At 28.6% G+C, this 72,089-nt stretch overlaps 7 protein-coding genes across 7 annotated transcripts; 3 read left to right on the forward strand and 4 right to left on the reverse strand.

Annotated features, from left to right (window-relative positions):
- The first annotated feature begins 6,539 nt into the window (after positions 1 to 6,539).
- LOC119688267 (odorant receptor 33b-like) lies at positions 6,540 to 7,731 on the forward strand. The gene is made up of 2 exons (XM_038102948.1): positions 6,540 to 7,264; positions 7,320 to 7,731. The coding sequence occupies exons 1-2, from the start codon at positions 6,540 to 6,542 to the stop codon at positions 7,729 to 7,731; spliced, it is 1,137 nt and encodes a 378-aa protein (XP_037958876.1).
- A 1,386-nt stretch (positions 7,732 to 9,117) lies between these two features.
- Positions 9,118 to 10,459, reverse strand: LOC119688268 (odorant receptor 33b-like). Its single transcript, XM_038102949.1, has 2 exons — positions 9,741 to 10,459; positions 9,118 to 9,658 (listed from the first exon to the last, which is right to left on the reverse strand). The coding sequence occupies exons 1-2, from the start codon at positions 10,457 to 10,459 to the stop codon at positions 9,247 to 9,249; spliced, it is 1,131 nt and encodes a 376-aa protein (XP_037958877.1). The 3' UTR covers positions 9,118 to 9,246.
- A 10,801-nt stretch (positions 10,460 to 21,260) lies between these two features.
- LOC119688269 (odorant receptor 33b-like) lies at positions 21,261 to 22,477 on the forward strand. Its single transcript, XM_038102950.1, has 2 exons — positions 21,261 to 22,003; positions 22,066 to 22,477. Exons 1-2 carry the CDS (start codon positions 21,261 to 21,263, stop codon positions 22,475 to 22,477), a joined length of 1,155 nt encoding a protein of 384 aa, XP_037958878.1.
- Positions 22,478 to 24,878: 2,401 nt separating this feature from the next.
- On the reverse strand, positions 24,879 to 25,704 carry LOC119661898 (polyadenylate-binding protein 2-like). Its single transcript, XM_038071407.1, has one exon. It carries the CDS (start codon positions 25,520 to 25,522, stop codon positions 24,917 to 24,919), a length of 606 nt encoding a protein of 201 aa, XP_037927335.1. The 5' UTR covers positions 25,523 to 25,704; the 3' UTR covers positions 24,879 to 24,916.
- Positions 25,705 to 28,506: 2,802 nt separating this feature from the next.
- Positions 28,507 to 29,361, reverse strand: LOC119661841 (polyadenylate-binding protein 2-like). The gene has a single exon (XM_038071343.1). The coding sequence runs from the start codon at positions 29,252 to 29,254 to the stop codon at positions 28,649 to 28,651; it is 606 nt and encodes a 201-aa protein (XP_037927271.1). The 5' UTR covers positions 29,255 to 29,361; the 3' UTR covers positions 28,507 to 28,648.
- Positions 29,362 to 31,972: 2,611 nt separating this feature from the next.
- Positions 31,973 to 36,404, reverse strand: LOC119688270 (protein kinase 4). Its single transcript, XM_038102951.1, has 3 exons — positions 36,396 to 36,404; positions 34,111 to 34,413; positions 31,973 to 33,888 (listed from the first exon to the last, which is right to left on the reverse strand). Exons 1-3 carry the CDS (start codon positions 36,402 to 36,404, stop codon positions 32,683 to 32,685), a joined length of 1,518 nt encoding a protein of 505 aa, XP_037958879.1. The 3' UTR covers positions 31,973 to 32,682.
- Positions 36,405 to 44,500: 8,096 nt separating this feature from the next.
- Positions 44,501 to 45,222, forward strand: LOC119690129. Its single transcript, XM_038105121.1, has one exon. It carries the CDS (start codon positions 44,577 to 44,579, stop codon positions 44,997 to 44,999), a length of 423 nt encoding a protein of 140 aa, XP_037961049.1. The 5' UTR covers positions 44,501 to 44,576; the 3' UTR covers positions 45,000 to 45,222.
- Positions 45,223 to 72,089: the final 26,867 nt, after the last annotated feature.

A 72,089-nucleotide genomic window follows, 5' to 3' on the forward strand; every position in this document is an offset into this window, starting at 1 on the left:
AATCCCCTTAAAATATGGTAGTTCCATCTTAATATTATGTACTTATGCCGCCGTAGTTTCCAGTTTGATAAATCGTATCTATTAGAACCCATTTTTAGATATAGTTTTAAATACGCTCTACGATTACACTTTTATCTTATGTATTTTTAAAAACCGCTGTCCATAAAGTGTCATCTTGGATTTATGAAATAGAAACAAAAATGATGTAAGTATTATATTAATCAGTTTGCAATCAGTTTGCAAGTTTTGCCCATCCACACAGATCGTGTACTTCGATTGCCAGAGAATGTATTTCTTAACCACCGGACAACTGGTATTGAACTGAATAAAATCCGAGATCTTGAACAATAAAAAAATTTGATATGTCAATAGGCTCAAGTTAAGCGAATTAACTCCATAGATTTTTTTTTCAAATAGTTATGTACATTTTTTCTTCAATAATTATAACCTAACATAAGTAAATGATCAAAAAATCATTTTCCAAAGAATTATGCTTCCCTTTCTTGGGAATCATAAAAAGACTAGCAACGCGACCATTGCTACAACAACAATTTTATAACTGAAACGAAATAATTAATTATCAAACGAATTCAAATATATTTTAATGAAAACGAATTTAGTAGAATGAAAAACGGGCAAACAGGTGGACACAAAGTAAGAAATCTTATAAGAAGCAATTTGCGAATGCGCAGAAAAGACCAGTCACAGTTGCTTGTAGGACACTGGAATTATACAAATTTCATTCATTTTCACACTTAACAAAACTATTTTACAGAAACTCTTATTTAAGCCGAAATCTTCGCTTTTATTAATTTATGTAAGACAATAGTAAATAATATATTGTTCACATATAAGGTTGGCAGTTTAGCGTCGAATTGCACATGTTTTTAATCGCGTCCGTGAAGGCCAGAAATGGAGTGGTGTTACCATTGGTGCGAACACGTAGTATAATCTCCAGACGAGTAAAACATCCAGTAACTTCAATTTCCGCCAGCACAACACTAGGCATCATTAACAAGTGCTCCTGGATATTGAAAACCAACTCAAACGTTTCAGATTGAATTATGAACATCATAAAGCACTTGTCATGGTTATTATCATCATCAACGAACCAAATGTTGGCTGGAATGTCAGGAATGTAATTAGAATTCATTTCTCTTTATAGCGAACACAATTTCAATCTATAATGTACAAAATACTTCTTTATTCTTTCAAAATATATTACTTGAACTTAGCCTACTATGCATGGATTTAAACAAAGAAGCACCACCACCTCACTCCTACCGTTGATCAAGCGAAACAAGCACTAAATTTGCAAATAAACAAATAACGAATGTTTTGACACTTTTGTTTTGATTTATCTTCACTTCAGTGCTGGAAAACGAAACTGTTGGACAAATAACAACATATGGAGTATTGATACATAAACTGCACATGCCATACATTTTTAAGTTTTAAACACGTTTATATAAGGTTCTAATCAATTATATATGTTAATTTAATTTATAATTATGAATATAAATTCTAAATTGAAGTATTTAACAAGTATGTGTGTATATAAAAAGCACGGTAGGTGAAAAGTGGAAACTTTTATTGTTCTTGTAAAAAGTAAAATGTAAACAAACAACAGCTGAGTTGTAAAGAGAGGCACGGAGGATATAAGTTTTTAATCAAAATTTTGTTCTTGTTGATAGAACATGTGATTGAGTTTATAAAATTTTCTATTAAATACAAAAATTAACTCTTTACAATATGACCACTCACTCATTTATATATATGAGCGAGTACCTAAATGAGACAGTGAGACAGTGAATGTGCTATAAGCCCTCAATAACTTTTCTATATATATACTTGTTAAATACTTCAATTTAGAATTTATATTCATAATTATAAATTAAATTAACATATATAATTGATTAGAACCTTATATAAACGTGTTTAAAACTTAAAAATGTATGGCATGTGCAGTTTATGTATCAATACTCCATATGTTGTTATTTGTCCAACAGTTTCGTTTTCCAGCACTGAAGTGAAGATAAATCAAAACAAAAGTGTCAAAACATTCGTTATTTGTTTATTTGCAAATTCAGTGCTTGTTTCGCTTGATCATCGGTACGAGTGAGGTGGTGGTGCTTCTTTGTTTAAATCCATGCTTAGTAGGCTAAGTTCAAGTAATATATTTTGAAAAAATAAAGAAGTATTTTGTACATTATAGATTGAAATTGTGTTCGCTATAAAGAGAAATGAATTCTAATTACATTCCTGACATTCCAGCCAACATTTGGTTCGTTGATGATGATAATAACCATGACAAGTGCTTTATGATGTTCATAATTCAATCTGAAACGTTTGAGTTGGTTTTCAATATCCAGGAGCACTTGTTAATGATGCCTAGTGTTGTGCTGGCGGAAATTGAAGTTACTGGATGTTTTACTCGTCTGGAGATTATACTACGTGTTCGCACCAATGGTAACACCACTCCATTTCTGGCCTTCACGGACGCGATTAAAAACATGTGCAATTCGGCGCTAAACTGCCAACCTTATATGTGAACAATATATTATTTACTATTGTCTTACATAAATTAATAAAAGCGAAGATTTCGGCTTAAATAAGAGTTTCTGTAAAATAGTTTTGTTAAGTGTGAAAATGAATGAAATTTGTATAATTCCAGTGTCCTACAAGCAACTGTGACTGGTCTTTTCTGCGCATTCGCAAATTGCTTCTTATAAGATTTCTTACTTTGAGTCCACTTGTTTGCCCGTTTTTCATTCTACTAAATTCGTTTTCATTAAAATATTTTTGAATTCGTTTGATAATTAATTATTTCGTTTCAGTTATAAAATTGTTGTTGTAGCAATGATCGCGTTGCTAGTCTTTTTGTAATGCCCAAGAAAAGGAAGCATAATTCTTTGGAAAATTATGTTTTGATCATTTACTTATGTTAGGTTATATCTATTGAAGAAAAAATGTACATAACAATTTAAAAAAAAAATCTATTGAGTTAATTCGCTTAACTTGAGCCTATTGACATATCAAATTTTTTTATTGTTCAAGATCTCGGATTTTATTCAGTTCAATACCAGTTGTCCGGTGGTTAAGAAATACATTCTCTGGCAATCGAAGTACACGATCTGTGTGGATGGGCAAAGCTTGCAATCTGCATTTTATGAAATCTGGAAGTATGAGTGTCCTGTACTGTCATCTCTATACATTGGCTTAAAAAGAGCTTATATAAACATTTAGTTTTAATATCAAAATGTTGCTTAAGAAAAAGTTTTTTTTTAAAAATATATATATATATATATATATATATGTATATAGAATTGCTAATAATAATTGTACAAAAAACTTTTATTTTTGAGAATCTTTACTCTTTTTTTACCGTTGATTTAGAAGGTTTTTAGCCATATTATATGCAGGGATTATTAAATTGGATATAGGTACATATATATATTTAAATTGTTGCTACTTTTAAAATAATTTATTTGCTCTAAAGGTTCAGTCTGAGTTCATTCGTACAGTATACGGCGAACCACTATATGAGGTGTACATGCTCTCATAATAAATTAGTTGCACCTATTCTGCGCGGGGCATAATGCAGATCGAAGACCGAACTGTAAATATGATAAATATAGATTTGTTAGTATTTTATATCATGTAATCATACGATGTTGCTTCAAACCTTTATCTCACATGTTTGAAGTGAAGACCAAACCGCGTTCCATTGACAACGATCTGCTTATGCCGGATAGTTGTTGTTTGTCCCGGTTTAACTAAAGTGCGAGATCGGGAGTTGGTTTTTAATATTGAAGTCAAAAATGTAATATTTATTTCTGTTTAGAGTTCTCAGTGAAAATATTTAGCTAATAAAACAATGAATTTCAAGTGTAAATCTTAAATTGTCTTGTATTTATAAATAGTCTTATAATTATAAATAGTTTATGGACTTAGTTAAGTGAAGAATTCTCAGAAATTATTAACTCCTTATATTGAAAAATCCAGTGTTTTTAATGAAACCTTGACGCCAGTTTGAGGTTTGGGTGTAAATATATTTTTATATTTGTTAATATTGACGCAGAGGTTCGGGCTTTCGGTAAGTCAGATCTATGTTACACTTTCTACTCTGAAAAGATATGACAATGGTTCTTTTTTTGAGAATTTAAATGAGTACAAATTATTTTGTTAGAATTGCTCATAAATTTTAAAGTATTTCTAATGTTTAATGTTATTTAAATAATAATAATATTAAATTGTAATTGTTGCGAATATTTATAAATTAAACAAAATCAACAGAATAGGTTCAACTTCTTCCATTTTTCGTTTGAACTTTGATATTACTTGAATATATTTCAGAATGTGTTATTTCTTTCTGTGTTTCCACATCATTTGTGACAAGTGCGTTCAGTTATTACTTTACGGGTTTTCAATCTAGTGTCTAGTGATATAATCTATTACTTTTTCGAAGAGTTTGATATAATATGTTTACACTTTGAGATCTTAATTTTAATAATATTGGCTCTAAATCCACACATGGGAAGTTCTTAATATGGCTGGTAGGCATCAACACACGAAAACTTATATTTTAGTATTTAAGAGATGAATTGATATCGGTGTTTTAATTGGAGGAACATATATATACATTCAGATTTTCATTGGTTTGAGTATATTTAAGAGTGCTTCTCGAAGTTCAGTTAAACCAATCGTTATATTACTTGTATGCATGCCTTTAGTTGCAGTATCTTCTGTGGGAATACTACATAATTGTAAAATCTTAGCTTTATGTCTTTATATCTTTAGTTTAAAGATTACTCGACGTACTTTGAAGTTGATTTTTTTGAAAATTGTATTGGTGTTGTTAATTTATTTTTATACCACATGATTTTATCCTACTATGAGTAATGTTTAAATGATCGTAGATATTGAGTTTTACATAGTATCCGCTCTCATTTTCTTGGTACCTTGATAGGAACTGTTTGAAGTCAATCCGTCAATAATTTTTTTAATTTTTTATATATTTCAATAAAAATCGATTCAAGATTTTGCCGGTATAATATCTATTTTAGAAGATTTACTTGTTTTCAAGTTTTTAATAGCTTTGACTATTTTCGATAAACATGGTGGAGTGGAGTTAAGTGAGCGAGTTGGTGGGATCGATTTCAATATCATTTGCCTTATGTATGGCAAATAAATGAGCAAAACTCTTTACTTATATGACTAAAAGAATTGAAATGTACGCAATACCATATGACCTTAAGTGTCTTGTATTCGTTCTTTGCTACTTATCTCCAAGTATATAATTTTATCCAATAAATCATTTTTATTTTAAGACTTGTTAGTTGTTTTTTCCATATTGACTATTAAGTTATTCATGAGTAAGATCCGTAAATGAAAATAAATTGTTTTCTTTATAACAAATTTGTTATAATTACTTATATATATTTTTTTTTCAATATTAAAATCATCTCTTTTTCTAAATTAATTGCTGTTAATTTAGAAAATTATTTAACATAATTGATTTTAAAGCCTCAAGGCGGTAACTATGACCTGCACGATTTGATATTCTACCCAAATTGTAGAGACTGCAGAGGAGTATAGGATTGATATTTTAAAATTGTAAATTTTGAACTATTCATTTGATGTCTTCGATGACGATTGTGTTTGACATATGTTACTAAAGTAATGCTGTCAAATAAGGATCACAATTATACCTTTGAGTGTTTCACGATCGTATTATCACTAAGCACCGTACTCACCTAACATTCCGATCCAATGGTGTCCATAAAACAAAATTCGCTCAAGGAGTTGAAGACCGTACCTCAATTAGTCTACAAAATATTTTCGGATTAAGCTTTAACCTTTGAGTATTGCTAGCCGCTTATTTGCACTGGATGGGGCCTACTTCAAAGGCGATAAAATAAGTCTCGTTTGATTGATGATTTTTTTATAGTGATTTGTTTTACAATACCGGATATCTTCTTTAGAGAATACATGTTATATAGAAGTTATTGTTTTAATAAAGAAAACTCATTTTATAACAAAAGTTTGAAATTTTATTTAAAGTTTAGTACTATAAACTACCCAATCACTTGCGTTAACTGAAATGAAAACATAATTAAAATACATTTTCCGGGTTGAGTTGGAACAAAATTTTGCTTGCCTCATTTGCATTGCTTAATAGGATTTCCCTTCCCAACTTCAACAAATATTTTAACAGCAGATAATTAAGTCATTATAAACTGTTTTGGTTTGGTAATATGAAAACTAATTATATGCTTTCCAGAGAATATATAATTATTAATTAACGTAAATACCAGTAATTGACTTATAATTTATACGTTTTGAATGCTGAAATAGAGGCAATGAGAGTTAGCTGCTAAAGAACATGTCGCCTTCTAGGAGATATGCAGTTGATATAACATTTAATATTGTAAAGTATCTTGCCATTAACCGATACGACACGAGTGGGCAGCAGTCAATACTAATCACTTTTCGAAACAATTAGAAAAAGAAAGTAAAAATCTTTAAACTACCATAAAATGACTGAAATAATAGACAGCAATGCTGTGTTTGAACGTTATTATATATTCTGGAAGATACTCGGTTTCTCAACTAAATATAACAAGTATCTAATGTTTATCTATCAAATAATTGTAACAGGTTCTATAACATTTGGCTTTCCCTTACATCTTAATATTGGACTGGTGCTGACTAAATCACAGGAAGAACTTTTTAATAACTTAGTTATAAATGTAGCCTCGACGGCTTGCAGTATTAAGTTCTTTTTCCTTCTTAGAGATTTGAAAAATATGCACAAGGTGAATCATTTGCTATCCAAACTGGATGTTCGTGTTGTGGCGGAGGATGAACGTGCCTATTTTCATCAGAAAGTCAATGGACATGCAAATAAAATGGTGACCATGTTTAGTACAGCTTATTTTTCTGTTGGTTTTCTATCGATTGCATCGCTTTTTCTGGATAAAAATCGGCGTTTAGTGTACCCAGCCTGGTTTCCATTCGATTGGAAATCCACAACACAGACATATGTTGGTGCAGTATTGTTCCAATTTTTTGGCTTATATGTTCAAATCGTGCAAAATTTTGTTAATGACGTTTATGGACCTATAGCGTTTTGTATGTTTGCGGGTCATGTACATTTACTAGGTATGCGAGTTTCCAAAATTGGACACAATGAAAATACGAACGCGTTAGTTCATCTCAGCGATTTGCATGATTGTGTTGAGGATTATAATTATCTTATGAGGTATTAAGTTGTTCTTTCAAAAACTGTTTTAATAATATAAACATTGTTTTTTTAGTATATATACTACGTTGCAGAAAGTGGTGTCCAAACCCTTGTTCGTACAATTCTTTGCTGGCGCAGTCAATATTTGCGTAGCTGTGGTTTATTTAATTTTTTACGCTAACAGCATTATAACCTACGTTTACTATACTATGCATTTGTTTTCAATATGTGTGGAACTCTTCCCGGTTTGTTACTATGGCAGTCTTATGGAACAGGAATTTCGGGATCTGCCCTATGCCATATTTTCATGCAAATGGTTTACTCAGCCACAAAAGTTTCGACGAAGTGTCATCATTTTTACCCAACTATCTCTCAGGAACGTTACCGCTCTGGCTGGTGGCATGGTTAGAATTCATCTAGATTCGTTTTTTGTTACATGTAAAATGGCATACTCTTTCTTCACGGCTATTATGAGCATGAAGTAAAAATAATTCGACGTAAATATAAAGCTTTGTTTTGGCTTTTGGCTTAATTAGATTATAAAATTTTATTATATATTTAAATCGAATATGGAATATTTGATACCGTTTGTTTGATGTTCAATTACTTTCACTGTATTTTATTAAATTAGAAGTTGGAGTAATTAAAACCTTAATCAGTAAACAGTTAGTACTCTAATACCTCGAATATTATTCTCTTCTTCTGTGCAACTCGTTAGATTTCAACTACTTAAGTAAAATAAATCAAGTTAATTCATATGTCCATAGTAGGATAATAATGTTATTGTTGTAAAAATGAATCAAAAATAAATATAAATTATAACGAAAACAGTTGACATGAGTTTATATATCACATGAAATGAACAGAGGTAACTTCTCTCACATCTTATTGTACAGCTTGGATTTTTTCGAGTATATGGCACAGTAACTTTCTTTATCTAATTTCACTTTTTCTAATTCTATTCGAGAGAAAAAATAAATTATGTATTTTGGCATGATAAAAAAACCTGGAATACAGTATCTCAGATACTGTTATTTTGCATCGAATCATTAAAGCATATCCACAGTCACCTTGTTGACATGCAATATTCTCCCGTAGTCTGAGAGATGATTGTGTAGCTACTTGTTTTCCCATAAAATCAAAAGGTGTCTGTATTATTTATACCTGTATTTAGAATACCGTGTAACAGTTTAGCAGTTTAGAATCATATATGTACTTGCTTATAGCACAGAATAATGATATTTGCCAAAAAAGAAATTCACTATAGTCTTTCTATGTGCTGACCTGAGGCACTTGAAGGTATAGGGTCCTTATTCAAGAGGATTTAGAGTTTTAAATTAAAATAAAACTCATACTTATATATAGAAAGTATATTTTTTGTGGTAAAAAATTTTGCGTATGTTTTGATGAATAATAATTTTTGGTATACGACAGAAAGGCACTCATAAGGCCTTTCTGGGAACTGTGCACTTGATGTAAGCTTTTAAGGCCAAAACCGAAGCTGACGTGTCCCCATAAATCAAAGAATGTATGTTCCTAATGGTAGAATATTTAACAGTATCAGATATCAATATTTATAACGCAAATGTTTTAGGATTAAATTAAATTATTAAAGATAAATTATCAAAAGAAACCATCGTTTTTATTTTCTTATGTTTTCTTTGTGTGTTTTACTTAATAACTACTATTTCTTTCTATCTTCCTATTATTACCAAATTTTATTTACTGTTTCTATACACTTTCCTTTTAATAATAACACGTAAATTTTTTTAAAATTTTTAATATTTTTATTGTACATTAGTTAAGTTTCTACTTTAAAGTGCAATTCACCATAATAAGTATGACAACTACTTAGCAAATAATTTTTGTCCATGCTCAAATTTTCAATTTTGTAAAAATGAACCTTGCTTCCTTCTAAGGACCATTTAGAGGACCTATTCTTCCAAGAAAAATCATTTATTATTAGGTATATACTGCATATATTTGTCTTCTAAGACTGTCTACTTCATGGTTTGAATAAGTGCAAAAAATGAATATGCTAACTTGCATGTAGCAAAGAACGAATCAATATGTATCCTTACCATTCCTCCAGCATATGCTGTTACTTCTTTCAAGGACATTTCTACAAAAATCACAACATTATAACGAAATTTACGCGATTGCATTACCCAGTTCGATGAGAAAATGGAATACGGCAAATCTCTGAACTCCAACTGCAGCATACTACCGTAGTAGCAAGCTGGGAATACTTCCACTGAAATAGCTATGAGGAGCACAATGGCATTCACAATTGCAAATAAATTATCGGCAAAAAATAATATCGAAACCACAGCAACGCAAATATTGAACCCGCTGCACACGAATTGCACAAACATTGCAGAGGACAAAGTGTCCTGCAATATAATGAACATTCTAAATTGATAAAAAAAAAAGAAGCAAATGCATAACATTAAAAATTTCAGTGTGAACCAACAGTGAACCAAGCTCCACAAACCTCATCAGCTTTTTGTAGTCCTCAATGCAAGCGATTAATTCAGTATAATTTTGTTCTGGTGTTATATCTGCATTGTGCCCTATTTTGGATACACGCATACTCAAGAGATGTACGTGACCTGCATACATGCATAAACTTAACGGACCGCAAACATCATTGGCAAAATTCTGCAGCACTTGCATTGACAAACCGACAAACTGATAGCCAACAGCACATAAATAACTCAGATTGGTCGCACGCCAATCGAATGGAAAGAATCCTGGCAACAAGAGGCGTCTCTCTTCGTCCATCAGCAGTGCCAAAATGGCAGCAGCACTGACAGATACGTAAATGGTAATAAACGTGTTGAGCAGGAAACGTGCATCACGCAACATAATCTTCTGAAAGTACAGTTGCTCATCCTTGTCTATAACGCGACCATCCAGTTGTCCAAATATTTCATTCAGTTCGTTCAATTTTGTTAGCTTTCTACGCAAAATGAATTGTTTGACGCTGCATGCACTGGCCGCCACATTTACCACCAAATTACTTATTATTTCACCTTGCGTTTTGCTCTGCAGCAGTCCAATGTTGAGATGGAGCGGAAAGTTGATCGTCATGAAAAGCGTCACAAAAATGTCATACAAGCCGCATAGATATTTGTTGCGTCCTGTATTGATGCCCAACATTTTCCAGGACATCGCATAGCGATTGAATATAGCGACGCTGCTAACTGACATTTCAACCAAATAAGGATTCGCAATCTTTTGTCTGCTTTTGTGAAGCTTCTATTCTTTCCTACTTAACAATGAAATAAATTTTTCAAGTATTTGACGGACTTTATTTTGCCTTTTGTTGTGTTGAATCAAATGATCAACTTGGAATACAATACGGACATAAACTTCCCACTGACTGTGAAACCTATTTTCAGATGAAGTAATATTCATACGTAAGCACATCTATAGGGCAGCGTAAGTGCAACTTTTGATGCTTTCTTGGCAGCCGTCCAAATTCCTTCCTTAAGTGAAAATGATTGCAGCAGAAATTTCGTCCTTAACTTTTTACTTTATTTCCGGACTAATTCTCTTCATTGAATCACATCGAGCTAACGTCTTCATTTAGTTGAGAATATATAAACTTATGTTCCATGAATTATGAAAAGCATTTTGCTTTAAAATCCCTTTATTCTAATGTAATGAGCTATAATGCGTTGATTAATTATATGTTTTTATATACAAGAGAGGCCAAGCCCATCGGCGAGTATTGGCGTAAACATGTTATTATAAACGACACCACTCACTTTAATGGGTGTATGGATTTCCAATTAGATTTCCCATAACTTAAAAGTGATTATTTATATAAAAGTTAGTAATATTCGAATGGTAATTATAAAGCAACAATATTATTTCAGGGTCAAGTAATTAGCTCAGCTATTTAATTAAAATTTTTAATATGCTTAGGATCATCGAAATAATTTTAGTTTGAAATAATTAATTTTAATAAAGATTATGTTATTATCTAACAAAAAAATAAAAAGAAAATCAATAAATAATTTTATAACATAATATTAATGAATTACCTTCTTTAATCGATTGAGAAGATTTTTTCTTTTTATTATTATTAATTATCATTTGCATAAAAGTAAATTAATAAATGGTAATAAAAATAAATATTATAATAATATTATATTACAAATAATATATTATATTATTATTGTAAAAATAATATAATATATTAAAAATAAAATAATATATTATTATAATATCATATTATTATTATTATTATTATTATAATATAAACAAAAAATATAATAAAAAATAATTAAATAAAAAATAACCAAATATAATAAGTAAATGGTATAAATTAACAGCCACATATCAAAAATATTTATCACATTTACTGAATATTCTACAATGAAATATTTAGGCTGTAGCTTTTAATATAACGTAATAGCACGTTCACAGTGCTTCATTTAGATAGTTTTGCTCATTAAGGCCGCTAACGAGGTTAATTTACAATACATAGCTATACAACGCTTTGTAAATTACAAATTTTTCGCCTTAAATCAGTTCGAAAAAGCTGAAAAAGCCTTTAAAATGCAGAGAAATGAAATAGGATGTAAAAGTAAAATACAGAATAACAGGGAACTAAAGGAAAATGATCGAAATTTAATATATTTGACATATGTTTTATATATAAAATATAAACTAATGTAACTAACACCTATTCATTTTAAAAGAATTATTTTATATAACACCAAAACTTTTTTCTTACAACTAATATGTAAACAAACGAAAGTTATTTAATAACTTTTTTGACATATAAGACCACTGCATAAATTAAATCATTATGATGTGAACATTCAGCTTTAACACTCATTAATATAAATAAATAAATGCCTAAATCAAACACTGTGAACTTGCTTTAACTTTACTTTTTATTTGATGAAAATTTGTGAGGTTATTATATTAATTCCAAGAAGGTAGATCGAATATATGGTACCATTACAGTCTTCTAGCACAGTCTTCTTTTATGTCATCTAATAAGCAGTTAACCAAAAGATCATCGTGATAACTTAGCCCATGTTAATATTTTTCATTTATTCTCGTTACTTCTGGCATTATTATTATTATTATGGCTAGACCATACATGCACTGCGAATTGAAAGATCTTTTGTGCAGCATTTCGCCCCATTAGTCTAATCCAGACTAGATAGTTAAATCTGCATCTTGCCATAATTGCATAAGCGCATTGAAAGTGTTCTTGACGGAGTCGGCAAGAATCATTGTCTGCTGTACCAATTTTCTTCAGACGGTATCGCAAACTATAGTGATCTCTTAGCAGTTCCGTGTAGAGTGTGATATCTGTTCTGTTTAAGTTCATATGTTCAGAGATAATAAGTGTTTATGAAAACCGCATGCCTACAACTATATTCATTGTGATCTTTTTATAGTTGATAAGTTTATTACAAAATCAAACACTTTCAGAGTTTAATAAAAAATGTTCTCTATAAAAAAAAAATCATAGACAACTTTAAAGTCATAAAATAAATGGTGGTATTAGGTTCCCTTATCTATTCTAAAATTTGTTTCATAATAAATATTTACTTAATCGTTAATTTGATAAAATTAACAACAGATCCACTTAGGACAGCAAAATTGTGAAAATTTTTTAGATGACGCTGAGAAAGTTAATTCTTATAGGTTATGTTAAGTGTTTATTGCGATTGGAAAGGAATGGTCTATTATCGACTGCCCCACCCTGGTAAACAGGTGATTTGGTATTGCTCATAGCTCAACTGCTTGAACGAAATAATAAAGGAAAATTGACCAAAATTGTCCTATAGAAAAGGAATTCTGCTTCACCATGACAAACATACTTAATAACTAAAGAATCCTACATTATCTGACTACCATTGATTTCGGTCTTTGTAATACTCCTTTAATGGTAAAAAGTTTGACGACCGAAGAGCAATTGGAAATCGCTATGGGTAATATCAATTATATTTAAAAAAAATTTTTTTTTAAAGAAATTTTCTTGTAGCAAAAACAGTAGATACTTCTTATTACACTCAATATTATATACTACTTCAAATATATTGTCCATTTCTTACTATGATCACAATATTAATTTCTATATAAGAGTATAAAAGTGTCTTCTTTATATAAGAGAATAATCAATTAATAAAACTAAATTTAAGATTATCATCGTATTACTTTCTGCGGCCATCTAACCTATTCAGTGATATTGGTCAGCTATTTATTTAGTCTGGACATCCCAGATATGCATGATAGCAAATTGCACCGGCAGTAGTTAAGTCTGTCAGGTTAAATAGATAACATTTTTGTTGAAGTTAAATTAGAAATCGATATTTAGTCTGTTCTCAAAAGTATTATGAAGTCGTGTACCTTCTGCTCAAAAAGTATCCGGATTTTGTTGTTTGTTAACTACTCCTTAAGTAATAGACCTTTTTCAAAAAATTTTTTTTGTAATGTGAACATTAAACTTTTTGTTATGTTGGTACACCCTTTCTTGACATATGGTACAAATTTGAGCGCCATCTGTCAATTAGTTTGTTTACAGCAGCTGTTAATGTAAGACTACCTCAAGTGCATTTAACGATTTTTACTATGAAAAGTTTTTGTTGTACGTGATTTTTTGATCAAACACGGCACCACTGTCATCGGTCAAGCACCATATTTACCAGATCTGACGCCGTGCGACTTTTTCCTGTTCCCGAAACTCAAAAGGTAAAAGGGAATTCGCCGAAGGAACTAAAAGCCATACCTGCACGGAAGGCCTACGAAAAGTGTATGGAAGATTGGATTAAGCGTTGACATATGTGTATCGCTTTTTTTAAAAAATTTGTTTTATTTAAATTAAAAACTGATACTTTTGTTTTTATCCTAACAGGCTTTAATTTAATAATTCAATGTTAATGTCAGAATTCCTCTTTTATATACGTATAAGGTGACAGGTTTTTAATACCTATCTTCCATATTAAATAGGTATTTAAAACAGATATTTATATTTTATAAAATGTACGTTTATTATTTATATTATTTTCAAAAAAATATTAATATTTGATTAACATAAAATTATGTACTAAAGTAGCATTAAAAATAAGAATTGCTTTAATTTTTAAATAGCAATTAAATAATAATTACTTAAATAATAAAATTTGCTATTGATATTATTATATAAAAAACAATTTTTTATTGAAATTAAATGTCGAATAAATTTTTAATGCAATATTGGCATATATTATTAATTTATTTGAGAAATAGTGATTATTTGAATATAATTAAAATAAATGTTGGTGAGAAAATTAACACTTGTTTTAAATTATTTTAATTGTATTTCCATAATTTTGCTTTTGTAAAGTTTATCAAAGGAAATATCTGACAATCATCTCAATGTCAAAACAATCCTTGCACATTAATTATTATTTAATTTCATTCAATAATACCAAAAATTAAATTGACCTTTTTATATATATTAATAATATTGCAAAAATAAACTTTAAAGTATATGTATTTATATAAAATAATTGTTATTTATTTCAATAAAAAATTTATATGAAACATAGATACTGTTTGGTATTTACTTACATATATATCTATATATATGTATATCTTTTTATCTATATAAATCTATTTATATAGATATATCTATATATATATATATATATATAAATACATGTATCTTTGCCTCTACAAACGGAATAGTATTGAAATTTAATAATTAAATATAAAAATATAATTAATTAATTCAATTATTCTACAACTAATTTATGAATTCGTTCTAATATAAACATAACAAGTAAATTTATTAATGAACTTTCACAGCAAATTAACAAAACTCAAAAACAATGTGCGAACATAAAAGTCAAGTACGACTTTGGGTCAATTGGTTAATAAGCGCTAACTCTGAGCTGACTCTGAGCAGGGCACAAGTTCAATTCCTGGTGCTTGCAGTCACAAAAAAATTATTCACCAATAATAAAATACAAGAATTATTTCCAAGATCACTGGTGATGGGTATTTGGCAACACTCGAAACAGTTGTATGGTCATCCAAAAATTCAATTAATTAAAATAATATAAAAAATAATTTTTATTGTTGTAATTCACTACTTATGGAAAAAAAACCCTTTTATATATATAATTTTCTTAATACCTGTGAGATACTTAGTATCTATAATATAGATATATATATAGATATATATATAGATATATATATAGATATATATATAGATATATATATAGATATATAAATAATATAGATATATAAACATGTTTAATTCCACGAAAGCTTAGCAACAATTAATGCAGAAAACTTTGGTTTATTGCTTTAATTTATTTTTATTAAACTTATTTCTTATTTATTTAACTATAAATTAAAATATTTATTTATATATTGACATAAACAACACATTCTTAAACTCAGCGGAATATACATATCCTTTAAAGTATCGAAAATACCTAGCACATAAATTGAGATACGGTTAGGATTATAATAATATACTATATATAATATTTTAATGTAAATATTTTAAAGAAATTGGTATGCTCACAACTACTAAATTTATTAGAAACTCTATAATATGTTTTTAGTAATTAATATTGTTAACTAAATAATAGTAAATAATATTTCAATTGAATATATTAATAAGCGTTTAAACCAAGACTTCGAATCGGTTATGAGTCGCATCAGTTTTCAACCGAAGCCTCGAACCTTTAGTGTTATTGAAACGATTCATAGTCGCTTTGTTTTCAAAAGAAAAAAAAATATCAATCAACTAGCTTAAAATATTCTCAAAAGACTGAACCAACCCATTTCAAAGAGTTTTGAGGTACACAGCCTTAACATAAACTATTAGGTTAGGTTACTGGGGCCGTCCGAAGACTCACTTAGACCATGAGGTTCATTGTGATACCCTAAGAATTTGACACCTGTCCCTATAACCACTTGGTATTGGCTACAAACCCATTGACACGAGCTATGGAAATAGAATCTAGCTCTCTTAATGAATAGAAAAAGTGCGACCCTAAGTAGGATAGTCTATGTCTTGCGAAGGCAGGTAACATAAACTATTAAAACTTATCAAAAACTAAAACAAAAACTTTTAATTACTTAGTCCTTAATTTTTTGACAGAAATGTATGATATATACTAATGATGTAATAATAGAGCAAACTTAATAAATAGGTCTTTCCTTTCGTTTAATAGAGCTCCTTGTAAACATTCCTAATATCTGCACTGCACTGTGATGTCCCAGTTTTCGATTATTGTAGAATAATTTCGGCTGTTTTACTTAGTGATTTGAGGATTCTCAGAAAGATTTTCTAGACTTGCTGCAATATTTAAGTGGAAATATTATTTTAATAATATTATTTTATTATAATATTATTTTAATTAATATAATATAATTTACAGTAAACATGAGATCATAAATCATCTTAATTTATTCGTTAATAGAAACGAAATCATATATTATCTATAGAATAAATCAATTGATAATTTTTTTTTTCTTGGTACTAAAATTTAAAATTTAGAAAAAAAACTGTAATTAAATAAATCAGTAATTCTATAGCTGATTAATAATTTCGCAAGTTAATATGTTAATGAACTTTTATAGCAAATTAACAAAAATTCCAAGTAAGAATAATACAAGTCAAGTATGGTTTTGAACCAGTTTCATATTAAACGTTGACTCTGAGCTTTAAATTTGACTGGATGCAAGTTCGACTTTTGGTTATTAAACAAAATATTTACGCATAATTATATATAGAAAATGTTTTCGAAACGACTACTGATGTTGGGTATCTGACGAACATGACGAGTATTCAAAATAGCTAAAAAATTGCCAAAAAAATTTGATTCTTTCATTATAACTCAACAAAAAATAATTTCATTTTATTTTAATTTCATTTATTTTAATATAATTTATTTTTTTTTTTTATATTTCAACTTTTTTTTTAATTCAATAATATTTTATTTTACTAAACTTTACTTTATTTTACTTTACTGTACTTTAATTTAATTAGATTTTATTTTATTTTATCTCATTTTACTTTACTGTACTTTAATTTAATTAGATTTTATTTTATCTCATTTTACTTTATTTTATTTTTTTTTATATTATTTTACTTTATTCTATTTCAATATATGTTATTTTATTCCAATTTATTGTATTTTATTTTATTTTAATGTTTTTATTTGATATTATTTTATTGAACTTTACTGTACTTTATTTTATTTTACAGTACTTTAATTTAATTTCATTTTATATACTTTTATATTATTTTATTTTATATTATTTTATTTCATAATATTTCATATTATTTTATTTTATAATATTTTATATTATTTTGTTTTATTTTATTTTATTTCATTTTACTTTATTTTATTTTTTTTTTTATATTATTTTACTTTATTTTGCTTTATTCCATTTCAATATATATTATTTTATTCCAATTTATTGTGTTTTATTTTATTTTAATGTTTTTATTTGATATTATTTTATTGAACTTTACTGTACTTTATTTTATTTTACAGTACTTTAATTTTATTTCATTTTATATACTTTTATATTATTTTATTTTATATTATAAAATAAATATTTCATATTATTTTATTTTATAATATTTTATATTATTTTGTATTATTTTATTTTATAATATTTTATATTATTTTATTTTGTTTTATTTTATTTTATTTTATTTTGTTTTATTTTATTTTATTTTATTTTATTTTATTTTATTTTATTTTATTTTGTTTTACTTTATTTTATTTTATTTTATTTTATTTTATTTTATTTTATTTTATTTTATTTTATTTTATTTTATTTTATTTATTTTATAAATGAGCAAATAGTTATTATTTTGTTTTATTTTATTTTATTTTATTTTATTTTATTTTATTTTATTTTATATTATATTATTTTATAATATTTCATATAAGTTTATATTATTGTATTTTATTTTATTTTATGTATATGATTCCAATATATTGTATATTATTTTATTTAAATTTTTTTATTTAATATTATTTTTTTTTTATTTTTTTTATTTTATTTCAATATATTTTATTCTATTCCAATATATTGTATTTTAATTTATTTCAATATATTTTATTTTATTCCAATATATTGTATTTTAATTTATTTCAATTTTTATTTTATTTTATATTATTTTATTTTTATTTATTTTATTGCAATATACTGTGTTTTATTTTATTTTATTTCATATAATTATTTTTATGATTGTTCTGTAAACAAACGCACTTCTTTGCCAGACGGACAAGTATTCGGAAATAATAATAACATAATGAATTGAATTAATAGATTAGTAGTAGTTTCAATCAATAGATTAAATTACTGCTCAAATTTATTGAAAAGATATTTAATTTTTATGTATTAAAATATGTTATTTTTTTCATAAAAAATATAATTTTCATTTTTAAAAAAATGTTAGTTTCAATTTTTAAACTTAATATTTTAGACCGTAATTAAATATTTCTTTTATTCGAAAATGACTAAAATTTTCTATTTACATAGAATGGAATAGAATTCTATTGCTATGTTTATTTCGCAGGAATTGCAACATTAAAAATAAAAATTTATATTCATTATTTTTAAATAATATTAGTAAGTTAATTTATTTTATTGATTACTGAAACTATGTAAATTTCAAGAATATATATGAGCGCAGAGAACTACTGTAGTGAAAGTTCCAAATGCAACTGTCACTTTCAAGACATGTTTGATTTGAAAGTGTCCTTTTATGTGTAAATATCCTTTCAATGCGGCCAACATTAGGATAAAGAGAATATGAATTTTTTTCTCACTAATAAAACCTCATGCAGAGTTGCAATTATTATTTAATTTATAATTAAAATTTGTATTTATATTTTAAATTAATTTAATTAAGAAAATTATTTGTTCTAGTTTATAATTGTTTTAATTTTTTTTTTTCATTTCCTTTATTACAAAAGAAATTTTTTTAAAGAAATTATTTTGTTGTGGTATTATGGTATAAATTTATTTTACTATTTAATTATTTTGAGTTGATTATATATCGACAATTTGTGTATTGCCCAAAGGATTTTTATGAAGGAATTGTCTAGATGTACAATACCCTGCTATGAGGAAGGAATTAAAAAGAAAATTATAAAACTGATATAAAGAATAATAGCTGATATATATAAAGAATAGCTGATATAAAGAATTTGTACAGAAATATTTTTATTTTGGACTCAGCAACCATTATATTATTTTCATAAAATGAGCAATAGTCACGATTCCAATTTCCAAGGCACGCCTATTTGACAACTAATTTTAGTCCAGTTAGCTATTTTAAGCAACTTTTTCTATTATTTTCTACAAAAAATTATTTTAAATGATCATTATTGTGTTGTGAAATATTCTCTTGTATGATATAAAGACTTTTACATGCATTCGAAACATTTCTTATAACATGATATGCATTACTCTTCCGATATACAGTTCTTGATTGCATCAGTGAACTCTTTTAGTGACGAAATTCATCCAGTTATCCTAACAGTTTGTCATTGTATCCCAAAACAGGACTCACATTGGATGATCTATTAAACTATATTTTTTTAAGTGCTTTTTTGAGTAGATGTGTGTGTTTGCTAGTTGGTTTTCCCTATTTTTTCACACATAGTCGATGCTCTAAGGGCACTGTTGCTATATGGTCAGACTTTTGAAAAAAACTGGTAATCATTGGCGGTTAAGTGCCATAAATTTGAGCTTGTTTTATTTGATTTGTTTATCATGAATCACCCATGTAGTAAATTGTACAGCCGTACAGCGTTAAAATGGTAAAATGTTCTGGATATAGTCCCGATCAAAAATACAAAACTTAATATAACTACGCCGCTGCTCATTATATAAACAGTGATCTTCTTATGATATTAAACAAATGCTATTTACTTAATGAAATATTATGGTTTTTCTTTTTAAAAAAGTGAAACATAATCGTGAGAGACAAAAGGAAGATAAAAGGAAGACAAGCGAAAAAGACAAGTAATAAACATGGAAAACATAATGCAAAAGAGGAAAATCATGAAAATAAACGGTGACAAGACAGAAACAACAAAAGACCAAGAACGAGGCAGGAAATAAACAGAAAAGAGAACGACTAATAGAAGTAAGGCAAAACAAAATTAAAAAATCAAAACGATACAAGGAAGGGGCTCAGGGCGACAAGGCAGAGATACAAGAAACGGCGACAAGAGGCAGATAAGTGAGAGACAATAGAGGTAGACGATAAATAAATAATTAAAAAAATACAAGATGACAACGAGAGCAATAGAAGAGAGAAACAATGGAGAAACAATAGAGACAATAGAGAAAAAGTTAGGAACCTAGAGAGAAACAAGATGGAAAATGAGATGAGTAGAAATACGATAAGATGACAATATATGATATGGTGAGAGGGACCATAGACAGGTTATTTACAAGAGATATTAGAGGGTGAAAAAGGGTAGGCAAAAAGCGGTCAATGAAGGACAACAATCAAGAGACAAGAGGTAGAAAGAAGAGAAACAAGAGAGGAGTAGAAATTTTACTCAAGTAGTGCGTAAAAATTAAGCTTTTTAATAAACTGAATCTTGTTAAGGTAGTATTTTTATCACAATCCTCTTTTATAACTCTATATCAATAAACTAAGGATATCGCTGTTTGCTATTTTGGATATCAAGTTTATGACTTATCCCATTTCAATCATTATCAAAATTTTAAACAGTGTACTGATATGTTTAATTTTCAATATTTAATTAATTAATTATATTATAGAGAAATATCAATTATTCATTCATAATAATGATATAATGAAGTGTGAAATAGCACATACGTTCACTTTGTTTTTTTAATTTCTTTCAATATATATTTTGGGCATTTAGTTCAATGACGAGAGTGAATTTGTCTCAATACTGAACTCGAACTAGTGCAGAGTACACAATTTTCGCGAAGGGCAACCAAAGTATAATTATAGGTGTTTACTTATAAATTTGAAATGAAAAAGTCTAATAAATTGAATAAGACGGAATATAGCATTGCTATATTTAAACGGTTTGATATATATTGGCAATTGTTAGGATACAAAACCAAATATAATGCGTATCTCATGTATATCTATCAAACGATAATAACAATTGCTGTGACGATTGGGTTTCCATTGCATCTCAATATTGGACTACTGTTGGCTCGCAATCAAGAAGAATTCTTCAATAACATGGCTTTAAATGTAGCCAGCATTGCATGTACCATTAAAATTATTACATACACAATGCATATTAATGAAATGGAAGAACTAACAGAACTATATGCAAAACTCGATGCACGTCTTCAGAAAAACGATGAATCCACATATTTTCAGTACAAAGTCAAACGTTTCTCTCATTTTATGGTTACCATGTTTAGCACTAGTTACTTTTCATCAGGCATTGTTTTATTAATTTCGTTGGCACTGGGCGGTAAGAGACGTTTGCTCTGTCCCGCTTGGCTGCCTATTGATTGGGAGACCAGTAGTTTCAGTTATATTTGTGCTATTATATATCAATACATTGGTCTATGTATGCAAACCGTGCAAAATGTTATTAACGATGCTTACAGCCCAGTCGCGTACTGTACACTTGCCGGACATGTGCATATATTGGCCATGCGCATCTCCAAAATTGGCTACAATGCCAAAATGGCAGACGGAATTAATGCCACGGAACTACATGAGTGTTTTGAAGACTACAGCCGTATTATGTGGTAAATATGGTTATATATGTTTATCTCTCAGTAGCATATAGTATTTCTGTTATATATTTCAGTATACATCGACGACTGGAACGAATAGTTTCCATACCGCTTTTAGTGCAGTTCTTAGCGAATGCACTCAATATCTGCGCTGCACTTGTTTATCTACTATTTTTTGCGGACAATATAATCGGCTATATATATTATATAATGTTTCTGTTTTCGATTATTGTGGAATTATTTCCGGTTTGTTATTACGGTAGCCTAATGGAGGATGAACTTCGAAATTTACCTTATGCACTATTCACCTGCAAATGGTTTACCCAAACAAACGTTTTTCGACGCAGTATTATTGTCTTTACGCAGATTTCGTTGCGGAACGTTCCAGCTTTTGCTGGAGGTTTGTTCCGAATTCATTTGGACTCTTTTTTCGCTACTTGCAAAATGGCTTATTCCTTCTTTACGCTCGTCATGAGTATTAAATAATGGAATTTTGAATAATAGCACTTGAACACAGGATTTTTAAGAGTTACTTGTATTTCGCTTATATTAAAAATTTGAATATTTGCTATAATTTATTTTAAACTCACTTCTAGGCACCATCAATAAATTAAAATGCAACTTAAAGTAGCAACTGTAAGTTTACTCATATCAAGTAGTTTCCTTTAGAGTGATTCCTTTATTATATTATGATTATATTGAAGCCACTTACTTACTGTTCCTGCAATTTTGATAATTCTAGTATGAAAATCTTGACATAACCTATACTTAAAAACAGTCCTAATTATATTGCAAGTGTATTTTATAGATATTTGTAGTTTTAAAAACTCCAAATGTCTCTCAACATTAAATGCAATAAAAATCAGTTTTGACTGGAGAAAATAAAAGTAATAATGATCTAAGTGGAAGTTTATATAGATTCGCCAACTACTAGTATTATTGGTAAAGTGTAGTCAGCAGATACCTAAATTCTAGACTAAGGTATGTAAAGACTCTTTAATTTCGATTGTCACAGACACATTTCTTCTTTCGATAGAAAATTCGATGTAACTGCACTCTTTCGTTAAGATTGTCTAGGTCTAGATCTAAGTCATACCAAACTAAAAACAAAAAGTGCCGAAGATTTTAATCTCCCCGTGTAATTTATGGACAAATTAAATCAACTCATAGTTTTAAAACAAATTAAGATAAAAAACATATTATGATATTATAACAACTGTGGGACAGTACGATTGAACCATAATATATTATTCTAATTATTATTATTGTAAGGGGAAGTGACACTGCGACTGTCGGGTCTATTGTGCCCCCTTCTGAGTTTAGAGTAGGTCTCTAAGCTCTGTTGTGTCAATAAAAAGTAGTAGTATAGAACCAACTCTACAGAGTTTTATTGCCTCTTCCGTAATAGAAAGCAATTTTTAATGAATTTTAATCAAATTAATAATTCATATTCTGCAATATTTTCGCATTATTAAATTAAATATAATATAAAACAACCAATTATGTCATATATTAAATTACCACACCTCATAAGGCATCACTCGTTATTTATATAGAAAAGATTAAAGAAACGATGCCGGAATTATAAGGAAGCACAATAGTGCTTCACTGAAACACATACTTCTGCATTAAACACTATCATTTAAATAGTATACTCTTAGGAAAAAAAATTAGAAGAATCGAAAAATATAGGTCAGTCTATGGTTCAGCAATCTAGTAGATGAAAGGCATACTTTGCTATTGCTGTAACAGATCATTCCTCTGCGACCACGCAATTGTGGCAATATTAAAATAGGTCAACGTTATTTTCTTGCTGTCTAAGAGTTTTGCTCATAGCGTAAATAAAATGAATCTCTTGGGAATCAAATAGAAACTAATCTAAGTATTTCTAATATAAACAACTAATTTGGAAATTTGTAGCTTCAAAGATGGGACAGTTATTAATAAGTTTGAAACAAGGCTTCATATTTAACAACAAAAAGGTCCTCATCGAGTCTGATAAATTATTTATACAAAATTTAGCTAAATACATATTTCGAAATGATATTTATATCTATTTGCCAAAACCAGTGACCACGCGTGCCCTATCTGGAAGGGTGTGCGGCCCTTCTACAATATTGTTTTAACATGTACCGCATAAATTAAAAATGATCAATTGCAATATATGACATGTTTTATTAATAATAACTATATTACATTAGCCAAAAGTATATATGCGCAATACAATATTTAACTATTCATTAACAAAATAATATATTAAATAAGTTAAATTAATATTTTATATATATATACAAGTTTAATTTTATTTTAATATGGAATAAACACAACTTTTCACATACTTCTTATAACAGCAAGCCTAATTTTTTTAAACAAAAGAGTTTGTACTTAGAAGTATATACCTATATTTCTGCAGTGATCAAACAAAATCGAACACATTTGTAAGGTATGAATGTGCGGCCAAGTTTTCCGCACACCTAACGAATGAAATTCGTGCGAGCTACTGCTGAAAGGGGAAAGATGAAATGTAATAGAAATATACTAAGATTTGTGCTGCAAATTTTACCGCACAACTAAGTGCTTCGGCAAATTAACATATTGGATTAGCATGCATGCAGCTGAAATTCTAATAGAACAGAAAACTACTCTCATACAATTCCGACTATATAAATCTTAGCTTAATGAAATTTCAACTGGTATAAATTACAGAATATTGGAAAATTAATTAAAATAATTAAAACACATTTTACTTTTATTTTATTTAAAAGTTCATGTTTAAATGTTGGTTAAATATTGTTTAAATCTTGTTTAATCTCAAAAATAGTACTGGAACTGTAAATATATTATTATTACAGTTATTAATTTATTGCGATAATAATAAATTTTAAGTTTTTAGGAAAAAAAATTTTTTTGACGTTTTTTTTATTTTTAATATGGAGATTTGCGATAGCGTTTTAATAAACGGTAAGGTCCATGAATGTAGTTAGCACCGCTTCCACACATACACTTATAATGTTCACGACCGTAGTACTCAAACCAATTACTGCGTTTCTTCATCACTTTGAGTGGTCTCCGCTTGAAAATAGTCTCATTCAAAGATAAAGCATTTTGCACAAATTCAATTTTGGCAAATTCAATGAATGCGAATCCTTTAGGACGACCATCAAACTTATTGCGTACAATAGATACTCTATTCACGTCACCACAGCTTAGGAAAAATACTTCTAACTCCTCAGCCGATGCGCCATAATCAATATTGCCAACATACACCGAGCGCGCATCAATTTCCTGCTGATTACCAACAATAGGCTCCGATGGTAAAGAATAGGAGTTAAACTTTGAAAGTTCCATTTTCTTCTGTTCCATATGCTTTAATTTTATGATTTTAGCCTCAATATGATCAAGTTTTGACATGATACATTGCAATTTGGGATCATATTTCGAAGCGGGCTTCTCACCAGTTTTCTCCTTACCGGGTCCATTGTCATTAGAAGCCATTTTTGCCTTGCTTGATGTGGTAGCGTGATCAGCCATTTTTTTCAGTCAATTTATATACAAAATTGAATACAAGCAATCAGTTAAGTACAAGCTCTTAGGATATAAAAGCAGTTACTACTTGACAGTCAAAATTTTTTTCTGACTTCAAATTCTTATGTGGTTATGCATATAGTCAAACTGACGTTTGTTGCTAAGATCTCCGATTTGATTAAGTGATTTAAAATGATTTAAAATACCTTTTTAAAAATTAAAATTTTTATTTTCAAATTAATTGTTATTTATACAAACCAATTTTAGACCACAATTGATTTGTTTATAAATTAGATTTTATACTATTAAATACATATTATTTTCATTATAAAATGATTATTGTACATATTATAAATCCCATTTTATTCCTAAAAGTACAGTAAACAAATATTGTTTTTGTAGAGAAATAATATATTGATGTTAAAGTTTATAAAACGTAATAATGTCTTTTGTGATTTGTAAAGTAACTGTTTACCAACGAAGTCAGAACTGTCTTCCAGGTTTCTTTTTGTTACACTGGATAGTGTTACAGAGTATTTACGGAATATTTATTTTTATTTATATTTATATTTATATTTATTTATAAGAGTAATTTACCATACAAAAAGCTTTCATAGAAATGAGCTCATTATGAATAAATCAACTGATTTAAAGCGAAAAATGTAGAATGCAACCCTTGAAATAAATTTTCCAACAGGGAAATGATCGAAATTTGAGATATTTGAGATATTTGACATATGTTTTATATGTAAAATGTAAATAAGCAAGCTATTTCATACGCATAAATCAACTCATGCCAATGGAAACGACCAATTCTTAATTTCATTAAAATGAGTAGTTTTAGCTGTAATGGGAACATAATGATATTCATGTTCATGATATTCATTCATTTAATGACAAAAAGTATTAAAGTGCATTTGAGAATTATTATTAACCTGTATGTTAGTACTTCTCTTTATATCCCACTAATTACAATATAATTCGTACACAATATACAGTTTTCTGCATCCAAGTACACCGATTAATTCGTACAAATATTCCGCATAGCTTGTATTATTTGTTATCAAAACTCTTGTTGAAACCTGGCTATGCTACATAATAATAATTAGAGAGGGCAACACATTTTTAAGTTGTACCGCAACTGGACGTTCCCCAACACGATTGAGGGCGACTGTGAGCTAAACTTGTGGAAAGACTCGTAGTTAAATATATGTAATTGTCTTCAAATTCTTCGTACTTAATATCAGTCATTGGTTTATTAATCAGAAATCCATTGAAGAGTAAAAAATAAAACCACGATTTTGTACATAAATTCAGTGATAGGGTGTTAAAAACTCTCTCTTCTTGCGAAGGCGTATGAATGAATATTTCAAAAATATTTGTTGGACTTTGCCCCTTTTATATTCACTTTGGAGTTGTTTATTACCCCTTGGAACTCCTGGGAGTCTATTGATCAAGTGTTGGTTCAAACATTGTAGCGAATATCGAGTGGTTCAAACATTGTAGAGAGTATCCAGTGAGAAGAAACTTTTTAAATACATTATTTATATCAACAAATAATCAAAAAAAATTATTTCACTTTTTAAAATTATTATATCTAAAGGAAATCAATGTAATACATTCTCGAATATTTCCTATATCAAATAAATAAACCTACGGGAGCTGAATACTGGTTGAGTAAGTCCGCACACGTATTACTTCATATCTATTAATATCTATTTGTAATAAATTAACAAGTAGTCAAGATTGTACTATTCCTATCCAAGAAAGGTTGTTTCTTAAAAAAAAAATAAATAAACCTTAGAATAAATTTATCCTAATGACAATGTAAATACAAATACAAGGTTATACCTTGTCTAAAGAAGGATAACAAATAGAAGCTAATTATAAAACATCAAGATCACTTAAAAATTGCATTTATTATTTAAATATTCTCTAGTAAACCTGAATAGGATAACCCGCAATTAATTATAGGTTAATTTCTTGTATTTAGAATTCCTCTTAAAACTTGGCGTGAAAAATTTATTTGAACTATGATCGGTAGGTAATCATAAATAGACGAAAACAATAAGAGTTTTTGCTAAGAAAGCTAAATCTTTTGAAAACCACAATAATTTAAAAGCAAATACCTAAATAATTTCTTAAAAAAGTAAAATTTAAGTATCTTTCTTAATAATAAGACATCCCAATTGAGTGATCCAGGGGAAGACAGAGTAAACAGAAGAAGACGCAGTAAAAAAAGACATCGAAGTGGGAAAATGGGAAAAAGCAACAGCACTGGTGAATTTATGAACAAACTTCATAGTATAAAAGACATGATTACTGCAAGGACAACAACTCTAAAGCAGTCAAATAAGGATCTACAATGGTGTACAACATCACATGGTGTAATGTTGCGGCTTGCAATGGCCCATTCAAGTTCCACTAGAACACTTGTCTCATAGGTTTTCAGGAAAGCACTAGTGAAACAATGGGATGTGTAGAGATCTAGGTCTTCTGCATAAGGAAGGCTTCAATTAAGACATCGAAAAACCATTTCTTCCAGAAATGGAATATGAATGAAGCAACTTTTGAAAAAGTAATTGTACATTTGATTAAATTACTGGTTGGTATCCACTACGTATGATCGTACTAAAATCGTACTGCTACAAACCATTATATGTTTATATATATAGATATATATTTGTATCAGACAAATCAAACAGTTCAAGTTGGATTTCTTCTGAAAACATCCGCTTTTAATTTACATGAAAATAATTCTATTAGTGATATATCGGCAGTATTATGAAGGTATATCCTTGAAGGTATATCATTAGTCTGCTTTAATCAGTATTGAAATTCTTTGTATAACATAAAAGAATAATAAAATAATAAATTATAGAATATTTGGAACTTACGTGACATTATTTTATTTCCCACAACAAAAAAAAAATGCATTTTACTTTTATTTTATTTAAAAGTTCATGATTAAATGTTGTTTAAATGTTGTTTAATTGTTGTTGTAATGTTGTTTAATTTCAAAAATAGTACTGGAACTGTAAATATATTACTGCACAGTTAGTAATTTAGGGCGATAATAATATATTTTAGATTTTTTGAAAAAAAAAAAGTTTTTAACGTTTATTTTTTTTTTCAATATGGTGATTTGCGATAGTGTTTCAATGAACGGTAAGGTCCATGCATGTAGTTAACACCGCTTCCACACATACAGTCATAATGATCACGACCGTAGTACTCAAACCAATTACTCCGTTTCTTCATCACTTTGAGTGGTCTCCGCTTGAAGATAGTCTCATTCAAAGATAAAGCATTTTGCGCAAATTCAATTTTGGCAAATTCAATGAATGCGAATCCTTTAGGACGACCATCAGACTTATTGCGTACAATAGATACTCTATTCACGTCACCACATCTTAGGAAAAATACCTCTAACTCCTCAGCCGATGCGCCATAATCAATATTGCCAACATACACCGAGCGCGCATCAATTTCCTGCTGATTACCAACAATAAGCTCCGATGGTAAAGAATAAGAATTAGACTTTGAAAGTGCCATATTCTTCCGTTCCAAATACTTCAATTTTATGATTTTAGCTTCAATATGATCAAGTTTTGACATGATACATTGCAATTTGGGATCATATTTCGAAGCGGGCTTCTCACCAGTTTTCTCCTTACCGGGTCCATTGTCATTAGAAGCCATTTTTGCCTTGCTTGATGTGGTAGCGTGATCAGCCATTTTTTTCAGTCAATTTATATACAAAATTGAATACAAGCAATCAGTTAAGTACAAGCTCTTAGGATATAAAAGCTGATACTACTTGACAGTCAAACTTTTTTCTGATTTCAAATTCTTATGTGGTTATGCATAAGTCAAACTGACGTTTGTTGCTAAGATCTCTGATTTGATTAAGTGATTTAAAATGATTTAAGATACCTTTTTAAAAATTAAAATTTTTATTTTAAAATTAATTGTTATTTATACAAACCAATTTTAGACCACAATTGATTTGTTTATAAATTAGATTTTATACTATTAAATACATATTATTTCCATTATTAAGAGATTATTGCACATATTATAAATCCCATTTTATTCCTAAAAATACAGTAAACAAATATTGTTTTTGTAGAGAAATAATATATATGATGTTAAAAATTAAAAAACGTAATAATGTCTTTTGTTTCATTTTGCATGAAAGTTTCATTCATGTCTTAAAACTATTCACAATAGCACAAATTGTTACTACTGTGAACTGCCCAAGTTAAACCCAATCACGATTTAATTAGTTATACTTTCAGCTGTCAAAATTCTCATACAAATCTTTCTGATTTGAACTGGTTTTGTTATTAAAAATTATTTGAAATGACAGCTAAAATAACAATCAAAATACTTGTGTGAATTTATCTTAATGAAATTTAATTGTTTTTAGAAATGAAAGTGTAAACGCTTGTATGTAAGGTCATTAACTTAATATAGTTAGATTTTTATACGAACTTAATATGCAAAAATTTATATTAATTTATACTGAATTTTTGTTTCGGTACTCTGTACATAAATGCAAGTTTGTTTTTTAAAGTAGTTGCTTTTGTGACATGTATAATATATTTAAATGTGTCTTATATATAGAAGACGAACGCATTTCACCGCCATCTACCGGTGAAGTAAAACTAAATTATCTTTTTTAATAAGCAACTAACTTAATAACAGACACCAAATAGTTGTCAGCTCATATTTAGTATAAAAGACTTAATAATAATGTGGAAAAATAAAAGAAATAGAAGTTATTTTATTATAAACACATGGTACAATAATACACATTAAGCAGCACAACGCCATCTGGCATGATGTGAGAACTAAAGCACAAACAGCAACTAATACACTTTTTTTTAGAAAGTGGTTAGCTGATCTATCTGTATAGATCTCATAGATTCATAGATTCAATGCCAGTTTAAAGTTTTCTTAATTAATTAATGCAGACATACATTATTTTAGAAATAGGTTAGCTGATCTATCAGTATAGATCTCATAGATCCATAGATCGAATTCCAGTTCAGAATTTTTAAAAGCCATTAACACAGATACACATTACTTTAGAAGGTGATTACTTGATTTATCAGTATAGATCTAATAGATCCATAGATCAAGTGTCAGTTTAAAGTTTTCTAAACCAATTAATGCAGATTAATCATTTCTATATAAGGTGGTCAGCTAATCTATCAGTATAGATCTCATAGATTCATAGATTCAATGCCAGTTTAAAGTATTCTAAACCAATTAATGCAGACATACATTATTTTAGAAAATGGTTAACTGATCTATCAGTATATATCTCATAGATCCATAGATCGAATTTCAGTTCAGAATTTTTAAAAGCCATTAACACAGATACACATTACTTTACAAGGTGATTACTTGATTTATCAGTATAGATCTCATAGATCCATAGATCCAGTGCCAGTTTAAGGTTTTCTAAACCAATTAATGCAGATACACATTTCTATATAAGGTGGTCAGCTAATCTATCAGTATAGATCTCATAGATTCGTAGTTCCAATGCCAGTTTAAAGTTTTCTAAATCAATTAATGCAGACATACATTATTTTAGAAAATGGTTAACTGATCTATCAGTATATATCTCATAGATCCATAGATCGAATTTCAGTTCAGAATTTTTAAAAGCCATTAACACAGATACACATTACTTTACAAGGTGATTACTTGATTTATCAGTATAGATCTCATAGATCCATAGATCCAGTGCCAGTTTAAGGTTTTCTAAACCAATTAATGCAGATACACATTTCTATATAAGGTGGTCAGCTAATCTATCAGTATAGATCTCATAGATTCGTAGTTCCAATGCCAGTTTAAAGTTCTCTAAATCAATTAATGCAGACATACATTATTTTAGAAAATGGTTAGCTGATCTATCAGTATAGATCTCATAGATCTATAGATCGAATTCCAGTTCAGAATTTTTAAAAGCCATTAACACAGATACTCATTACTATAGAAGGTGGTTACTTGATTTATCAGTATAGATCTCATAGATCCATAGATCCAATGCCAGTTTAAAGTATTCTAAATCAATTAATGCAGATACACATTTCTATATAAGGTGGTCAGCTAATCTATCAGTATAGATCTCATAGATTCGTAGTTCCAATGCCAGTTTAAAGTTTTCTAAATCAATTAATGCAGACATACATTATTTTAGAAAATGGTTAGCTGATCTATCAGTATAGATCTCATAGATCCATAGATCGAATTCCAGTTCCGAAGTTTTAAAAGCCATTAACATAGATACCATTACTATATACAACGTGATGGTTGGCCTCAGTAACAGAGATGAAGTTCAAGTCCTCATAACTGGTAGTTCCAAAGAATTAGAATTAAGTTTGTGAGACCTATTCGATTAAGTAAGTAATGCAGAAAGCAATGTTTTATGTTTTTAACTTCATTTGCTTTATTTCTTAAATACTTTGAATATTTTGGTTTTTACATAAATGCAAGTATATATAAATAAACAAAACTCTTACTACGAAAATATACTGAAACTTTTAACAAAATAATTTGTTAGTAAAATACAAAAAAAAAAAAATCGAATAAATTAAAATAAAACATAAGCAAAATGTTTGTTTGTTTGTGTTAGTGTATGGATGTAGCTGTGTTAGTTTGTGAGTTGATGTAAATGAGTCTAAGCGTAAAATACACATCTTCCGGAATTGCACTTCGCAAATGTACGAAGACTTCAACTGAGGCTTGGAAAATGATCACAAAAAACAGAACTCTACTAATATTAAAACCCCGAAATCCCCAAGTTATTGTAGTTAGTGTAGTTAGCTGATATCCTTGTTAATATAACTGAGTAATATGTATAATTGCTTGTTAGTACTAAAATATGTTAGTTGATTCCTATCTGTTATATTAGTTTTTCGTTAAATAAAAATTCTAATTAATTAATGTTTCTAATTTTTATGTAAATTCGTGAATTCGTTAATTCGTAAATTCGTTGTCCTTTATACGATTAGCTGTGTTTCGTTGCCATAGTGCCTAGCATCGCTAGAATTCTAACTTATAACTAAGGTTTTCGTTGTAAGCTTTCGTCCTTTCTAACATTTTGTTTGGTGGGTAAACAAACTGGGTTGCTTAGGAAGTTCAGCTTACCATTGCTGTTGTAGACGACGATTGCCATTTCTTAATCCGTTTCTATCGTTGCCATTGCGACTGTCTGAGTTGCCATTGCTTACTTCGTAGGTGTAACCGTTTCCGTTACCGTTACCGTTGCCGTTATTGCCATTATTACCGTTACCATTACCATTGCCGTTGCCATTGCCGTTGCCATTACCATTTCCGTTACCATTTCCGTTACCATTTGATAGTAATCTTAAATTGCTCTGACGTGACAATGTACTTTCGATACTGTCATAATCACCCAAAATTTCGGTGGACGTAGGCAATGCGGTAAGACGACCTGCACCAGCTAGAAGGATGCCATTGCCTCGTAAGCCATTAGCAATTTTCGTTGAGATCACTGAGCCGCGAAGACTACCCAAGCCAGCAGCAGCCTCTAGCAATAAAGGTGAATGTATAACTTGTGCTTGAACTGTGGCACTGGCGGGTTGTGTGAGTACGAGCTGTGGTTGAGCGGTACGTTCAATGGTGGTAATACGTGCAGAGCCACTATCGCGCAATTCCTTCAGCGCAGATAGATCATGAGCCTGTGTGAAAACAGTACCGGTAGTTTGACGAGCTAAGAGTGTTGGTGGATGCGAGACGACTGTGGCATGTACACTATGACCCAATGTTTTGCTGGGCAATGATTGTGCTAATAGCAGAGCTTGTTCATTGCTGAGACGTTCCTGTGATTGTTGTGTTTGTGTACGCAATAATTGCTGTTGGCTGCGTTGTAATTGCTGCAATTGTTGTTGCTGTTGTTGCTGCTGCTGTTGTTGTTCCTGTTGTTGTTTGTATTGTTGTTGGAATTGCTCCATTAGTTGTTGTGCTTGTACGCGTGCTTGTGCTTCGGCTTGTGCGCGTGCTTGACTCTCAGCTTGGGATTGTACTTGTGCCATTGTTTCAGCATGTGCTTTGGCTTGAGCTTGCAACTGAGCTTCGGCCAGTGCTTGCGCTTCAGCGTAGGCATTGCTTTGTGCTTGAGCTTCGGCTATTGATTGTGAAGTTATTTGAGATTGCAATGCTTCGACGCTGTTGTACCGGGATGATGATGAAGTGCCGCTTGCAGCACCGATCGCTGTACGCAAACGCGCATCAATCAGTTGTTTCGAGACAATAGCATTAAAACCATTTATATCATCAGCAGTGTAATCGACTATGCGACGTGTGCCATCGGGTTCAACAAGTGAATACTGAAAAATTGAGAAAGTTATTGGTGGTAGATATATAAATTTTAGAAACTATAATAGCTTCAATAATTCCAAATAGAAGAACTAATATCAATGTTATTGATAAAACATTTTTTTATTTTGTGAAATATGTTTTTTTAATAGATGTACGATATCTGCCAAATAGATGTAGACTATCTGCCAAAATTTTCATTTTTTTTTTCATTTGACATCTTCACTTATTACCTGGCCTTGCACAACATCACCGTCACGTTTCTCTTCTTGTTGTTTTTCATCTCCGGTCAGTGTATCCCTTACATCATATGCAAAACTATACTGTGGGTGGCTATCGTAATCTTCGGATGAGGTTATTGAAGCGCCAATTTCATTTCCGATATCTGATGAATCCGTCGATTGTTCACGTGAGTCTTGTTCTTGTTGTTGCTGCTGTTGTTGTTGCAATTGTGACAAATCCAATGAACGCAAATGCGTGAACGAAGCGGATACAATGTTGCTGCTCAAAGCGAAAAGGCACAAAAGATAATAAAACTGAAAAGCACAAAAAAAAAAAATAATTTATAAAACTATTAAAAAAATAATGCAATTTTAAAGAAAGAGATATTAAGTCAAATAAATAAAAAATAAAATTGATTCATATAAATGGAAAAAAAATATATAAAATGCAGAATATTTTTGTGATATATGTATTTTAAGCTAATAAACTATCCTTCAATGTATATATATAGTTTACATCAATATTCTTTTCCAAAACTTGAATATTAATATCAGAAAATATATTTAAATCATTAAATAATATTAAAAATTGTGGCGAACTCTGCGCAACATCTCACCCTTACTGAATTCTTATCCTGAGTAATGGATATGTGGGATTTCGATTTCTATAAGATTTAAACAATATATTCATTGAACCGAAATATTTTAATATTTCCTCAACACATATAAAATCTATTTATCTAACATTTTTATTATTTATATTAAAATAACTGCAAGATAGACTTCCTAAAAAAAACTCCGAAAATTGTATTGCGTTGTCCTTTACTTACGCTGTGTTTACACTATCGCAATTAACTGTACAAATGTGAATTTTTCACATAAAATTCATACAGAATCCATACAAAATTGTGCATATCTCAGGTATGATAATTATAAGTGTAAACACTCAAAGTAGATATAGAATTGAACAGTACTAATAATGTTTTTTTTATGATTTCTAAACCTTTTTTTTTTACTGCTCGTTACTATCTTTTTTTTTTATAGTCCCCACTGTTTAATAGTATTTAAATCATTTTAGAGATTCAATTAACATCCATAGAAAAATTTAAATAGGGAGTTGTTTTTTATTTGTATCTTGAAGATGCCAAAAATCATTTTAAATATATAAATTTATTTGATATATGTATACTTGTTATGTATGAAGAGAATATCAAAAAAAAAAAAAAATAATATATTTATTTATTTATTATTTTTGCAAGTGTTGACAGCACATTCTAAAGATGACCGCTTTTAAAGTTAAAAAAAATTAAAATTTAAGTGCTGAAGCAATTTTGTTCGTACTTCGCCACAATGTCGAAGTCGTATGTGCCATTGAGCCTTCTGTACTTCCATTGGCAGGTCCACTTGCGTTTGTCTTTGTGTTTGTGTTTGTGTTTATTCTTTTCATATTCAACAAATATTGCAGTAATATTCTGTTTGCTGAAATGCACAAAGTTGTCATTATGACAAATTGTCATAGCCATAAATTTCACAAACGCGATGCACTTTACGGTCGATATTTCGGAAGCGTATGAGTAATTTAAGGCCTCATCTATCGTTTCATTCTTGATATATTGACACAGATTTGTACTGCATATTTCATACTGTACAGTATAGTGCACTGCAGTACAGTATGTGTGCAGTAGCTTTCATACTGTACACCACGTACAATTAAAATTTTATATTTGTTTTTCTACAGTGAAACGTTGGAGATAAGAGTATTACATGTACAGTGTTGTGGCGGGAGTGTAGGGGGGGTTAAGTTCTTTTGTATCTGAAGTTTGTTGCATGTTGCAGTTGACAAGTTTATTGCCACAAAATTTCAAAGCAAACAATGTAATTGTGAAGAACTTTGCAAACAATTTAAGTTGATTGATTTAAAAATAAATCAGTTGAAATGTTTGCTTAAATCGCAAATGATTTTTTATTTTTTTTTATTATTTTTTATTTTCCAGGACGTTTATATTGTAAATATACAAGTAAACAATAATGTTTATCTATTTGTTGGCATTTATGTGTCATGCAAGCACAATGTTGCCACTTCATGTTGCTGCAACAGAGCAGCAACTTTTACTTTCTTGTTACTTTGCAAGCATTTTATAATCCTTTTTGTGAATGGGAAAAATTGATTTTTATTCGTATTTTTTTTTTTTGATTTTGGTATTTAAATGCACCATATTAATATTTATTTTATTTATATTTGCATAAATATGTTTTCTAATAAATTTACACTATTAATTATTTTTATCAAAACATACCCGCGTCATTTTGTTAAAAATTTTTTTTTTATTTTATCCTTGAGCTCTCAGTGATATGCTTGAGTATCCTGTACTTATTTGTGCCCACGAATAGGTTGTTTCTTAAACGAATTTACTATTATAAATAGAATCACAAAACTTGCTAAATTATATCACAAATTCAAATAAAATCACAATTTGTATCCTTTGTTGCACTTTACGTTGTTCGTTGATATCACAACAACACAACTGCTTTAAAAGACCGTTGAATTGCTTTTGTTATTCACTGCAACGCCGCTGTTGTCTTTTATAGCAAATGCCAGCTGTGGACGAGCTATCTTCTGGCATACGAAGTAGGCCCTTCAATACGTTATCTGTACTTAAAAGTGCACACAAAACTGCATAAGACAGCATACAACATATGATACGTAGAACTTTCAATTTTGAAAACCACTTCTTATGTTTCAAACGGCCTTACCTACGAGTCGTTGACGGTTTCTTGCAGTTGAGATGATTATTTGTATCTCTATCTGCTTCAGTTTTTTCTATAAAATTAAAATGGACAATTTTTTATCAAACGATACTACACGATAAACAAAATTTTATTCTGTTTTAGGTTTAATTTTTGAAGGCAATTGTAATGAAAGAAAACTGTTTTACTAATTAAATATTATTTATTATTTTTATTTCTCAAAAAACCTATTTGGTCTATTATTCAAATAATTAACAACTTTTTTCATTTTTATATTTAAATTTCTTTTAAATTTCATAGAAACTATATTTTATTTTCACTAAAATTTCGACTATAATCTAAAGTCATCTTTTGTGTATTTAATTGCCAATTCGCCCATTTTAGAAGTAAAAATAATAAATAGAAAATTTTGATCGTAAAGATAATAAATTAATAAAATATTAATATTAAAAATAATAACGGTAATAACCTACACATATGCAAAACGAATTACTGTTTCGTCTTTTAATATAAACAAAGACATAAATAAATATATATTATAAATAAGTATATTAAATGTATATTGAAACATATTGTGTATATACCATACATGCATATAATATATTTAATATAAAATAAAATAATATAATATAATAATTCAATTACTCTTTATAATATAAATATATTTATTATCTTAATAATAATAAATATAATATAATAAATATATTAGTATAATAAATATAATAAATATAATATAAAATAATGTATACATACGTAATATAATATAATATAATGTCATATATATAAATATATGTACATGTATATATATATATATATATATATATATATGTATATATATATATATAAAATAAAATAAAATGATATAAAACATTAAAACGTCCGAGAAAAGTTATAAAAGAAAATTAAATAAAAATAAAATAAATTTGAATAGAATTAAAATTTAGTATAATAAAATTAAAAACAAATAAATAAAATAAAATAAAATAAAATAAAATACAAATAAATAAAGTAAAGTACCAAAAAAAATATAATAAAGTTAAAACAAATAATACAAAATAAAATAAATTTAACTAAAATGAAGTAACATAAATGGAATAAAATAAAATAAAATAAAATAAAATAAAATAAAATGAAATGAAATAAAATAAAATAAAATAAAATAAAAAATAAAATAAAATAAAATAAAATAAAATAAAATAAAGTAAAATAAGATGAAATAAAATAAAATAAACTAAAATAGAAACAAATAAAATAAAATGATAAAATATAGTAAAATATAGGCAAAAATATAAAATTAAAAAATAATACAAAATAAAATAAATTTAACTTAAATAAAGTAACATAAATGGAATAGAATAAAATAAAATAAAACAAAATAAAATAAAATAAAATAAAATAAAGTAAAATAAGATGAAATAAAATAAAATAAACTAAAATAGAAACAAATAAAATAAAATGATAAAATATAGTAAAATATAGGCAAAAATATAAAATTAAAAAATAATACAAAATAAAATAAATTTAACTTAAATAAAAATAAAAATAAATAGAATAAAATAAAATAAAATAAATGAACATAAAATGAAATAAAATAATATGAAATAAAGAAAATTAAAAGAAAGCAATATAAATAAAATAAAAATAAATAAAATCGAATAAAATAAAATTAAGTAAAATAAAACAAAGCAAAATAAATTAAATGAAATAAGAATAATAAATTCGAATGAAATAATAAAAAAGTAAAACGCAATAAAATAATGTAAAACAAAAATGAATAAAATAGAAAACAAAAATAAAACATAACAAAACAAAATGAAAAAAAATCAAGTAAAGTAAAATATTGCAAAATAAAACAAATTTAAAATAATTTAAATAAAAATTAATTAAATTAGAATAAAATGAAGTAAAGGAGCATAAAGTAAAAGAAAGCAATGCCAAATAAAATAAAGTAAAATGAACTAAAATAATATAATATAAAAAAAATAAAATAAAACAAAATAGAATATAATAAATAAATATAAAATGAAATAAAATAATATAAGATAAAGTAAAATGAAGTAAAATATTATAATATAAAAAGAATAAAGTAAAATAAAAGAAAATAAAATAAAATTGAAGTCAAATCAAATAAAATCAAATAAATCAAAATAAAATAAAACATAACAAGATAAAATAAAATGAAATAAAACTAAATAAAATAAAACATAACAAAATAAAATAAAACATGAATCCAATATTATGAAATAAAATAAGATAAAAAAAAATATAATTAGGTGAAATACACAAAAGAATACATGAAAAATATTTTACAATAAAAATAAAATAAAATATAATAAAAATGAATTATATGAAATTTAATATATTAAAACAAAATAAAGCATAAAAAAGGTAATTAAACAAAACGAAATAAAATGGAATTAATGATATAAAATGAGAACCAACAAAAATATTTTCAATTTTACTTTTTTATTAATTTTTTATTTGATTTGAAAACTGAAGTATAAAGTAATTGAATAATTTTTTATTTATTCAATTAAAAGAGTAGAATTACCGAACATTAAATAAGTCCTTAACTAAGATTAAGTTAAATCTTACTATAACCTTGGTTCTACACCACCCAAAAGAAGTTATTATAAATTTCTACGTGGACTTCATAATAAGCATTTTTGTAAATTTCAGAGGGTTTGAAGGTCTATTCCTGGGCAGAGCCACCAAATATTTATTAGAGACCTTTCTTCTATTAAATTTTTAACTCCAATTCAAAATCAAAGTTAGACATGTTAGAAATCGAAGTTAGAATTATATTATTTTATTAGAATTATATCTAGTGAATTAGAATTATATTATATTATTTTAATTAATTGAATTGCTAAATACCCATCATCAGTGGTCTTGGAATTATTTCTTATTATAATATCTTATGGAATCATTTGTTTTGCTCCAAAAAATAATAAATGTGAGTCATGACTAATGTGCTTGTAGGTTAAGTATAAAAACTTATATGTTGCTTTAATGCAGACTCCACAATTGATTGAGATATATAGTTATGGCAACGTGAACGTCCTTTCCAGGTATTCCAATACAACTTTTTCATTATGGAAACATAAAAGTTCAGGCTTTGGATCAGTTGGTTAAGGTACACTGATTCTGAGCTTCACATTTGGCAGTACCCGAGTTCGATTCCTGATACTTGCAGTCTCAAAAATAATTTATAACGAATAAATGGGTATTTGGCAATACTCGGAACAGCTGTATGGTCAGCCAAAAATTCAATTAATTAAAATAATATAAAATTTTTGTTGTTGTAGTTCACTACTACGAAAAAAACCTCTTTATAAAAGTTTAGTGCGATGGAATGAATTTGGCGAAATTCTCGTGCTCTACATTCCATTATCAATAACGTTATAAATGATATTAAAATTAATTTGTTGAATATAAATTTTATTTGTTGAAAAATATTTGTTTAATATTTATTTTAAGTATAAATTGTAATTAACTCTCTATTAATGTGTCGCTCATGCTCTTTTATTTAAGAAAAGGAATTTTTAATAAAAATATAAAACTGAAGTTATATCCATAAAAGTGGTTTTAGTGAATACAACACTACCACACTGAGGGTTTCGATACTTTCCACCTACTGCTGTGGGTAAAAAAAGAACCCACAGCAAAAGTGGGTCGAATTCATAAAAAGAACTGCACCACGGCACTGTAGAAATGTGTGTTTGTGTGCTTTGGAATTTAAAATATTTTATTTCAAATTCGTTTCCTGCACGAAAAATCTTCCATCTTAATTTAAAATTCTCAAAACTTTATAAAAGTGTCCATTGAAATAGCATTGCAAAACGAATCAGCTCACCTCACCGGCGCTAACCACTCTCCATTTCGATAGCAACGGTGATTGCAGCGACTATAACGAGTTTCATTGGCATTGCACAATTCGTCGCATTGAACTCATGAATTATGCCATTTTTGGTTGGATATTAAATTTCAGAAGTGCTGGACGCACTTCTTCTAGCTTGGTATTGTACATACTGTGCTGATGCGCCGATTGACTGTCACCTGATACGTTTGGCACAATTGCCAACGTCGCGCAGATACCTCATATAACTACGCCAGTAACCAACAGCAACCAACAGCAACCAGCAGCAACCAACAGCCACCAACAACAACCAAGAACAACCAGCATCCACCAACAACAACCATTTGTAAATCAGGCACTGGCCACGCCATTAAGGCCGGTGCGTCTGGTGAAGCTTTACTTGGCACAGAAATGCACGCAGCAAGCGTGACGTCAACGAAATCAAAAGTGTGAAAACGAAAAAGTCAACTTTAAATTAAATAAAATAAATATAATAAAAATATATATGTTATTTAAATTGAAAAAAAAAAAATTAAATAATTCAAAAAATATTGTAATACGAGCGAGTTTTTGTTTGGATATGCACTAATTAATTGCTGTCGAGTGATTTTTATCTCAGAATTAAAACGTAAAACTCGCAAAATTCGTAGAATTTTATTCAAAAGAAAAACAAAATCAAATAAATTTGAGCATTTACGGTTTTTCACGTCAAAGGTTGCCACCTTTTCCTACACATAACTTTTAAAATTTTTTTAAAATAATTTTTCAATCCACAATATTGGAGAAGTCATATCCTTTTGCAATATATTTGCAAAAAAAATGGTACTAAAAATTTCACAATGTAACTCTGATATCCTTCGAAAGCCAGAGGAAAAACTATTTGATATATGGCAACGCATAAAGGGAAATGCATCGGCAACAGAATGTATGGAAGCACAGATAATTGTCTAAAAAATGCTCGAATTTTCAAAGGAATAAAAAAATTAAAGAATTGTAATTTATTTAACATGGAAGAGCTTCCTTTGGCATTCGATAGTCAACTCTTCGTTCGCCTCCTGTAAAATCATTTTATGTTACCAAACAACAAAGAGCTCTCATATAAACTAAAAGGATTTTTTTTATATGTAAATGGAATTGAAAAGTTCGTTAAAAGTGAATCTGCACTTTCATTCTCATTGGAATACGATTATTTTCCTTTCATTCTTTTTTTTTTTTATATTGTTGCTGAAAAATGCGTTGGTATGGATTATAAATCAAAAGGAATATTTTCCATTGAGTGGAACTTAAAAGAGTGTGAAATAAAAATGATGAATTTTAAATAGGCCATTACCTATATAGCGTCGTCCGATATACGACTATACGACAATAGAAATATGTTTAGAAAAGCACTTTCTCAAAAGTTACACAAACGTTTGAAGGAAACAAAGCCAACATTCGCTAAAAAAATTAAAACGATTGTCCACTTAACTTTGCAAAGAAATTTGTTTAAAAAAAAATAAAGTTCCGTAAGCGAAGACAGAACCCGTCGAGAATGAGAGTGGGAGATATGGTACTAAACTGAGAGGATACTCGTAGCATTAAATATCTAGGAATCACGGTAGACAAACGATTCACATGGCTAAAGCATGTGCTGTGCTAAAATTCTTTAACAGGAAATTGTTATACATTGTGACCGAAAAGTTTTCGGGAAATTTTAAATAAAACGCAAAATTCTTAACCTTCATCAATATTTATTTTATCTCCTTCAAAATATGCTCCATTAGAAGCGATACATAAATGCCAACGTTTCTTCCAATCATCAAAACATTTTTTATAGGCGCTTTCCGGTATGGCTTTGAGTTCCCTCTGCGAATTCTGTTTTACGTCTTCTATGGATTCAAAACGCGTTCCTCTGAGTGGTAATTTGAGTTTGGGAAACAGGAAAAAGTCACACGGTGCAAGATCAGGTGAATACGGTGGCTGTTCGATGGTATTTATTGAATGTTTGGCCTTAAAATCGTTGATAATGTTGAACAAATTGAGGTGAATCGGAACAAGCCGGGCGTTGACACGTCGCATACACAAATTGTCCACCAAAATCAAACGAGCCATCTCACGACCGATGCCTAGCTCTCGTGCTATCTCTCTAACACTCACATGAGGATTTTTGAACACGATTTCCTTTGCCTTTTCAATGTTTTCGTCGGTGGTAGAGGTCGAAGGTCGTCCAGAACGCGGCATGTCTTCGACGGTCGTACGACAGTCCTGAAAGGCTTTGTACCACTCATAAACTTGAGTTTTCGATAAAACTGATTCCCCATAAGCCTTTTGTAGCATTCGCAACGATTCTGCACACGAAATTTCGTTCGAAAAACAAAATTTGATGCAAACTCTTTGTTCAATATTTTTTTCCATTGTTTTTTTCGCAACGCACTACTGAGGTGAACTGGTTTCAACAGCTGCCGTAAACGAACTGTCTGACAGATCGCGCTCATTTTTGGCATAGTAATTGTCCTTAATTGCTGCCAAACTACATAAACTTAAAATATCGAAAAATATACAGCGCGCGAATTTTAAATGAGAATTTCCGAAAACCTTTCGGTCACAATGTATAACCAAATAATTCGTCCGTCACTTCTATATAGATGTGTAGTGTTTAGCAAGGTCTCAAACACTACTATTCGCCAACAAGAAATTGCACAAAGCCGGCCTCTGAGAAACCTATTCAAGGTAGCATGGTACATTCTGAGGGAATGTACCTCCTGAGGGACCTCAAGATTGATCCAATCAAAAATTACATAAAGGATAGAGCCCTGAAATTATTTACGAAAACTGACAGGCTTGCCAACACCGCATTATCGAATGTCAGAATGGTTATAGGCTCCTCGGGGAGATATGCAGATCTGAGGTCAATTATTGCTTAGTCTGATGAAGTGAAAAACAATAATCCAGTCAAGGTGTAGAGAAAGTGACATTAATTTACTATTAGCTAGCTTTATATAGTGGAGATAGATGCCCCTTAACGATAAGTGGAGTAATATATACCCTTGTTCAAGTCTATCAAACAATGCTTCTAGACACCAAGAGAATATGAATATGAGAATATGAAATGCGTGATACTTGGAAAAGAGATTTGAATCCAGCATACAAACCGGGAACAAACGACCAATTATGCGAGTAGCGTGGTAAAGGTAAGCTGTTACCCAAAAAATCGCATTAAAGTCATTAAAAACCAATGACGATAATTTTTGGATTATTGGGGTGTTGTGCTTTATAGAATCTTCCCCAAAAACCATAATGTACACTAGTTATGTTATTTAACTGTTAGAAAACGTTACATGAAGTTTGTCGCAAAAAAGGGCCAGCATAATAAACAGACAGTTCCTGATTTTTGCACCACGATAGAGCACCATTTGGCATTGTTGCTTCGTCACCACTTCTATTGTACTCACCTGATTTAGCACCGTGTGACTTCTGGCTACTCCTTAAACTCAATACATCGTTCCAAGGACGCCGTTTCAATACCATTGAAAACATAAACTCCAAATCGATACGCGCTTCGACGAAAATCGACTTTAACAATGTTGACGTTAGTGTATTGTATTAGATGGGAAATCCTTTGAAGGCTGTGAAGTAGATTCAGATTTAAAGTTAAAAAAAATTTCACATTATTTCCAGACAGTTTTTTAACAAATTTGACAGCACTAACTTTTATTAACGTTTCAAATGTCAATGGTATTTTTAATCTAAGTAAACCATTTGTTTTTTGAAAAAATGATGTAGTAAATAATTTCTTCAAAATTTTTATTCAAAAATTTCTAACCTTCAAAAGCCAGATGGACGAAAAAATTTTGGTTTAAATATGTTATAAGTATAAAAATAAATAACAAAAATGGCTTTTTGGTTTCCAAGTTTACTTAAATTTTCACAAAATTTACTTCGTAGAGGGTCTGAATTACCACAAAACTTGCGGCGTTGCCAGTTAAGTTATGGAGCTGGCGATCAGTGCTGTGACGGTGGTGACAAAGGTGGTAGCTCAGGAGGTGGATCTTCTTGTGAAGAGAGTCTAAAGACGACCATTCACAATAAATTCGATGTACCTGAGTATATATGTGAGGACATATTTCGGAAATTTGAGTGTAAGGACGAAATACTGGGACCTGGCGCTGGTAAATGTGACTGTTACAAGAATGCTGAGTACTTTGGATATCATCGCTTTTCCTACGCAGCATTGTTGGTTACTAGCTTGGATATTCGTAAACGGTTGGGTAAGGATGATGGTGTTAAATGTGTCTACAATGAAAAGGATGACTAAGCGAAGTTAAAGTAAATGTTATACTCAATCTCTCTCTCTCTCTTATCTCTCTCGCTCTTTTTGTTAACATTTACTAAAGGCTGATGTAGACGCTGCGAATATCAACTCAAGTTATGCAACTTTTTTAAATTTAATATTGTTTATTTAGTTCTTAATGTCTGTCAGGTTTGATTTTTGAAATTTTTTAATAGTAAAGAACATTTAATGAATCCATAAAGCCAAATTAATTTTTTTTTATGTCGCAGTACATGTACGTATATATTATATAATGAAACTAACGAAGTAATTAGTTTTGTGTTTATTATTACTCTGTATTTATTGCGCTTTCTGAAAAAAATGTTGGTTTTAGATATCAACTGAGTTAAGGTGATTGGATCGAACAAAATAACACCCGTCTAATTGGGATTCCGGATAAGGGATTTGGTAGTTACGAAACAACTAAAAAGTTTGGGAAGAAATGTGCTCTTACTTTCTTCATTGTACCTAAAGTTTTCTGTAGGATATCCACCAATAAGAGTGCATCATTAATTAGAAATTTCCATTTAAGATTACTACTACACTGATGGGTCCATGCTAAAAGGAGTTCAGGTAGCTCATTTTTTCGGCAACAAAAAGGCTGTTAGATATCTCTGTCGAAATAAAATTGAGTTCAGATAAATCACTGGCTTTTAACTAACACGTTTTAAAGATGCAATTTAAGGACTAATAAATAATATTACGGTGATAACTAAAGAAACTGATACCTATAGAATCGGTGAAATGCAATTTACCACACTATCTATTTTATTTGCTCGTGATTTATGATTGTCAAGAACTGATGAAAGCACTTCCTTATGAATGTAAATGAGCCGAATGAGATCTGAGATCAGGAATCAAGAGATATTTATCAGTATCCTTGATATTTCAGGGCAAGTAAAGGAGACTCTCTGAAGGAATAGTAAAATAAAACTCACTACGAACTGTATACCATTCGATTTTTCAATAAGGACCATTCAGGACTGTTTCTAGAGCTTAATGTACTTGGAATCCTTTAACTAAAATAAAGCCTAAACTGATATGAACCTTATTAATTTTCTAATAAATTTAGAATAAATGTGCGAGCAATGTGACAAAATTCATAACTTAAATAAATATTAATGAACGAAAAATAAATATGTATAAATTAAAATTAATTATATTTAAGCGAAAAGCATAAGGAATGGGATTTGGCTGTTCCGATAAAGAGAAGTATGAGTCCGTAAAGCATATATTATGTCACAGTCATGCTATCAGTATGAGGAGGTAATTATTTTCACAATCATCATAACTGAACAATCTTCTAGTATTACTAATTCAAATGATAAGTTTGTTCTGAAACTACTGAAGAAGATTTATAACTCAGCATAGTCTATTTAATTCAGGATTACATGGTACATAGTTCATCTACATCTGTGATTTCTACTTCTGCTTCTACCTACTTGACTCCCGAGCTTCCGCATGAATGGTAGATGTTATTATAAGACACATATAGGTTTTTAATTAAAAAAGAAAAACAAACATGATAAACGATGGTTTTCTAAGATGGAAAATTTTTTTAATAAACAGATTTTTTATTGGATAAAGTTTTCTAGAAATGTGTTGCTGAAAACTCTAATTAAAATTAATGAATTAATTAAATTTTTGTAACCAAAAATGAAAAGCATACCTAGAATGAAGTATTCGAACCCTTATCTATTAGAGAGATTGACGAAGTGTGTAGTGTGAAAAGCTATAAGGCTTCTAACCATTAATATATGATAAGGAGAGACAAGTATTTTTAGGATTTTTTTAAGCAATCCCAGTAGATTAACGAATATAAACAATTTTCGTTATTTATGTTTATGATGATATTTTAATCTTCTTTTAGAGATCCAAGTGCCCTCTTGCAGCCTTGAAGTATACTTTAAAATAAGTACTCTCTGTGGGGGAAAGGACTCTTTCTTTCTCTAATCACCACTTGCTGTTATTTGATTGAATAACTTTAAATTGTGCATTCTATGTACTTTAAATATATTTAATTTAATCATTTTATCAAAATTATTTTTTATATAAAATTTTGTGATTCTCTAAGTAGACAACAATTCTGTTTAGTGTGTAATTCGCGACCACAGAAAGGATTTGGTGTGGTTTTAAACTATGAATCCTGTTTTGTGTGTTATTAATTATTATTTATTAAAAACGCAATGTACACTCAGTTCAAGCAGACAATTGCAATGTTTCGCTTCAATCAGAAAATAATGAAATAGATTTTAATAAAATCATTCCCTTTGCACTGCCGCAGCAAAACCAAATGCGCCTATCAACCACGCATACAGATTTTTCACGGACCAAAATAATAACCAAAATGCCCAAGGCGTGATTTATATCCAAAAATATTAAAATGCAAAGCTTTTAATTTTAATTATCATTGCATGTTTTTAGGCGAGAATAGTAAAACACATTATGGCATGTAATTATTATTTACATTTGCACATTTTCGAAGACCACAAAAATCGTGCATACTTTTTGGCGTTAAGGTTACAATTCTATTTAAAGCATATTTTTATGAAATAACCACACAATTTTAATAATATATTTTTTCCAGCGTTGTCAATTTAACATTTTAATATTTGAAATATCATTTTTAGTGTTTAAAGCCGATAAATGATGTCAAATAAATGAGATTCTTCTACTTTATAAATGTGAATTCAACAATATTATCGGTTGTGATAATTTTGATATATATTATATATCAAATGATATTATAAGTATATCACTAACACCTATATGATAGCATTTTTAACGATATAAATAAATATGATTTGTATGGAAAAGCATTCTTCAAATAATACTTATCAAAATTGTATGACATTCCGATTATTAACTAAAACTTTGGGGACTGCAGTTTCGTAATTTGTTAAAGAATGAATAAAAAGTTGATAAATATAAAAAAAAATTCTGTTGAAGCTAAACAATAAATTGAAAAGCGTTAAGTAAATTCCGCATCAAGGGAAGCAATTAATAACTGCTTACTAAATATAAACGAGGTCTACCAGCATTGATATATGTTAACTGAAAATCGCCAGTTCTTCCAGAAAATATAAAAATGGGTCACTAAATAGACTTAAAAGAGCGTAAATTAAAGTTGCTTGACAGCTTAAAGACATCAGAAGTAAATATATTCACATTTGTACAAAAATTATTTGGGTATCATATTTTTTTGACAGGGTTTGACGCTAATACATAATAATGCCCAGTATAAAAAGTCCATGAAAATACGAATTAAATTGAATTAATTATGCATTGAAATACTTTTCCACAACACCAGATCTGGTCTCCAATGACTACTGGTTTTTTGTGGACACAAAAAAATAGTTTCAGGGAGAAATTTGAACTCTAATTAAAAACTCATTTCTGAAATTGAAATCTATTTTAAGAGAAAAAAAAACTGATACCAAAAATAGAACGTCGACAAACAAAAAGTAAAAATTAAAAAAAAAAAATTTAACTAAACCGGAGACGAATTGAGTGAACAATGGTGTATTAACTAGAAATGAGATAAACTCCCAATTAACAATATAATCTGCATAATACAGTGCAAACCAGAAATATATATATATATATATATACATATATATATAGTCATGCAAAAGGTTATTATTTTATTTTCGTCCCAAATGTCGACATACTAAACACCTTAATTAGTAAAGTTATATTAAATCCAATAAAATCAATTCTAAATCTATAAAGAATATACTACTATATACAATTGTTGTAATACTTGTACTATAAAATATCACGTGTATATCAATTAGAAGCACTTTTTGTCCATACAAAAATTAAATTAAAATATTCATATATCTTTAATTTTCACTTCTGTCGTTATTCGAAATAAGAAAAAAGAACAATAAATATATTTGACGATTTTTTGAAATAAATAATGCATATTGAATCCATCTTTATTCGCTTAAAATCCATTCCAATCCATTATCCATAATCCGGACAGAAATGTATTCAATTCGATACCCATTGGTGGAAACGAATTACCAAGCATACATATGTTCAGCGAAAGGAAAGAACAGGTTGATAAATGATCTGAAATTGCTTGACACTACCAACAGACGAAAATAGGTCGCATATAATACCAGCTGGCAAAGACTACTTGACTCAGTCAAGAACTAATATATGTCTTTAAATGTTAACTAAGTAAATAAATAAGTATAATCTGAACATTACAGAATCATACCATCAAATCTGTATGCCATCCTTTGATTTTTATCGAGATAAGTTACACAATAAACTTTTTTAGCAGAATAGGCATAGCTTAGCACTAAGTCATTATATTCTCTAGTATCCCATTAGAATTGATACTATCTCACACTTTCAACGTGTTTCTCTTTATTAAATAAATGTTAATTTATTTAATAAAAATACTTCTGACAACAAAAATGTCCCACAAAAATTTCTTTTTTATGCAGAATTTAATGATTAATTCAATTCAGAAATAAAAAGAAAAAATATTTGCATTATTTTTTGTCGAAAATTGATTAAATTTATTGATTATGGGGCGTATGAGTGACGTGTAAGGCACCTGATAAATTGATATTTTTAAATACTTCTAAAAACAATATCAAATTGGTAATATTTTTTTTATATTAATTTTTGATTGGTTCGAAATCCTTTTGGGTACAAGTCTCCAAATCCCTATCTCCTAGGATAGGGTTTGTAAACTTATAGGTTAACGCAGTAAATATCGGCTTTAGTACTTCTGCTTCAATCCATTCTCTCAGTGTATATCATTACTATTTCTTGTATTCTAATCAATTCTGTTCTCAAATCTCTGATTGCGGGTATTCTGGTGGTGAAGTTAGTATCAGCGTATAGATGACGATATAAGTAACATTTTCCTCACAACTGATACTCGGATAAGATAATGGAGTTTCACAATATTCTATCATCTTCAAGTGCGAAATAGAATAAATAAAAAGGATTTTCGTTTGGTAGTGTTAAAATCAATAAAATGTAACCCATAACTTTGATAATTAATTCAAACACTTATGGACATGACGGTTGTCACATGATATATTGCACAATCTACGGAATTTGAATTTGCTATGGATACTCAACTTATACTTATACTATAGAGTTGCTATTGCCACGACGTCAGTAACGGACCGGTATGCATCCGGTCAGCTATATAGCTATATGACAGCTATATCATACTCCGATATTAATATCAACAAACCACCGCAGTAGTTATAGCACCTTCCTTGACAACCACGGCAGCAAGCACGACAGCTATGACCGCTACCTTCAAATGATAGCAAAGACCATTAAAATGACTCTGTAGATCGATATGGAAATTGAATTGTGATATTTCTAAATATTGTATTTTTTAGTGAGATTTGAACTTAACGCTCTGCTTATCCCTTATATAATGGAATTAGGTTTCAGCTTTTGATCTTTACTGAAATTTGTCAATTTTGCATTCCTAAGAGGTATCGTTCAAATCTCACACTGTGGCATACTTGATAATTCCTTTGGTGGAGATATATATAAAGGAGAAAAACTAAATTCTTGTTTATACTGTGATTGTATTTTTCCCTCATGATTCAATTTATTTTCAAGGGAATTACTATTAATCCTCATTGTAAAACTAAATTAAATTATTTATAATTTTGAATCCAAATTACTTCGGCAGTAATCGCATTAAATTTCTAATTTACTAAGTGATTTACATTAAGTGTGATGTATTTTTGACTGCTTAACTTAATGGGAGCATAAATATTTAAGAATCAGATTTTGTCATTTAACTAAAATTATTCCAAAAACGATGAAACGCGTCGCGGTGTAAAATTTTACAACACAAACATTTCAGATTTAACAAAATGAATTTCTCTTCCAGTTAAGTGGACCCTTAGGTGATTTAAAAAGTGCACTAAATCGTCGATGTAGTGTGGAGTACAAGTATCAGTATTTTAAAGGACTTCCAGTTTATGGTCATGTCGTAGTTTAAGATGTGTTTGATATTGATTTCCTTTTAAAAATTGAAAGAATATAAAAAATCATTTGAGTTTATGACGCTATCAATATGTAGTTTGCAAGTGCAACTCTCATGAATTTTTACAAAAATCAGACTTAAAGCAAATATTTTTTTTAGAAACTATTTTAATATAGGCCAACCTTTCACCAGCAGTTTCCAAAAAAAATAATCGCTTTAAGTCTATTTATATAGTATATATATATATATAAATATATATATATACATATATATTTATGCATATTACTCATGCAGATAGGTATTATTTTATTTTCGTCCCAAATGTCGACATACTAAACACTTTAATTAGTAAAGTTATATTAAATCCAAAAAAATCAATTTTGAATCTACAAAGAATATACTACTATATACAATTGTTGTAATACTTGTACTATAAAATATCAAGTGTATATCAATTACAAGCACTTTTTGTCCATACAAAAATTACACGAAATTATGCAGAAGCTGGGGTAATTAATACGGCATGTAAGCCTAGACGCAAATTAAATATAAAAGGAATATGGCTTATAGCGCCGATATAAAAGACACCTGCCCCGAAGTAATGCGAAAGCGATTTTGGGGGGAAAATCTTTGTTTTTCTGAAGAGGAGATGTAGGGGGTGCTTTAGTCCTTATACTACATATTAATAAGTTATAGAGTCGAGCACAGGATTCTGACGACAGTCGGTTTGACGGTATATACACGTCAGTCCATCTCCCCATCATGCACACAAAAAACCCCATAGTGTTTTGTGGTTTAAAAAACCACTTGCGTTTGAGAAAACACATTTTATTTCGGTATATTGCTGAGATTTTGCCATTAGATGTAGTATACAGATATCCTTCATTCTGCATTCTTTTAAGAATCGAATAGCTCTACCATACCATTATTAGATGAAATCTTCATACTTTTGAGATTTTAAGAATTGTCCACATAAACATGATATTTTATGGTACACAACTTTACAAAAAAAAAAAATTGTTGACAGATCACATAATATTTGTAACCAATTCATACCACTCTTGAGACCCGAAAATTTTCTCACATAACTAAGTCAAAACATGATTTTAAGTACAACACTCTGAAATCATGACAAATCAGCTACCTTTCTTATGTTCTTCGAAAAAAAAAACTATTTCTGTATATAATGTCCAAGAATTTATAGGCTTAATTTGTTTTGGTTCCAGCGTTTTTGGTCTATAAATTTACACTTCATAAGTTGCTCATACTACCCGTGCTTCTGTATGGCACAGAATCATGGACGGCATTACAGAATAATAAAGCAGCACTGGGAGTGCTCTAGAGAAAAGATATTTTTGGAAGGAAAGAAATAGAGAAAGAGAGACCAAAGAGTTTTTTGTAAGATCTTTGGATCTCTATTAGCGATAACTACAACTCGAATGAACTACGTGCTATATGAACTTTAACCGAATATTGAATTCCTTTTAACCATAGTGTGTAATGTAGTACGTCCGATAAGCATTGCTAGGGCTTCTGTGGGACACGTTCTCATTGCTCCCGTTACGCTTAGAATATAATTCTTGAAATTCAGTCCATTATATATAATTAACAATTGTTTCCAACATATATAAATAATCAACATATTAGATCTAATATAATTTAGACAACGTGTGTAATAGAATACACGGGTAAATCACTAGGGTCGTGATAATATTGTGAATATGAAATTTAAGAATTGCTTACAAACGTGTGATAATATATATATATATATATATATATATATATGTACATATTTATGTAAGTATTATTTAAATTTAAATTAAAAGTAAAGACCTCCGTGGGTCAAATTATTTACATTTTATGAAAATGTAGTCTTGAAGTTTCAAAAAGTGATTGAAGACTATATTTTTATTCCTTAAAGCAAAAAGAATAATTTGTCTATAAAGCGTCTAATTAACTTCTAAATGTTATTTGGTTTAGTTGAAGACTCAAATTTGTTAAAGGAAAAGCCCCACTTAACTATGTTCTCGCTAGATACATTGCAAATTGCCCTAAATCTATTAAATGTTTCTTTACTAATCCAATTTCATTAAGCTATGATTTCATATCAATGACACAGTAGATTTCACTAAAAAGAGAATAAGTCAGTATACCGGAAGTATAGTTACGGAACCTATAAAATATATCCATTCATATGTACCATCATGTGTTTAGTATTTTCGATTATATTGTCTTTAGTGTCTCTGCAGGATTTATTATTATTATTATTAAACCATAAAATGGTTTTCTGCTATTAAATTTTAAAGAAATTTTAATTAAATATTAATTTAATTAAATTTAATGAATAAATTAAATTCAATTTATTTTCTCGACTTTCTCATTGCAATTTACTTTTCTAAAGCCAGTTGTGAGTCGTAAAAATTGAAACTCATTAATATTTAAATTAAAACTGCGATAAGACCCTATCAGCATCTCTGCAGCGCTTCCAGAACATTCCATACTTAATTAAATTCAATTATATAAGAAAAAAAATACTATAAAAGGCTTGCAAAATATTGTGAAGATCAGTAGTGAGCAACGAAGATTTCTCAGTGTCATTTCCCAAAATCGGAAAATGGTAAGAAAAATTAGTCCTTCAAATGCAATTTAAAATGAAATTTAATGTGGAACAAAATATATTTTAGGAACGATTTTTGATTTTATTTACTGCAGCAGTGGCGTTAATGAACTCTATTGTGACGAAACTATTAGTGAATGAATTGGACGCACTTTATGGACCAGTTCGTTTACGCAGGAGAATAGGACGAGATAGGACACAAACACCAAGACCCATCTTCCTTTCATGACTGTCACAATAAGTACATTTAGCTTCTAGCTGATGCAGGAACCAAAGTCGGAAACATTGCATTTAGATGAGCAAACCTAATTTTAAAATCATCTTATTTTTATTCTAGTTAATACGATAGTTAATATTTAAAATAGTTTTATTCTTAAAATGCACTAGATTAAATACTATAAATATGTTTAAATTTTAGGTTAACGGTTTAGTTACTTTCGCCGCTTGGCGACATACTTACTTATATCTGTGTTCATCAAATTATTTTTTTTGTTTTTTTTTTATTTATTTAATTGTTTCTTCTTAATGTATATGTAAATAGTATAGTTTAAGTTTCTCCTAAATAGTGTAAGTCATCCTAAATAAATGCTCATTTGCTCATCAATACTTTTTTTATATATTTGGTCATTTAAAAACTATCCACGACTTTTTAGTACTTTTTTGGTATTTTTTTGGTACATTTTTGGTATAATTAATTTTAGCCAAGCATATATTGGGTATTACTATTTATGATCTCTTACTATTTTTACGGTAAAACCACAAAAAGTCTGTGGTCTATTGTGTAAAAGTTCACCAAGCACATTTTCAGTCGGGAATATCTTCCACAAAGAGAGTTTGAATACATATATAAATATATATATACAGCGAATTTTATATTAAGCGCATTGTAATTAGGATAAATTTCACATTAAAAAAATGAGAATTATAGTGTATATATGCATATATATATATAAATGTAGGAATCATTATAAACTTATAAATATGTCCAAATAAATAGAACGCATTAAGTTAAATTTCACATTAAAAATATACATCGTCTTATTCTCAACAGCGCCTTTCTCACTAAATTTTATTGATACTAAATGAGAATTATATTGCGCATATATATATAAAAATGTAAGAATCATAAGAAGCTTAGAAACTTTTATATTATTTTAATTGATTGAATTTTTGGCTGTTTCGAGTATTGTCAAATACTCCTATAACTTTAATAAAAAGTTTCAAAATTTCTTATGATTCTTACACTCTTATACATATATGTGCAATATAATTCTCATTTGGTTTCAGTAATACTTAGTGTAAAAGTCAATGTTGAAAATGAGATGATTTGTATTTTTAATGTAAAATTTATCCTAACAATAACAATGCGTTTCATATCCTTAATTTGAGTTTGAATTACAAGAAGGCAATTTATTTTGTTTGCAGTACAGTACCACAGTTTGCAATTACTTAAATAATTATAATATTTAATAAATGAAGTAGCCGATTTGCATATCTTAATAAATTTTTTTTGGTTTTGCTTATCTTAACATTTAAACATGACCATAGTTATGAATCTATAAGTACATTGTAAAAATATTTTACAAAACAACATTACTAGACGATTTCTCTATGACGTAGCTTACCTCTTGTGACGTAAAAGTGAAATATTTACTTAACTGTATATGTGCAATATAATTCTCATTTGGTATCAGTAATACTTAGTGTAAAAGTCCATGTTGAGAATGAGATGATTTGTATTTTTAATGTGAAATTTATCCTAACAATAACAATGCGTTTCATATCCTTAATTTGAGTTTGAATTACAATTCAATTTATTTTGTTTGCAGTACAGTACCACAGTTTGGAATTACTTAAATAATTATAATATTTAATAAATAAAGTAACCGGTTTGCGTATCTTAATAAATTTTTTTTGGTTTTGCTTATCTTAACATTTAAACATGACCATAGTTATGAATCTATAAGTACATTGTAAAAATATTTTGCAAAACAACATTTTTAGACGATTTCTCTATGACGTAGCGTACCTCTTGTGACGTCAAAGTGAAATATTTACTTAACTGTATATGTGCAATATAATTCTCATTTGGTATCAGTAATACTTAGTGTAAAAGTCCATGTTGAGAATGGGATGATTTGTATTTTTAATGTGAAATTTATCCTAACAATAACAATGCGTTTCATATCCTTAATTTGAGTTTGAATTACAATTCAATTTATTTTGTTTGCAGTACAGTACCACAGTTTGGAATTACTTAAATAATTATAATATTTAATAAATAAAGTAACCGGTTTGCGTATCTTAATAAATTTTTTTTGGTTTTGCTTATCTTAACATTTAAACATGACCATAGTTATGAATCTATAAGTACATTGTAAAAATATTTTGCAAAACAACATTTCTAGACGATTTCTCTATGACGTAGCGTACCTCTTGTGACGTCAAAGTGAAATATTTACTTAACTGGAAGTATGCAAATATAAATACGTAAAAATGTCAATTTACCAAAATGTATGCAAAGTGCCATTTAACTATTTGACTTATTTTTTTTCTTTTTATTTTTTTTTTTTATCTAAACCTGCTAGAAGAATAGAAGAATTTTATAAAATACTTTTGCTGACTGCATTCTGTAGTGCGTAAGTACTTTTCGAGGAAAGGACATCTTATTCTCCTGACTGACTGCAAAATATTCTACTATGCACTGCAGCAATGACAGAAACTTAAGTGATGCAGGTAGGATTATGGAACAAGCCTGAACTAGTTCAGGAATTGTGTATCTCGGAATTTAATTAAAAAGTTTTAAATATTGTACTGAGCACAGATGAAAATTAAAATATTTCAGTCTCAATCGTAAATGCTTTTATGAAGTTGATTATCCTTTGTATGTGTAGTCGAAATACTTACGCAGATAAATTAGAGGATTACTTTAGTCATAAATTGGATTAAAACAATTTGAAATAAGTTATTTATTTCTTTTTAGAATAAAAAAAATAAATAGTTTTTGCACGAAGTTCAACCTTCCCAATTAAATTGGTCTAAATCTTTTAAAGATATATATTCCACAATTTTAAAAGTTTATACATATCTTTTTAATCGGTTTTGTAAATAATAGTGGCTTTTCTTAAGAAGACTTTTTCAGTATCCTACATTTATAGCAAGCAAATATGTTATATAGAAGTCTATAATAATGTAGACTTCTTGTTTTTATCTTTCCAATATTACTATCTTACATATAAGTTGCCCGATTTACATTTGAGTTCTTTCCAATATAAATCTCGCTGTTGAGAGGATAAAACGACTTCGCATCACGAGCGAAACAATCTTTTATCCCACACTATGCAGGCTTAGATGGAATATAATCGGTAAATCTGGTTCCCATCCACTGGAAATAATAAACTGCTTTCTTACTCCACAATACATCCGTATCCACACCGTTTGATTGGTTTACACCATCCAGAAATAGAAACCCGATTCTATTTCTTTCCGGAACATTATTTAATTTATTTCCTTTTTTATTTTTGTTTAATTCTTATTTTTGCCGGTATTATCATCGACTGACTTTCCAGGATTCTTTTGTCCTGGAATATTAATCAATTTTTTATCAATTTGAGTCGTTGGTTCTAGTTAACTTCTGTTCATTAGCTGTCATGAATTTTCGTTTAAATATTTTTTATTAATAATTATTAGTTTACTTATGTTATTATAAATTTAATTTTAAACAAATTAATTAGGATTTATTTATATTCGTTTACAATATATTTTTTATATATTTTTTATTTTTTATATATAATAATGTATATATTATTGATTGTTATATTGTTTTTCTTTTTTCAGAAAATTTTTCTATATAACATATGTTTATTTATTTAAATATTATATTCATGTTGTATTATGTTCAATTATTTTTAATTAATATTACTTCATTGTGTTTAAGTATTTCTTATAAAATTATGTTTAGAAAATTCTAATCTTAGGGTAATATATATACATATATTTATATAACAACAGAAGTATGTATTTTTAGTAGGAAATTAAAATATTTATATTACATTTTAGTTATTTTTATATATAATATACATGTAAATTACATATTTTATATCTATTATTTTGCACTGAAGTATCTAAGTTCATCTTAATTTATATAATTTTCATATATTTCTTATTATGAAATATAAATATTATTATGTTTTTTTTTGTGTGTTTTAAATAATTTATAATAGCTAAATAATAAATTCATAATTTCTATAAAAAATATTTTTCATTTTATTAACAATTTTTTAAGTGATTAATTACATTATATATTTAATTTTGCTTTCTACTTATGTTTAAATATTTCGTATCTTGTATCTTGAAATTTTATAATTTTTAATGTCGATTTTTAATGCATGTGTATTTTTGTATTTTGTTTCTTAATGAGTCATAAATTTTAAATATGAAATTATTGTTTAAAAAAGTGCAATACTTCTTCTATTTTATTATTATTATATATTATAATACATTTATTTCTATTATTTATTATTATGCATTTATTTTTAAATCAAGTTGAAGCATCTATACGTAATGCTTTAACTAAATATTTATTTATTTTTTATTATCTTTTCTTATCTTATTTATTTATTTATTTTTTTTAAATGAAATCAAATATTCTAAATAAATATATAAATATATAAAATTCGAATTCAAAATTAAATTAAAACCGCAAGAAATATTTTATTTAAAAATAATATTTTTTTTAAATATTAATATTTGTTTTTCAAATATTAATATTTGTTTTTCAAATATTAATTTTTAATTTTTTTATTATAATTTTAAACTATTTTTTTTCTCAATATGAGGTAAAATTATTACAAAATTTATTGTCAATAAATTTTTTATATTCGAATGTACAAAACTAAAATAATATAATTGTATTAAAATATATTTCATATATTTTAGGAAATTAATTATATAATTTGCAAAAATTCATTTATTTATTTTTTGTGAAAAAATACCTCCACATCCTCCATGTTAAAGATGTGGCAAATGATGTTCCTATGAGTGGTGCTGTTATTTTCTGTTGTTGAATTTAGTTCTGCTCTGTACTTTTGATTTGATTTCAAATATAAATGTTTCTTTGTTTCTAAAGCTATATACGAAAACCGATTGGTTGCCCTACTTAGCACTATCTAATCTCAGAGTAATCACTAACCGCGCGGGGCGGTACGCAGATCTTAGATCAATCATTGAATAATCACGTAGATTATAAGGAATACTCAAATTAGTCAGTGAGTGGGGTGGGACTCTGCAGTAACCCCCCAGCCATCATAGAGTAAAAGTATCCAGATACACTAACTCGGAAAAGGCTCAACATAAGTAAGTTTCTTTGTTAATTTTACAGGCTTTTATTAATTTTATAATTTCCACCTGTCATAGTGGACTAAATATTTTCTTATTAGTTTCTGGGCTAATTTGCCAACTTCAGTATTAACTTTGTGAATAAATTTTTATAATTTTTGTTGTAATATATAAAATCTTTTATATATTAACTTCACTACTAGTTATTGCTTATATATATATATATAAATTATCATATATTATATATATTATTTATATATTATAAAATAATATATATATATATTATTGCACTCACGAAATTTGCGCATACTTAATGCGCATACTTAAGATATAAGAATTGTACAGGGTGTTAAGTTGCACACTCTGCGAACTTTTAAACTTCGTATCCAAATGAGTTAATTTGCTACGAAATTTTTTGATCGTTTTTCAAATAACCTGCATCGGTTATTTGATTAATCGGTTAGTCAATTATATTGATAAATAATATAATAATTTAAGTGAAGTTTAGTCTTCATTGATGTACTGCCGAAGTTTCATGGCATTTTAATGAATGAAAGCAGTTTTATTGAATGTCACAATCTTTTAAAAAATAATAAATTAAAATAAATATTAAAATAATTCATTCATTAATTGTGAAGTAGTTATTATTAACTTGCAAAGTCTTTACTTTTTTTTACATTTGTATTTTGAAATATATTGTTAATTAAATAATTTCTTTTATATACTATATATTGTGATTCTTTAAAAGTTTTTACGGCACATCTTTCTTATTGAATACAAATATAATAAATAATTATTTTAATTAATTATTAATAATAATTATAGTAAAAAAATTTAACAAAAAAAAATAATAATAATTAATAAAATAATTAATAATAATAATAGAATAATAAAAATAAAATTTATAATAAATTCCAAGCATTATAAAAACTGTTTATAACTTTATAACTTGCACTGAAAAAAATATAAAAAATAATAATAATATAAAAAAATATTAATAAGAAAGCTGAAACAAATTGTTGTTGCGAATCTTTAGATGGTCCACTTCGGAAAAAGCTCTGTAAAGCTAAGACCGACTTGCGACATCTTATATCATTTATTATTTTTACTTGCACTCATACAGAAAAGCTTTCGCGCAAGTTTTCATTTAGTGGAGACATAAACACGCAAAAGCACAACCATTAGCAGATAAAGCTTTTATTTCGTCAATAGATGGCGTAACAAGTTATTTATCTGAATCTAAATCGGAATCTGTGAATAATATTATAATGATATTGTGGTATTCTTAAAATAATGGAGGAATGTGATATGCGAAAATAAAACAAATATGTCAAACCATAAGATACGAAGACTAACCTATAAGGATTGCCATAGATATTAGCACCGAATATCCATCACTGAAGACTATTTGCAATTGAAAATAAAAAACAATATTTTGTAGAAATCTTTGTAGAAAAGACAATAAAAATTATATTATTGTCAAGTTAAATATTTTTATCCGATTGACAAAATGAGGATATGTATAATTATTGATATTTTTATTCACAAAAAAATGGATTAATTAAAATAGTAATATACGAAGTACACTTAAGAAGACAATATTATGCATTATACTATAAGTCGACAGACGACATTGTGTGAGTCGGCACTCATACATTGCTCTTAAATGAAATATAGTGGTTAATGCATCACAGTTCGAATGATGTAGGGTGTTAATAGTTCCACTATATTTAACACTTTTACCTAATTTTTCTCGTTTAGTAATTTTTTGTGCTCACGAAATGATATCAAAACGCATTCAAGCGCAGTTCCCTTTCATGTTGTAAAATTTATGATGTTTATTAAAAGGAAAACAATAATTTAAAATTTAATAAAAATAAAAATAAAATATTTATTTTATACAGTTTAAAATAATTTAAAAAACAATTGTTCGCACATAACCCACATGGTATATACTTGGCAGCACATACGTCTTCCATAAAATACGGCCGAAGTATTTGGGTTTTAATTCACTTTTGACGTCAGCACGGATCATCAAATCAAAACAATCGCAATTGCGACACAACATTCGCAACATTGAAGTTGTTAGTGTTTCCAAATTAAATTCCAAATTTCAAAATTCAGATTTCAGATTTCAGATATTAGGTTCTTGATTTTAGATTGCCGTACCGCTTCGAAGCGGCTCCAATGAGCTTTGCGTTTTGCTTAATGATTCATTCATGGAATGGCTCGCTCTGCGGCATTTGAATTGTTAATTCCAGAGACCGCAATTTAACGGAAACTCTGGGGTTCTTGAACATTTCAGGGACAAAGTTACGAAATTATGACGATTTAAGAATCAAAACAGTGATTGTATTTAGAATTTGTAAGTATTATTTATGCATCTTGTGTGATGTCTACTTTAAGGAAGTAGGGCTGATATCTAGGTGTTTAATATGAATTATTTTTTTTTTTTTTAATAAATTTATTTCATATTGGAACACATAAAAAAACAAACAAATATATTAATAATAACCCTTTTTTTTAATTAAAGTTTATTTGTTTTGTATTTTAAATGTTATGGCATTTATGATTGGTAAAGCTGGATTCAATCTAGTTTTACTCTCGATCGGTCGAATTTTGTTGCCCAATCGAACGTTTTTAGAGTTTATATTTTTCATAAAAATATTTATAAAAACAAATCACACATTACTTTACTGTTAATTTCAGTATAATCTTGCTACTCTGGTGTTATAAATTCATCTCGATTGTTATACATTTCACTCCAGATTACCAATCAGAAATAAAAACTGCACTAAATGTGAATCTGAATTGAAAAGGTTACTCCAGATTTACAAATTGAAATGGTACCACAAAAGAAAGTATTACCCAAACATTTCTAAATAATTCTATACGTGAACATAAATCTAAAAGTGAACATAAATCTAATACATTTGTGATATGACATTGAGTGTGGAATATAACATCATTCAAACGTCCTCTATAAGATATCTCGCAGTACCAGCACCTTTTAGGGTAGTTCTCAATGATTCTTGTGCACATTACTAGCAAAATCTCGCCCATAAATTAATCGAAATTAGTTTTTAAAACTTCAAAAGTTTGCGTATTGTTAAAACCACGAACCAATAGCATCCAATAATGACAAGCCCTATGATCTTGATGACCAAATCATATCACCAAAATGTGAAATTACACATTCGGTAAATTTCTTGCGCAGCCAGACCAAAACAAGACGCGTTGTATAGGTTTTCGCATCGCTCTGTTGAAACCATACATTTTCCACATCGATACCCATAATCTCTCAAAAAAAAAAATATATAGTAATCCTATGATTACTATCATCAAAAATGACGATTTCATCATATTTGAAATAAAAATGGGCCTATATTTTCTCCAAATCAAATGTCATATCATGCACTAACTTTTTGTGGATAGAATGATCTTTCAGCAGCTATTTTTGGACTTATATTGATCCAGAAGTAATTATTTTTATAAGAGCATATTAAAACAAGTACAAATTTTTATGGCTTGGGGCTTGTATGACTGTTTTGTGGGATTAATGCTACTAAAACAGTACTGACAAATTGACACCCTGAAATAAATAACTCTTTTTCATCTTCTTCACAGCTATGGTAAGAATCAGCAAGGTTCATTAACCGACAAAGACCCATTAAAAAATCGATTTAGAAGTAAACTTAATGAGATTAAGCATTGAAATAAACATTTGCTACATTATATATTTTTTTTTGTGCATATATTTGAGCATATTAACCCTTAATTAGGCTTCCGCTTTAAACAGTACTCTTCTACAGACGCCTATACTACGTGCGTGTCTTATCCAGTCATGTACTCCAAATACGATTAGTGCTTCCTTGACTTGATGACTGTACCGAAGATATGGTCTACGTTTCTTCTTCTTCTTCTTCTTCTTCTACCTTCTGTAAGTATCGTTTGCGATTAAGTATCATCACCTATTATCACAATATGTTTATTTTCTAAATGACATCAATATTATTTAAACACCATACAGCCTTTAGTTTAATCGGATACATACGGCTCCGCCAACTCGTAATGTGCTAAAGATAATACGAGAAACTTTTATCTGAAACTCTTACAGTGCCGCTTCATCATTCTGTGATTGCGGCAATATTTGTCCATGCCATATATAAGTACAGGTGAGATGAACGCCCTTAAGAGATCCCTCAAGAGGTTCCTTTCTTACCTACTCTCTATCAAGCATCACCTATCCACATCCTTACACATGCATTTGTCTTGTAATTTTTTTCTAGATTCCAGCGGATCAGTTGTTTAACAACAACAACCTCAAGAGGGTAAATGTTGTCGATCGGAAGAAAATTTTATATTCCATTACTCAATTACGAACTCAGTCCATAGCAGCACCTATTGATAAAAAAAAAAATTTTTTTAAAAATTAAAATTTTTTAATTTTTAAATTTTAATTTTTTTAATTTTTGCTTTTTTACTTTTTTTGTGATCATTGAATCCGAGATCGACAAATTTGTGATCAAAAAATATTTGATATCGAATGAGACTCGCCCTTCGCAAAGATTTATTGTTCAACACTTTTAATAAAACTTTGTTGACAGATACCGTTGAACTTATAATTATTTTTATTAATAACAAATATTTAACACTCCAAGCAAATACATATATTAAAACTATAATTATTCACATATTATGACATCTTTGCGATTATATATTTTCAGACGAAATATTTTTTCTTACTCATATCGAAGACAGATCTTTTTCTGGTTTTACCATTGTCTTAACCAGCCCTTTTCATAGCTGACGGCTATATCAGAGCTTTTGAGATGAGACTCGATCGTTTAAGAAAAGTTGTTCTACACCGTCTGTCACTGCAAAAGGCTGGACTTAAACAGATCATATTTTGAAAATATTTCTTTCTAAATTGTTAACTAAAATATATAGCGACTATTTCATTGAAAGTTTGAAAAGCCTTCACAGAATACTGTAATCCGTTATAATTAAAGTGATGATATGATGATTATCTCATCTTCAGAACTGCTGCAACAGTCTCATCTTTATGATGATTTGATATATTTTATCTGTATTTAACTTAGTTGCTTAATAGCTTAGTAGAAGTTAACTTAGTAGTTGTTTTATTTTTTTTAAGTGATTTACGATTTTTAACTTCATATTATTAAATATATCCTGCAAGTCAGATGAGCTTGCCAGATAGGGCGCTTCAGATAAATATTCGGAACACTTAAAAAATTTTGGCGTATTCCTGACATCATGCAAACATTTGTTAAGTTATTCCTTTGCTGTGCTTTTTAATAAAAGATGGCTAATATGCTGGCAAAAGGTGTCAGCAGAATATATCGAAAAGAGAAATTTAGTACAGTATTTATTTGGTGGATATACAATATATGTCTAAGTCTATTGTGAATCACATTACCTCTCTGTTGATATAGACGTAGACATCGTAGGAAACATAAAAGCAAGTAGACTACGTTCTTTGAAAAAAGAATCCAGTGGTCTCATTTATAAGTCCGTAAAGACATCAGTCTTATGATAGTGTGCGCAGCACCGATTTATTTCTTTAGGGGCTTTTTTTGTTATTGACCAACTTCAGGACCTTCTTCTAAAGTGAATTTTAGGCTTTGTCAAAAAGTTAAGGTGGCTTTTCAACTTCTGAACTTTTTATACCGCAACACTAACTGATCTAACTGAATTGTAAGGATTGGCAATATAACCTATCCGCCAGTCCGGTATATATCGAAAATAGGAATTTGGTATAGTACTTATTTTGTGGATATACACTATATCATTGAATATTTCTGTAAATATATTGTGAGTCACACTACTCCTTTGTTCTTTAGTTGATACAGATGTGCACATCGTAGGACATATAAAGGTTAAAATTATTAAAATTAAAAAATGATTAGTAGTGATATAATATACAAAATTATACTCAAAGCATCACAAGTAACCCAAATTTAATCTCAACATGTTATACACGAGGAAAGGCAAATTATTTGCTAAATTTTTGTCCTTTCATTTGCATGAAATTGTAAAGTTCAAGAGATTCCTGCATATATCCTAAAATAGGTATTAGTCACTGCATGGCTACAATTGAAGAAAGAGAATATGGAAATTGTGGAAACAATTTAATGTGTTATTTGCCCATGCCTAACATCGATCAAATGGCATAGCAATGGAATTTGCAGGTCTTAAAAAGATCTTAAATTACATCGGGATGAACAGTGCTAAATCCATAACAACGATTATTTCTCAGAATAATCGCTGACAACCGAAACACAGAAGAGCTTGTACCTCTCCTACACGCTATTTAAGAACAACAAATGTTGTCAATAAATTTTTAAAGTAATATTTTATGTACTATATGCTTTCCTCTATAAATAATAAATAAATTTTTTAAAGTGTTATCTTAATTAATATTTTGCTGAATATATATGAATAGTAAATTATAAAATGATTAAATTAAAGTACTCCATTAAGAACACGAAATGCATATTTATGATGATAATCTATTATATCCTGATAGGGAGATATGTAATCTCTTATGTCTTCGAGCATCTCCAGTTGCATCTAACAGAGCCGCAGTTAGTTACTTTATGTAGTTGGGTTAGTTGGATAATAATAAGAAAAATAACTTCAAAACACAATTTTTGTATAAGATGCATATAGGTCTTTAGGTCTTTATGGACACAAGTGTTAGTAACGAACTAGAAGACCTACATTATTACTGCAAACATTTTGGATTAAACTTACTGCAGGATTTCAATATTAATCTAAGAGAGTGGTGGCATCATTTTAATCTTCTATAAGACTAGGACTATTTCATCAAGTTAATTCTATTAATGATTCTCAGAAAACCTTTTCATCTCATGTTGGTAAGGATCAGTTTCTGAGAATTTAAAGTCAACAAAAAACAGTATTTGTAAACTTTAACAAAAATGTGTCTTATCTTCTTCGAAAATATTTAATACTTCACTAACACCATAAATATTAATATCATATTATTTTTACAAATCAACTCATTTCCATTGAAGAAAACCTTACTTTTCTCATCAATATCGTGGATTGGCCCATGAAGTTTTTAATAAAATGCTGTAGATACAAATTTTCGTTAAAAATTTGTCTATATGCAATCATCTAAAAAGATGAGAAACAAATTATGATTATAAACGAATTGCTTAAGGGCATTAGTGATTCTTGTGGCACTTATTCACTTAACTACCTCCCATAAAGTGGTACACTTTCCATTGATCCTATTCGCAACATAGTTTAATATAGAATAACGACGCATAACCTATCAATACTTGAGCTTAAGGGTACTCTCTCTTTGTTGACACTTTACAAAAGAATCTGCATTAGCGACTCTTAATATAGTAAATTATCTTGATAGTATAAATATTCGTTATTCAGGGTTTAAAATTTACGAAACTTATTTTCATTAATTTTTTGGAAAACAATAACAATTATTTCACAGGAACCATTGTTATTTCATCACTAGTTGCCAGGCTGTCAAGAAATTCAATCCTAAACCGATTTTAGGTTCTATGATCACCAAAAAATAATCTGATTGGTTCACATTTACTGTTCATAAAAAGTGTTTCTTTGAAGCATATTAAAGCTTTATTTTCAATAAAAATTTGATTTTCCCTACAAATATTATAAAATAAAAAAACTTAAAAATAATCTGTTGACTATTGATTATTAAATATCTTTAATATATAATAATAATTTTGAAACTTTTTGCATGGCCATATTCATCATATTCTTAATTGTTCATGTGTGATCCACACATATTTAAAAAATTTTTGGAACTTAAGAACGCAAAACGTTTCTACCAACAAGCGCTGCTTACATACCTATGAATCGGATCAATATCTTTTCTACCTAATTATTGTATAAAATAAAGAAGACTTAATAATAGGCACAAAGTCGTGTTATGTTTTTATTCGGCTCCCAGAAAAGTGACAGTGTGAATAGAAGACAATGTAGAAGAATAGATTATTTTTTATAATAATCGCCAATCATAAGATTCATTAAACTCCAACGTATGCGTTAGTTTAGCGGTGTTTTGTGCTAGAGCCGATAATGCTCTCATTAAAAAAATTTTATTGAAAATAGCATTTCTTGTGGGTACTGCACCTTTGCTACAAAGTAGTGCTATTCGTGTTCAAACAATTCGAATTTTTAGTAAAGTTTGAATATTCGAATATCAATATATAATTCAAATAATTGGAACTGTTCGAATAGATCAAACTATTCGAAAATTCGTGTATTTGTATACATTGAATAGTTTGGATATCAAATTATTAGAATAAAGTGATGAGATCTTTTGCAAAGTGATCTTACAGTAATAGATCATTAGTAATAGTAATAGATCATCACATGTAATGGTAGCGGTTTAGAGACAGTATGAAGGAGCTTCTGGCTATTTAAGGATCCTGATACCAAGTATCATAATACTTATATAACTAACTATTCGTATTCGCTGAATAGTTTTAATATCAAATTATTAGAATAAAGTGATGAGATCTTTTGCAAAGTGATCTTACAGTAATAGATCATTAGTAATAGTAATAGATCATCACATGTAATGGTAGCGGTTTAGAGACAGTATGAAGGAGCTTCTGGCTATTTAAGGATCCTGATACCAAGTATCATAATACTTATGATACTAACTATTCGAAAGTTCGAATATTCGTATTCGCTGAATAGTTTTAATATCAGATTATTAGAATAAAGTGACGAGATCTTCTGCAAGGTCACCTTAGAACGATGGATATCTGTAGTAGAAGATCGTTAGATGTAAATGTGAGGTTTTGGAGACAATTTGAATGAACCTTTGGCTATGCAAGGATTATGATACTAAAAATTAATAACAATTAAACCATCTCTTTGTAAATGGAAGCATAAGACACCAACATTAAAACTAAATTAACAAAATAATATGTATGTAGATGTTTATATATAGAAAGCGAACTATATAATTATAAAGTTTAATTATTTGTACTATAGAATTTTCATTAACAGGTTACATTTTCTCCCTTTTAATATTACTAATCTACAAATACTTTCGCATACTTCGAGAAGATTTTCTTTACACTTAGTATGAGCTTTACGATTTAGTAGAGATAAATAGAGATCTGTTGAATGTATGCAAATATGCATAACTGCACTATTCGATTCTGCAGATGTATGTTGAGACAAAAGTGACATAAAAGCACTGCAACTTCAGCATAAAAGTTATTTAACTGCATACCAAGTTGCTTCTTCATGCGGTAAGTGGGCAAATATTTTAACAGCAATTTTCTGCACATAAATAAATATGAAAAAATCTATCTTCTGCACTGCTGCATTACAGAAAAAGGAAACCTATATATACATATACATGCGGATAACAATACGAAAATGTATCTCAAACATAGTGAATACCTTCAGATTTATCGTGTTTTTGTTGTTGTTTTATTTAAATTAGCAAAATTCTTTTTGTTTTGGTCAATGAACCATAATGGAACATGACAAGAACGAAGAACGAAGAACGAGTACGGGCATTGGCACGAGTGAGGAAAAAATAAACTCAGATCGCTGAAATTATGATGATTTATGTGATATCGGCCTTTAATGAGGTGTTGAGTATGACAAGAGGAAACTTCGATATAAAAACAAAACTGTTAAACGGAAAGATGAAAAACTGCTGTGAATAGCTGTGCTGTGGAACAAGTGAATAGCTTAAGAAATGTGATAAGCAATTTTGCACATCCGATCGAATGGTAATTGTTTGTGAGAACAGCAGTCTATGGCAATCAATCGAAACCGAAACCGGCATTTTAATTGAGTTGACTTTTTCAACTGCTAACCGTAATTATTTACCACTTAAAGGGAACAGCAATTGCTGCTAAGATTCTTTTTTAATTTCCTTTTCTAATAACTTTATTCCAAATAATATGATTTTTTTCTTATACGAATATAAAAGGGAGTCACTTTTTTTCAATAATCAACGAAAGGAGGAAATTGTTTCTTTTTCCAAGATGGGATATGTGGATTAGTCTTAATTGAATTACCACTTTTTCTGTAAATTTCTTATATTATTTACAATCAGGTTACTCAATAAAAAGGTATTAATCATTTTATTAAAAATATATAAAATTAATATACTGTCGTAAAGAGCACAATTCATTTCCTCATAATAATTAAACTTTTTAGCTACTAGAAGATGGAGTTAATCAAGTATTTCAATTTATTTAACATGCTACTATAGTACTGGTATCACAATATACCTGTAAGGTTCAAAAAAGTTGTTCAATTGAAAAGACTGTCACAGCAACTTAACACCCAATAACGAAAGAAGACTTAATTAAGCATTAATATTCCATATATGCTATTAGAAAGCCAACTGGAGTGATTTGCAGAGTTTCTACGAGAGAAATTCTGCAATAGGGATGGCGCGATTCATCTCATATGATCTCAAGTAATCGATTTTTTTTTCTAATCACATAACTAAATATATAATTTGTGTGTCTTGATTAATCGAGAAATGAATTACATGCATTTATAAGACATCTGCTTTAATTACACATCTGAAAGCAGTTCAATATTTCTGCGTCATCCTGGTTTCCCAGTCATAGTAAAGTTTTCGGCAATTGCAAAGCAGACGAACTAACCAGGTGAGGTAATCACTCGAAACACCTAAACAATCTGAGCATATCACTGACATCATACAAATAGTCACTGAGTTTTTTCTGTGCTGATATGTAAGCATCTGAATGCAATCTAGCCACGTTCCATCACCCTCATTTAGATGCCCCGTAGAGATATCAGTGTTGTGGTAGTGTTGTTCATATTATTTGGATATTTGAAAAACCAAAGTTATTCGATTAATCGGATCGCAACAAAGTCTTCAGTGTTGAAAAAAAAATCGTTTTTTTTGTAACTCTGCGAATATCAGAATTTGTGATAATTATTCACAGTGAAATTATTCGGAGACTTTGTGAGCAAATTTTAAAGGAAGAGCATAAAATGCAAATAAACGTGCATCACACAATAAACACAATTTTTTTCTAAGGATGATGGAATTTGTTGTTGTTTGTACGATTCTCATTATCTCTCATTAAGTCCGTAGAGTTGTTCTTTTCATTTGAGCTTATGTTATTATATGGAGTACTTTTGATTGGTACCGTTTATTCTACATTTTACCTTGATGCAGATCCCCATAGTTATATGTCATGCGTCGATATTGGTTTAATCACTGTTCTGTAGATCTTAAGTTTATTTTGTAGCGATAGCTCTGAATTGAGGCCAAGCAATTAATAGAGATGTATTAACTTGAGTAGCATCTGTGCTCTTTTTTTGAAAATATGCTGTTGTCAAGTATCTTGCGGTTCTTAAAATATATTGATGTATACAGTAACCTATGTGCCGATAAATTATCAAAAATTAGCTGAATGAGTTCTAGATCTCCACAATGTCTCGTAGAGAATGGATGAATTGTATTGAGTTCTAAAAATTAAATTGAAATTAAAAGTTATCAAAAGTGCATTTTATATGCATTTGCTTTCAGAACCATAATATGGAGAACCGTATTTTCATTTTATCTAAACGACTATCCAGTATAGTCGCTTGTACTTAATCACATTTCTCCATATGCCCAGCATGAATTACTGGATTTCTTTAAAAATGATTTCCAAAATTAAAAATTTCTACATTGTCAAGACATGTGCTAGTTAATTCAAAATTTTTTCGTAGTAAATAAAGAAATAAATAAATTATCATGAAGTCCTTCTGTCTGCGGCAATTTGGCAATAAAATGCAATCCGGCATGTTGAATTAAACTTGATGCCGTCTGCAGGGTATAACGTGTAGAAAATGATTGAACCTTAAATGCTTTACGACAATGAAATTGGTTAAATTTTTAACTCAATTAACGCTATTTAATCTTATCAAAAAAAAAAAACAAAATAAAAAGCTGTAGCAAAAAATACGTTTCTAGCGAAACTAAAGCTCATCGAAATGACACGCTTCGAAATGTAAAAATATTTAAGTTTAAAAAAGATTTTTTGAGATTGAAAATTGAAACGAGACTTCAAAAATATTAACCATAAATCTCTGTGGAATTAAAATTATATCTTGAAGCTCAGCTGTAGTCATTGACATACAATTCTTAGACTGATTACCATACCAGGGGAATCATACCAGTATAGAATAATGTAAAGCAAGAAATGCTGAATAGTTATTAATTAATTTCTCTGCATTTATAGTAATTTATAATAATTAATTTCTTTCTAAGCATTTAGAGTATACATTAAGTTGAATCTTAAACTAAGAGTGTTTTAACCTACAATTATTTATAAACGTAAGTACTAACCTATCCCTCTGCTTTTAGAAAAATATTTGTGTTCATCTCTCACATATGCCTTAGATAAAAATATTCCACAATCCTAATTTACCATGTACGGGATATGGCAAAATCAAAGGATTCATTTGTAACTGTTTGGTTGTAGCAACCCACTTACAAATATCTTAATAGAATCACTGAGCCCTTTGGTCACTCATCAATTTCATATCGAATTGACACAAAGCCTTTCTACATAAGGAACAACGTAGACTATTCACTTCTATGGCTTATATGCAGGAGTACATCAAGACTGGTGCATAAATGACTTGCTTTGGTTTTGGTCAATATATGGCACCAATTTACTATCATTTACAACAACTCACTTAGCCAGATTATTAAAGTTACTAAATCGATTGTTGCAACTAACTCGTGTACTTATATGCTAATGCCCTCAAGTGCTAAAATATATATATTTGTATTGCAAGTTCAAGACAACAATACCAATAACCACTTTAAAACTTGTTAACTAAGTCGACCTATAAAGTACGCTACACATAAATGTGCATTATGAAAAATGTATGTATATTTTAAATAATAATATGTGTAATGTTATAACAAACAATAAGTACTAATAATAACAATAATAATAACTAATAATAAAAAACCTACGAATAATTATTAATGAATAACCAACAAAGGAACCCCAACTTGAAGTATTCAGTATAAAGTTACGGGTTAGAAACGGTCTGTCATATAAAGGAGATTGTTTCTAGTCCATGGAAATCG

This window comes from Teleopsis dalmanni, chromosome X (assembly GCF_002237135.1).
Source record: "Teleopsis dalmanni isolate 2A chromosome X, ASM223713v2, whole genome shotgun sequence".
NCBI lineage: Eukaryota > Metazoa > Arthropoda > Insecta > Diptera > Diopsidae > Teleopsis > Teleopsis dalmanni.

Excerpts from the sequence above, each read along its gene's own strand:
- LOC119688267 (XM_038102948.1), top strand. The coding sequence starts at position 6,540 with ATGACTGAAATAATAGACAGCAATGCTGTGTTTGAACGTTATTATATA. Across the intron at positions 7,265-7,319 it reads GATTATAATTATCTTATGAG|TATATATACTACGTTGCAGA; the intron begins GTATTAAGTTGT and ends TTGTTTTTTTAG.
- LOC119688268 (XM_038102949.1), bottom strand. The coding sequence starts at position 10,459 with ATGTCAGTTAGCAGCGTCGCTATATTCAATCGCTATGCGATGTCCTGG. Across the intron at positions 9,659-9,740 it reads GACTACAAAAAGCTGATGAG|AATGTTCATTATATTGCAGG; the intron begins GTTTGTGGAGCT and ends TTATCAATTTAG.
- LOC119688269 (XM_038102950.1), top strand. The coding sequence starts at position 21,261 with ATGAAAAAGTCTAATAAATTGAATAAGACGGAATATAGCATTGCTATA. Across the intron at positions 22,004-22,065 it reads GACTACAGCCGTATTATGTG|TATACATCGACGACTGGAAC; the intron begins GTAAATATGGTT and ends TATATATTTCAG.
- LOC119661898 (XM_038071407.1), bottom strand. The coding sequence starts at position 25,522 with ATGGCTGATCACGCTACCACATCAAGCAAGGCAAAAATGGCTTCTAAT.
- LOC119661841 (XM_038071343.1), bottom strand. The coding sequence starts at position 29,254 with ATGGCTGATCACGCTACCACATCAAGCAAGGCAAAAATGGCTTCTAAT.
- LOC119690129 (XM_038105121.1), top strand. The coding sequence starts at position 44,577 with ATGGCTTTTTGGTTTCCAAGTTTACTTAAATTTTCACAAAATTTACTT.
- LOC119688270 (XM_038102951.1), bottom strand. Across the intron at positions 33,889-34,110 it reads GTGATGTTGTGCAAGGCCAG|TATTCACTTGTTGAACCCGA; the intron begins GTAATAAGTGAA and ends TCAATTTTTCAG.